The sequence below is a fragment of the Vanacampus margaritifer genome, chromosome 12 (genome assembly GCF_051991255.1).
Source record: "Vanacampus margaritifer isolate UIUO_Vmar chromosome 12, RoL_Vmar_1.0, whole genome shotgun sequence".
NCBI lineage: Eukaryota > Metazoa > Chordata > Actinopteri > Syngnathiformes > Syngnathidae > Vanacampus > Vanacampus margaritifer.
Window position 1 is genome coordinate 22,122,505 of NC_135443.1, and position 72,089 is coordinate 22,194,593.

Below are 72,089 nucleotides of genomic sequence, written 5' to 3' on the forward strand. Positions count from 1 at the left end.
AGGAAATGTTTTGCGGCAAAGACTGTAATGCTTTTATAACCACCCAAAGCGGACAATACTGGCTACCGGGAATGAGCGAGGAGGCTATTTTCTTTAGCAAAAGGGTAACATTGCGTAAAATGGGAGGCCAACTCGAATTGAACTTTTCTCTTCCCGATGGATACGGCCGCCTAATGTAACTCTATATAACACCTCTTGTTTTGGGTTATTGTTATGGGCATGGTTCTCTGGAACTGACCCCTATTTTCCTATTTTAGTTTGTGTAAATAAGACAATGAGTAAGTTAGAACAACCAAAAATGACTAAATACACGATGGAGACCGGGGTAGAGGCTGCAAGTGTACCGACTGATGGTGTAGTTGAGTGGTTTCGTGTTACGACAGCAGTGTCCGACAGCAGTAAGAATTGGCTACTGCTGGCGAACGAAGCAGCGCGTGCCTCTGGCAAAAATTGTGTGGTATGTGTAGGACCACGACCTTCATTGCAAGTCATCCCTGCTAAAATAGAGGATCACTGTGTAATGGAACTTATGAATAAAACTGTCCCCAATGCAAAATGCTCTCAATGGGATAAGGTGTTGAAGGAATTATTTGATTACTATATTAAGTGTAATCTTTGCGTGTTCCAATTAATTGCATTGAGATCTGATGAAGAAGTTTTCTTTGCAAAACATTTATTTAGAAGCTTCTAAAGACACAGTCAGGACACGCACGTCTCCATGCAAAGTGGAGCCCCAAGTGTGTAACAGTCTACAGAACATCAGCTCATTTATAAACAAAAGATAAAAGGTTCCTCTTCCCGCCTCTTGTTTGAACAAAGGACAGACATGTCGACTCCTAGTTGAACAAAGGTGTAATGTTGAACAAAGGACATCTACATACAGACATGTCGACTCCAGGTTGAACAAAGGTGTAATGTTGTTAGTAAACAGACATTTACATACAGTTCCCCTTCTTGACTGGGGGAACAGATGTAATCAAGATCTGACCCCAGACTTTTAGTCTCTAATGACAAAAGACTCTGATAACATCATGCACATTCTATCTTCAATAGCTTTGGGGGTACGAAGATCAATAAGAGTTCACAAAATCATTATCCTACTGTATTCTTTTAAACACTCATGATTATATCACATCTATATGCCTATAAGTAAATTCAAAAACAGCAAAACTATAAATTGAAAATGTTAAATGTCTTCAGTGTACCCACTCGTAAATTGGCAGACAACTAAATCAGTATTTTCAAATGTAGTTGCGCATGGTAATTTTTCATGTATTAAATTGACAGGTACTGGAGAACAATTGGGAGAACTAAATAACATCACCCGCTGCATTTCAGCAATAGATGTGGGACAAAACTTCCAACCTCAATCTAGAGCTGACATTTGGTGGTGGTGTGGTCATAATCAAATATTTGACAAGTTACCTTTGAATACAAGAGGATATTGTGCTCTCATTACCCTCCTTCTGCCAGTACAACTCTTCCCCACCTCTGTTGATAATCTTTTACAAATGATTGATACATGGGAACCACAATCTTCTCCTTTTCAGAGAATCAAACAGTCTTCTTGGCAAGAGCAAAATGTTCCCACCTACATTGATGCAATTGGGGTACTGAAGACATTTAATATTTTCAATTTATAATTTTACTGTTTTTTAATTTACTTATAAAGCATATAGATGTGATATAATCATGAGTATTTAAAAGAATACAGTGGGATGGTGATTTTGTGAACTCTTATTGATCTTCGTACCCCCAAAGCTATTGAAGATAGAATGTGCATGATGTTATCAGAGTCTTTTGTCATTAGAGACTAAAAGTCTGGGGTCAGATCCTGATTGCATCTGTTCCCCCAGTCAAGGGGAACTGTATGTAAATGTCTTTACTAACAACATTACACCTTTGTCCAACCTGGAGTCTACATGTCTGTATGTACAGTAAATGTCTGCTTACTAACAACATCAAATCATTTGTTCAACTAGGAGTCGACATGTCTGTCCTTTGTTTAACCAAGAGGCGGGAAGAGGAACCTTTTATCTTTTGGTTATAAATGAGTGGATGTTCTGTAGACTGTTACACACTTGGGGTCCTACGTTGCATGGAGATGTGGGTGTCCTGACTGTGTCCTTAGAAGCTTCTAAATAAATCCTTGCAAGGAACCTTCTTCATCAGATCTCGAATACAATTATTTTGGAACACGCAAAGATTACACTTAATATAGTAATCAAAATATTCCTTCAGTACCACGGGGTGTACCAGATGAGTACAAAATGGCTGATCAATTACTCTCAGGATTTGAATCTCTAATTTGTTGGTGGTGCACCATTAACAAAAACGTAGATAAAATTAATTATGTACATTATAATGTACAAAGACTAGGAAATGGTACTCAATCTGGTTTTGAGGCTGTACACGGCCAGTTAGCTGCTACATCTTTGATGACATTCCAAAATCGAATTGCACTAGACATGTTGCTGGCAGAAAAGGGCGGAGTTTGCTCAATGTTTGGAGATCAGTGTTGTACTTTTATTCCTAACAATACTGCACCGGATGGAAGTTTAATTATTGCAATTGAAGGACCCTGGACACTCAATAGAAAGATGAAAGAGCATTCTGGTATAGATACTTCAATATGGGATACTTGGATGGATGTTTTTGGCTGCTATAAAACTTTAATTTCCACAATTCTGATTTCTGTTGCTGTATTTGCTGCTTTGTTAACCACTTGCGGATGTTGTTGTATTCCATGTATTCGTTCTCTTTGCCAAAGAATTATTACTACAGCTATTGAAAAACGGGATGTACATAATAAGTCTTCGTATATGATGGTTGAGTCTGTTGCTTCTCCACTCCCGCCTCCTGCGACATCCGATGCAGATCCCGCTGGAATCTTTCTGTAAAAATGTTTAAATGCTTAATTTTTGGACTCTTTTGAGCCCAATTGAAGGAATGTTGACATTGTTAACATTTTTACTGTTTTATTTTACATTTTAACTGTTTTACATTTTGTTATAGATGTGTTGATGTAGGTGTAATTATGTTAACCTAATATAACCTGATGAGTAATGTTTTTGACCATTCTGTTATCTTTTCTTGTCTTTTCCCAGACATGAGAAAGTTAATATGTTTCTTTGTTTATCTAAGAAGTCTAGTTTCTGTTCGTCAGAAATCTGGTTTTTGAGAGTTCAAGGACAATCTAGTATACTGGGAGAATGTAATCTGATTTTGTACTTGGAGGGAGGGGGAGGCGTTTTTTAATAAAAGTCCCGTGTCTGAGAGAGACGACACACATTTGGAGAGAAACATGGCATGGTGAAATTCCTTTGTGTCATTAGAAGCTTCTGATTAAAAAACCTTGCAAGGACCCTCTTCACGAGATCTCAACTCTGATTTATTTGAACACGCAAAAGATTACAAAAATAAGGGTAATCTTACATCGCCGAACACGTGCCTATCTTCTTTGAGCCATGGACTTGTGTGCGCCCCAAAGCGCGCATCGCGCAAGGACTTGCAACCACAACTCGCAGCCCAAAACGCTCGTGTCTGTTCCTGCCAAGAGCCGACCCACCTACCTTCCGCTCTCTGAATCACGCAGCGTCCCGCCGACCTTGTTCCACTATGGCTGGCAGGCACCAAGCCGCTGCACGCCAGCGACTCACAGATTTCTGCTCCAGCCGTGCGCCCGATTCCAGTTCTGCTGAATCATTTGTGTTTTCTGAGTGGACTAGTAATTCTCTTATTAAATCAAATAACTACATAATTAACTATAGTAGCAACTTCAGATTAGGAATACTTGATCTTCATCTTTTATTTTGCTACTACAAGCAAGCAAAGTCAATGCGGTGCCCCCAGAGGTTGCTGGAAAAATTACAACTCCCCTCAGTACCGTCTAAATTTCTCATCTGCCATTACGGCAACCCAAATAATCGCTACAATATATATATATATATATATATATATATATATATATATATATATATATATATATGCCCATATATATATATATATATATATATATACACACACACACACACACACACGAGGGGAGATACTTTATTTCCCCAATAGCTTACAACTTTCTTTCTTGTACAATTATGTTTATCTTGTAAATTTAAACAATATAAGGTATTTTGGTGAAATGTATAAATTTTTCCTTGTAAGATTATGAATTTTTTTTTGTTTTAGTTATTAATTTTTATCTTGAAGAATAAAAAAAGTCAACATATTAATTGAAAATGCAAAAACTTTTTCTTGAATTTATACAATTTTATTGTTTTTTTAATTCAAAATGCACAACTTTCCCCCCCAAAAAAAGTAGGTCTAAAATGAGAGATTATGACTTTTTTTCCTCTAACACAAATTTTTCTTTAAATGCTGAAACCATTTTCTCCAAAATATGCAACTAAGTCCCACCCATCTTTTTTTCTACGTAAATGAGCCTTTACACTCATGACCTCTATGTGCTTTTCACTATCCAAACAGGCTCACAATCATAATGATCCATTTTCAGAATTAATTCCGGTTAATTCTTGTCACTTCGCAAGAAAAAACTATTTTTTTTAATGTTCTGTTGCCCTTCGATAAGTCGCCCTGCTGAAAGTGGTGTTGTCTATCAATATCACAGGAACATGTCTAACATGTCACACAAGCCTCTCCAGCATGCAAGGCCTGTTTATATGCGGCCAAACACACGTACACGCGCGCGCACACACACACACACGCACACATGCTAAAGGTTATTATGTCAGGATTTTAATCTACATGTGAAAGGTGCTTCCTCCCTTGAAACCCACAATTCTTGTGTCTCGTCAGCAATCCGGCTGTAGCACCGCCATGCAGAGGGCCTCAGTTTCTATTGATTGAATAGACACACACTTGGACACACACACACAAACACACGGATGACTGCTGCAGATGGAGGGATGGCGGGAGGGAGGGTAGAGGGTCAGGTGTAGCGTGATGGGTGAACATCAATCATTGCCTGTCAGCCTCGCCCACTGACATCTCCTCCTCTCACTTTTCTTCTGCTTCATTGCTCGCCCTTTGTTTTCAATGGCCGTGTGCATGTGTGTGTGCACGCTGTTTGCAGGTGTTAACGTTCTGAGCTGCCAATTAGCTCTCGTGTCTTCTTTTCCCCCTCGCAGGTCATGGCAAACTTGATGCGTTTTTTATGTGAGGAACGCGTGTTGACTTCTATTTGTGCACTTGCATGAGATTGCGCGTTACAGCTCTCGCTCATCCATCCATTAATGTACAGTAGTTGCTTCGAAACGGTGGAGTAAAATTAGATATGCAGTCAACCACTTGTCGATTCGCCATTTGTGAAATCACATGTTTTCTTTAACTAACATTTATTTTGGGTGTAATTCTACTGGGGACCACTAGATGGCAGCAAACAATTTTATACTATGATTGTTTTACGCTGTGTCAACAAAAAAAGTGAAACAGGAAGTATTTCAACCTAGCCTAGTTTATGCTGAAAATTATTGAACGTTAAATCCTCTTTAATCCTGCTTTTACGCCTACAACTTCTTTTCCTTTTGGCTTTTCAGGGGTCGCCACAGCAAATCAGTTGCCTCCATCTAACCCTGTCCTCTGCAACCTCTGCTCTCACACCAACTGCCTTCATATCCTCTTTAACTACATTTATTAACCTCCTCTTTGGCCTTGCTCTAGACCTCCTGCCTGGCATTTGGAAATTCAGCATCCTTCTGACAATATACTAACTATCTCTCGTCTGGACATGTCCAAACCATCTCAGTCTGGCCTCTCTAACTTTATCTCCAAAGCCTCTAACATGTGCTGTCCCTCTGATGTACTCATTCCTGTTTCTATCCATACTGCTCACTCCCAAAGAGAACCTCAGCATCTTCATCTCTGCCACCTGTCTTTTCCTCAGTGGCACTGTCTCCAGACCAAACAACATGGCTGGTCTCAACACAGTTTTATAAATCTTTCCTTTCATTTTAGCTGAAACTCTTCTATTACACAACACACCTGACACTTTTCTCCACCCATTCCAGCCTGCCTGCACATGCTACTTCACTTCTTTTCCATTCTCCCCATTGCTCTGGACTGTTGATCCTAAATACACAAACTCAGTCTAGCTTCAACTACCCATGGCTTAATTGTGTGGCTCATCAGGTTTATTCCTCTGTCGTTGCCACAACTCTGCATGTTTCCCTTGTTCTTAAAAATGGGCACCAGCACACTTCCCCTCCATTCCTCAGGCATCTTCTTACTATCTAAGATCCTGTTAAACAACCCAGTCAGAAATTTACGCCTACAACTGTAGGTTTATTTTATAAATGGATGGATTATGAGATGATAAGGTTAAGTTTTTTTTTTAGGAGAAACGTGACTTGTTGACTGTAAACACGTAAGAAATCTGTAAACTTGTACACCATTTTGACTTCCGGAAGACTCCAGTTCAGAAGCTGATGATTTATGGATGCAGAATTTGATTTCCATTTTTGGGAAGGAAAATGGATTTGACCCCGCGGAGCAGCAGTCTCTGGATGCAAGCACGTTCTCTTCATGAGCTGCCAAAATTCTCAACAGCTCGTCTGTTTGTTAGCGAGAAGCCCAAGCGAGTGTTATTTGTAGCGGGTGCCGGCGGTGGTTTCAATTAACGCTCACTAGGATGACGAATGGCGGTAAGACAATGCGGTGCAGACCTGCAGCTCGCCGCGTAAATGTGCCCAAGCTTGTGTTTCCTTTTGTGCGTGTGTATTTGTCTCTTTGTTTTGACGCCATCGCTCCTCCGTTCAGGATCTTATTTCATCTTCATTAAGTCGTGTTGAGCTGTTAAGAATGCTAAATAAATAACATCAAATAAAAAACTACATTAAAAAATCAATTGAAGGATCCTCTAAGATCTACTTGAATTTTGAGGCGAGGTGTAAGATCCCTGCTACAAACAAATCTGAGCAGCATGGCACAGAGATTTAGAGTTTGCAGGGAAGTACTGAGGGAAACCTCTTCAAATAATGTTTTGTTGGTTAATTGGTTGGTTAGTCTGGTTAATTGGAGTACCAATTGTATTCATCATATTCATCAGTTTGTTGGATGGTTGTTGGTCAATTGGAATGTAAATAATTTAACCAGATGCTTGGGCAGTCAAATAGTTTTTTTAGACCGTTGAATGGTTAGCCAGTTGATTGGAAGTTATGTAGTTACTGTGTCAGTTAATTAGTATTCAGTCAGTCAGTTAATTCAGTTACAGTAGAAGTTTAGTTAGTCTAGTCAGTTGACTAATTCATTCATTCATTAGTCACTTTGTCAGTCAGTCAATAAATTGGTCCGTTTATTAGTTACTTAGTCAGTTGGTTTGTTAGTCAGTTATTTCAAAAGTTATTTAATTACTTCATTCGTTAGGTAGCCAGTTAGTTGGTTAGTTTGTCTGTCAGTTTGTATTCAGTTGATGGGTTATATAATTCATTCATTAGTTAATCACTCTGTAATTCAGTCAGGTAGTTCACGAGTTCCATAGATTGTTAATTTTCTATTTAATTAGTCAGTCATTACTTCTCTGGTTACTTCTCGGTCAGTCAATCAGAAAAAAATTAAATTAGCTTATTAGTTACCTAGTCATTCGGAGAATCAATAAGTTAGTTCATTAGTAATTTAGAGAGTCAGTCAGATATAGTTAATTTCTTACTTAGTTGTCAGTCAGTTAATTGTGGGAATTCTGGTTATATGTGGTCAAAGAGTCTGTTAGTTTTAGTTAGTCAGTTACTTCAATGTTAGGCAGCCAGTTAGTCACCTAATTAGTTACTCAATTAGAAATCATTCAGTTTGTTACAAAGTTCATTAGTTTGTTACTCTGTTAGTTACTTTAAGAGTTCCCTAGACAGTCAGTTAGTTGGTTCAGTAGTTACTTAGTCACTCAATCAGTCAGTCAAGAAATTATAGTTCATTAGTTACTGAGTAGTTGTTCAGTGCATGGGTCAGTTAATTAGCTCATTTGTTACTTAGTGAATCAGTCAGAGAGTTAATAAGTTAGTTGATTAGTTAAACAGTTAGTCAACAAACCATCACAAATACAGAGTACTTTCATCAATCTGTGTAAGTGTAACGCTGTATCCATTCATGTAAGTGGCCAAATATACCTGCTTGTCCCAAAAAAAACTTTGAGATGCTAAAAGACACACAGTCACACTGTCTGCAGTGGAGTGAAATGAAAAGACAGCTTATTCTTCTTTGTCCAAGAGTGAAGTGTATTATAGAGTTGGAGATTCACAGATGGAGGCTATGAATGATTAATAGCAGGTGATGTATTTCACAGCCAAGCAGCCGCACGTCCAAGATAATGTCTGAATAATGAATTACCTTCAAGTTGCCACACACTTGAAAGGGATTCAAATACCATAATGACATTTATTGTCCGTCCGTCCGTCCGTCCGTCCGTCTTCTTCCGCTTATCCGGGGTCGGGTCGCGGGGGCAGCAGCTTTAGCAGGGAAGCCCAGACTTCCCTCTCCCCAGCCACTTCAGCCAGCTCATCCGACGGGACCCCAAGGCGTTCCCAGGACAGCCGAGAGACATAGTCTCTCCAGCGTGTCCTGGGTCGTCCCCGGGGCCTCCTGCCGGTAGGACATGCCCGGAACACCTCCCCAGGGAGGCGTCCAGGAGGCATCCGAACCAGATGCCCGAGCCACCTCAACTGGTTCCTCTCAACGTGGAGGAGCAGCGACTCGACGCTGAGTCCCTCTCGGATGACCGAGCTTCTCACCCTATCGCTAAGGGAGAGCCCGGCTACCCTGCGGAGGAAACTCATTTCGGCTGCTTGTATCCGGGATCTTGTTCTTTCGGTCACGACCCACAGCTCGTGACCATAGGTGAGGGCAGGAACGTAGATCGACCGGTAAATCGAGAGCTTTGCCTTTCGGCTCAGCTCCTTCTTCACCACAACGTACCACAACAGACCGATACAGCGTCCGCATCAGACGCTGCACCGATCCGCCTGTCGATCTCCCGCTCTAACCTACCCTCACTCGTGAACAAGACCCCAAGATACTTGAACTCCTCCACTTGGGGCAGGACCTCCTCCCCGACCCGGAGAGGACACTCCACCCTTTTCGGACTGAGGACCATGGTCTCGGATTTGGAGGTGCTGATCCTCATCCCAACCGCTTCACACTCGGCTGCGAACCGCTCCAGTGAGAGCTGGAGGTCACGGCTTGAAGAAGCCAACAGCACCACATCATCTGCAAAAAGCAGAGATGCAATGCTGAGATGCAATGCTGGTCCACTGTTCCACGGCCGGGACGAAAACCACACTGCTCCTCCTGGATCCGAGATTCGACCTCCCGACGGACCCTCCTCTCCAGCACCCCCGAATAGACCTTACCCGGGAGGCTGAGGAGTGTGATCCCTCTAAAGTTGGAACACACCCTCCGGTCCCTTCCTTCTTAAAAAGGGGAACCACCACCCCGGTCTGCCAATCCAGAGGCACCGTCCCCGTTGTCCACGCGATGCTGCAGAGACGTGTCAACCACGACAGTCCCACAACATCCAGAGCCTTTAGGAACTCCGGGCGGATCTCATCCACCCCCGAGGCCCTGCCACCGAGAAGCTTTCCAACCACCTCGGCGACTTCGACCCCAGAGATAGGGGAGCCCACCTCAGAGTCCCCGGACCCTGCTTCCTCAAAGGAAGGCGTGTTGGTGGAATTGAGGAGGTCTTCAAAGTACTCTCCCCACCGGTTCACGACGTCCCGAGTCGAGGTCAACAGCACCCCGTCTCCACTATACACAGTGTTAACGGTGCACTGTTTTCCTCTCCTGAGACGCCGGATGGTGGACCAGAATTTCCTCGAAGCCGTCCGGAAGTCGTTTTCCATGGCCTCACCGAACTCCTCCCATGTCCGAGTTTTTGCATCAGCGACCGCCAAAGCCGCATTCCGCTTGGCCAGCCGGTACCCGTCAGCAGCCTCCGGACTCCCACAGGCCAAAAAAGCCCGATAGGACTCCTTCTTCAGCTTGACGGCATCCCTTACCGCTGGTGTCCACCAGCGGGTTCGAGGATTGCCGCCACGACAGGCACCAACCACCTTACGGCCACAGCTCCGATCGGCCGCCTCAACAATTGAAGCGCGGAACATGGTCCACTCGGACTCAATGTCCCCCGCCTCCCCCGGGACAATGGAGAAGCTCTGCCGGAGATGGGCGTTGAAACTCTTTCTGACAGGGGGTTCTGCCAGACATTCCCAGCAGACCCTCACAGTACGTTTGGGCCTGCCTGGTCGGACCGGTATCTTACCCCGCCCTCGGAGCCAACACACCAGGTGGTGATCAGTTGACAGCTCCGCCCCTCTCTTAACCCGAGTGTCCAACACATACGGCCGCAAGTCCGATGGCACGACTACAAAGTCGATCATCGAACTACGGTCTAGGGTGTCCTGGTGCCAGGTGCACATATGGACACTCTTGTGCTTGAACATGGTGTTCGTTATGGACAGTCCGTGGCGAGCACAGAAGTCCAATAACAAAACACCACTCGGGTTTCGATCGGGGGGGCCATTCCTCCCAATCACGCCCCTCCAGGTCTCACTGTCATTACCCACGTGAGCGTTGAAGTCCCCCAGTAGAACGAGGGAGTCCCCAGGGGGTGCGCTCTCCAGCACATCCTCCAAGGACTCCAGAAAGGGTCGGTACTCTGAGCTGCTGTTCGGTGCATAAGCACAAACAACAGTCATGACCCGTCCCCCCACCCGAAGGCGGAGGGAGGCTACCCTCTCATTCACCGGGGTAAACCCCAACATACAGGCGGCTAGCTGGGGGGCAATGAGTATGCCCACACCTGCTCTGCGCCTCTCACCGTGGGCAACTCCAGAGTGGAAGAGGGTCCAGCCCCTCTCGAGAGGATTGGTACAAGAACCCAAGCCGTGTGTGGAGGTGAGTCCGACTATATCTAGTCGGAACTTCTCAGCCTCGCACACCAGCTCGAGCTCCTTCCCTGTCAGAGAGGTGACATTCCATGTCCCCAGAGCTAGCTTCAGTAGCCGGGGGTCAGACCGCCAAGGCCCCCGCCTTTGGCTGCCACCCAACTCACTGCGCACCCGACCCCTTTGGCCCCTTCCACCGGTGGTGAGCCCATGGGAAGGGGGACCCACATTGCCTTTTCGGGCTGTGCCCAGCCGGTCCCCATGGGTATAGGCCCGGCCACCAGACGCTCGCCTTCGAGCCCCACCTCCAGGCCTAGCTCCAGAGGGGGGCCCCGGTGACCTGCGTCCGGGCAAGGGAAACGAAGATCCAAGGTTTGTATTCATCATTGGGGTTGTTTGAGCCATGCTTTGTCTGGTCCCTCACCTAGGACCTGTTTGCCTTGGGTGGCCCTACCAGGGGCATGAAGCCCCGGACAACATAGCTCATTGGGACACGCAAACCCCTCCACCACGATAAGGTGATGACTCACGGAGGGGACATTTAATGTGATTTTTAAAAAATAAATAAATAAATACTGTTTAATATGGCTTATTATTGTTTGCTAAAGGGCCTGCTACATACATTTGATAATTATGAGCTCCATGTAATGTATCACATTTACTCCATTACCATTTAAAATATTAAAGACCCTGCTATGACCTTAACACCACAATATAAGACAGCATTACTTAAAAAAGAATTTAATGTAGAGAAAACAGTATACAATGTATATTATTTGCACTTAGTTAGTGAAAGATTCTTTACCTCAGTTTGTGTTCATAGACTAAAATGCGTGCTTTGTATTTTTAGTATTATTCATTCACCTACAGATGACCAGCAGGGAAATACAACATATTCATAAATCATAGGCAGAAGTTCATTTAGGATTCAGGTCTGCATTGAAGACAGGCAGTTGTTTACAGTTACAACAGTGACCTCTAGTGCAACGTTTATAAAAAGTCGCACTTTCCTCTTGCCTTCTTTCAATAAATAAATTATTTTAAATACGTTCAATCAACAAAAATAGGTTTTCTATTTTAAATATATCAACATAAAAATATAAAATGTCTGTAATAAAATATGATAAATCTAAACCATTTGTATTATTTAAACATATTAAATAAAAAAAACTTGAACTATACTATTTTTTTTAAACTATATTACATCTAAAATATGTTATATTTAAAATATAATACTTACGATAAAGTATGATATATTTTAAGTTATATTTCAAATACATTGTTTAAATATAGCTTAAACATTTTATACTAAAAATGTATTTTTAAAAAATCTAAATTTTATATCTATCTAAAATTGTTATATTTTAAACATATGTAATTAAATAATTAATCATTGAAATACATTCAATCTAATGGTATTTTAAATATGTGAAATCCAATCATTATTTTTTTTTAAATAATATTAAATGTAAGCTATATATTTTAATGTATATTTGATCTGGAATATATATATATATGTATATATCTATATATATCCATTTATATATGTAAAGAAATGGCTTAAATTCTCCAATTTATTGTGTTAATGAAATCCAAATGTTCTTATTGTTTTTTTCTTAAAAGAAAAGTAAACATTAAATAAGAAATAAGCAATAATAGTAATTAATAATAAAAAATAATAATACCAATTCATAACATTATTTAGCTACAGTAGAGGATTAAAACTTTTAGTCTCAAAGCAGTAAAATCAGAATTAATACAAAATTATGCAGGTGTACCTAATGTAGTGTCCAGAGAGCGTAACACATCTAACACAAACCGCAACAGAGTGCCAAAGTCCTCTTCCCGTCTCCCACGCGTGCACGCTTGTGATGCACCAGTGAGCCCTTAAGCCTGGATCGCCGCACTATAAAAGCTTGATTCGGCCATATGGACTCGTATGGGTCCAGGAGATATACGGCTAGGCCTCTCAACACGCTGCTGGACCAAACAAGGATTTCTGAAGACAGCCACTGCTTAATACCACCAACACAGATGCCAACCTAAGACCATGCAGACAAAGATTCACCACCAAATTTTATATACATATATATTGTGTGTACCGTGAACCCAATTTTGGTTCTACTGGATCTTAGCCCCCGTGATCCTTGTTCCTCCAGAACACATAAACTTAATTGTGGGGTACCCCAAGGGTCAATTTTAGGTCCAGTTCTTTTTAATATAATCATGTAGTGTGTTTACACGCACATTCCTCAACATGCTGCTGAACTTCACCTGAATCAGCGCCGTGTAAACATCCAGGTTGTCGGCCCCCGCTGGCCCTGAATGCACGGGGGGCCTCAACTTCAGTTGGCACGTCGCGCCCCGACCCCCCCCCCCCACCCCGCATCCCCCAACAAGACCACCCTACCATCTCCATAACAGTTGCCGCTTTGTTGGCAGGTGATTGATGACACACAGAAATTTCATTCACGGCCGCCCCCGTGTAATGGGGTTACCGTGACGATCAGGTAAAAACAGAGCAAGGAGTCAGGCGTATCTAGTTTCACGGCCTTGATGGCAGAGGGGTTGGTGGAGGAAGGGGGTTTAAAAAAAGTTAAACAAACAGCAATGGTTGTTATCAGCAAAAAAACAAAAAACAAAGATAAACGCTGGGAATCACCTGGTTGCTGTTTCACAGTCTGTGTTGAGGTTCCCCACGTGTGACCGAAAGGACACGGAAAACTTTGACGCTGCAAATCTTTGTTTACGGTTCAATATTTGCCATCACCGCACGAATGACACGCAGGAAGTGTTACAGACTCGCCTTTATTTGTTCGAATGTTTGTTTTGGACAGAAAATGTGATGTAGCGCTCCCTGCCTCAACTAGGCTTAAAAACCCTAACTTTAAAACCATAACCCTGGTTAAAACCCCTGATTTGAAACCATAACATAGTCTTGAAACCCTACCTGTGAACCTTTAACTCTTTCTTGAAACCATAACCATGGCTTGAAACCCTAGCTGGAACATTGAAACCCTAACCCTAGATTATAACCCCAATTTAAAACCCTAACCCTGGCTTGAAACTTTGAAACCAAAATCCATGTCTTGAAACCCTAATTTGAAATTCCAACCGTTTTTGAAACCATGTTCTAGGCATAAAAATGTGACCTTTCAACCCTTACATTGGCTTGAAGCCGTAACTCTAAACCCTATCACTAGTTTGAAACTCTAATTTGAACCCTAAACCCATGTTTGAACACATGGACATTTTTGGAGTCTAAAATGCGTAAGCAGAGAAAGCTTGGATTCAAACAACTTCAAAATTGTGAGGCAGACGTGCCAACCACTAGGGTACCGTGCTGCCCCTGAGGCAATAGGTTTTGTTTAATTTGTTTCATTTGAGTCCTTGACATTTTTTGCTGGGAATTCCTGAGTGAGAATCGAATGTTGCTGGGTTCTGATTGTGTGCGCGATCCTATCAGCAGGAAAAGAAGCGAAGAACATGCACGCAATCACCAGGGTCACAACTGCAGCCAAAGCCATCCATCACGGCAGGGGGAAAGCCGACACCGCTCACGATACACAACGGGCCTTTACATACTTTTTTTTCTTTTCTCCCCCGCCGTCCTGATGAGGTGCCGTCTGAAACATCAGGTGCTGTGACATGGACGCGATGTAGCATAAACAAACTCACCCTGGTTCCGATGTTCTGAACGACGCTCATTGGTTAGCTTCCGGTTAGCTTCCGATTTTTTTACTGTCAAAGTGCATACTATAACGGAAAGTGACTGTCAATTAGTGTCAATTAGTGCAGTGTTTCTCTAACCTTTGCATAAAAAGAAAACTACAGACCATATACCGCATCCAAATATCCAAAAACAATAGACTGACCTACTATTCCAACACACTTGAATCAAAATCCAACAACTTGGAAAGTGAAAGGAAACGCAACGGAAAAGTACAAGAAGAGTCCAGAATGAGGACAAGGAAGGCAGTTGACATTTTAAATGTTTATTGCCTTTTCTTTGGCTTCTCAGAGTGTCATTGATGAGAAGCCAAAAAGGGGAAAAAAAAGGCTAATGATGACAACTGAACTAAATTTAGCAACAAAAGTACTTGCACATAACTAACTCGAAATGTTGTCCTAACCCAGGCTTGAAATCCTATTTTCAAATCTTACTCTAAACACAGTCATGAAGCCCACATTTTAAATCCTAACTTTGAAATCCTACCCGACGATTGAAACCCATTTCTGAGACCCTAATTTCAAACCATGACCCTGTCTTAATCTTAACTTAATCCTTGAATGAAGCCCTAATCCTGGATTAAAACCCACATTTTTTAATCGGAACTTTATTCTGGTACCTCAATTTGAAACCCCTACCCGAGCTCAAAAACTTATATTTAAAACAACAAGATTGAAACCCTAAACCTGTCTTAAATGGGTGCCCAGGCACATGCCCTTTTGGCAATGATGGCCAAAGTGCCCCTTTGTCCTTTTTTTGGGATGTGTGTGAAAGTCATTTTGTTGCCTTTCAAAACTAAAATTCAACAATTTAATTTACATAAATTATTATTACAATATCCTCGAAGATGACGTCATATTATGAGACGCGCCCAAATTCGAAGTCAGGTCTCTCGCCGCTGGACCTGCAGTAAATTGGTCGCTAATTTTAATTTTAGTCTCACTCAGAGTAAATAAAAGTCAAGCTCATAGAATGCAGAAAACTAATTTAAAACAAATGCCGTTATTTGATAGATCTCTTGTATATTATCACGGAGCATACTGCGTGCTAGTTTAGCTTAAACAGAAATGTACTGTAGTGACAAAAGTTGTTATCAGCCTAGCAACTACAATGAAGTCTTTGACATTTGGGCGCAGTTGGCACTGAGGACGCAGGGGATAGGGACATGTCCAAATCAGTTTCATAAAGACTAGGACTCGTCCCATCCACTTTCGCCATGGCAAAAATCTTCGGTAAAACTAACGTTCCTCTTCCATCTGCTAGTGATGCGTTTAATGTACACAGAAAATTTGTAATGCTGAATCAGAATTTTTGTCAACTCGCTTTCTGAAGTCAGATCTCTAACTCGGCAATGCAGACGAATCTTACAAGGCAGACATGGAATTGATGCCATCTGTTAATCATGTAAACACTATCGTTACATGTTTTGTTGTACTATCACACAGCTGACAAGCGCTAGGAGCATGCAGCTCTGGCATTACTGTTGCTCGCAGCATGAGTCTTACCACAATAAAATTAGGCATCTGCTCAATTTGAAAAATAGAAGGAACACTTTCAGTAGATGTTTGTAACTCTTTTTTTTCTCTTCGGCTAGATAAGTCTTGTGGCATGTACTCAATGATAGCTGAATTGAAATATACTTTAAAATATATGTGGAAATTGCTACAAACAGCTCGTTTTGGGGGTTTGCTGTCAGATTGAGGTTAAGTAGCAGTGTTTTCAGAAATTACGGGGACAATAAAGTACCAAAAAATTTATCACAGCGTTTTCTCAAAAACAAGAAGTCTAGTTTGTTGACATGTGGGCAGTTAATTGTTGAGTACAGATGCAAATGCAATAACTAAAGATTGACAATCTACACGTACAGACAAATAATAAACACCATGTGCTCTTACCTAAATCAAGCTAAATGTAAAGCAAGACATATTTATGCTACATGCACTATAGGAAAATCCTAATAGCACTAATTTTGTTATTTAAAGTGTAAATTTCCTGTACATTTTACATATTAATTTTTATTTATATAAATGTGTTGTTCATAATTGATTCTGCATACATAAATGTTAAAACAGGTTTTGGCATTGCAGACAAATAACAATTTCATCATGTGTGATTTATTGTATAGCCATTATTTCAATTAAGAATTTTACAATAGATTTTTTCACATGCATGCACGCAAATATATGCACACATACAAACACACACCCTCTATCAAATTTTCATCTCCCCTCCCAGCCCCCCGCCCCACGTACAGCGGCTCAGTGGTGACATGGGTTCAAAGTTCAAGCACCAAGTGAGTGTACAGTGCAGGCCTGTTATCACGTGCCCCCCCCCCCCCCCCTTTTACTTTGAGCACCTGACACTCACTGCACGCCCCTGTCCTGGTTGATCTCTTATACTCTGCCACCTGCCATTTTTGTAATAACTACCATTTCTATAAGCAACCTCTTCAGGTCAAAAGCTGCATCAAAGCCTTCTGTATGCTCTTGCATAAAAAAAACTATAAAAAACATGTAAATACGTTTTTGGGGGATCATGGTAATATTTAAAATAGAACATGTTTATACGTTTTTGGGAGCAGTTGAGTTACAGTAACTAAAACTCTAACCCTGCCTTGAAACCCTAAACCTTGCTTTAACCCAGCTTTGAAATCATAACTCGAGTTTGAAAGGAAAAGAGAAGCTGACATTGAACCGATTCTCAATTGTTCTACCTAAGGGTTACACAAATAATATTTTTTTCATAAAAAGGATTATCATTGATGAAAAACTAAACAGGGAAATGTTGATGCTGTAAATAAAAGTAAAGGAAAAAAACAAGTTGAAGCCCAAAGGTCATCAGTAAGTAAATTTGAAAGTCACTTAATCCAAGTTTATCATCGACCGCCACGGCAACAGTAAAGAAGCGTGGCCCGGCGTACGTGCGGCGCCCCTGGCCGACCCTCCTTAATTAGGATGTCTGGATGTGTTATGGGGGCTATTGTTTCCTCTAAACATCTAGCACCAGGGCAATAACAATCGCATCAGGCTAAATCAGGTTAGCCTGGAATGGAATTAAACTGGCCGCGACCCCGCTGTCTGCTCGCCTCGCAGGCCCTCCATTAATAATGTCTAATCCAATCAAATGGATGGGCGGCAGGCCTGCCTGTGTGTGCATATACGCGCATACCGTAGACATTTGTCTTTACTTTGAGTTTCTTGCATCTAAACGTGCTGGTGCGCCTATCTGCGGCTTTGTGTCTTTGTGTGCGTGTGTGTGTGTATGTGTGTGTGTGCGCGTGTGTGCGTGTGTGTGTGTGTCTTTCTGATTTTGTGCAATACAAAGCATATTTTTTTTTTTTTTTTTAGTAATTACAATTTGTGGATGAGGTAAAAATGAAAAAAATAAAAGTTAAAATGTATGTGAAATAGTTAGTCTTAATTATATACGTTACTCTTAAAATTCTCTATTTATACTTTATTACAATTAATTAATGTTATGATTTGGGTGTGGGTCCCAGAAAACGTGGACAGCAGAACAATTTACAATATTTATTTACAAAAGACACACACACAAAAATCCAAATAGAAATAGCTTACTTGGCAAGGAGGAAAACGGCAACAAAAAGCGCTTGCACCAAAATGGCAAGGAGAATATCTTAACATGCTTACACAAAAAGGCAAGAGGCAGAATACAAAAATCACTATGTTAGAAAACTTATAAGGGCAAGGCAAAATTGTAGTACAAGGCGAGACGAGAATCGAGGTCGAGAAACAGTCGAGACTAGGCTTGGGCATTGGTGGCTGGCAAGTGAATTGTCCGACAACCGGTAGCTAGTTGGACTGTCTCTTAAATACACCTTTACATGAATGAACACGGCTGCGTGAGTCAAGTTGGCGCCCCTCGTAGTTAACTGGCTGCAACACAACAACAAACATCTGAGTGCAGCCTGACAGCTCAGATCATGACAATTAAATTATTAAATGAAAATATTAACATAAATACAAGATTGTTCAAATGTATGTACAGTTTTAAATTATTCTTATTATTATTTTTTTACAATAAACCCAACCATGAATCTAAAACAATAAATAAAATGAAATCCATCCATCCATTTACTACCACTTCCGGGGTCGGGTCGCTGGGACAGCAGCTTTAGGAGGGAAGCCCAGACTTCCCTCTCCCCAGCCACTTCAACCAGCCCCTCCAGCGGGATCCCAAGGCGTTCCCAGGCCAGCCGAGAGACATAGTCTCTCCAGCGTGTCCTGGGTCATCCCCAGGGCCTCCCGCCGGTGGGACATGCCCGGAACACCTCTCCAGGGAGGCGTCCAGGAAGCATCCGAACCAGATGCCACAGCCACCTCAAGTGGCTCCTCTTAACGTGGAGGAGCAGCGGCTCTACTCCAAGTCCCTCCCGGATGACCGAGCTTCTCACCCTATCTTTTTTTTTTTTCTTCTTTACAGGAGAGCTCAGTATTGTTCATTCGATTTGACATCATCATTGCTCTCCTTTTTTTTTTTTTTTAAAAACCAACAAATCAATTAAAAAAAATTTAAGAAATGTTTTTTTTTTTTTTTTAAATACATATACAGTATATATATACATATACACACATATATATATATATATATATATATATATATATATATATATATATATACTTTTTTTTTGTATGTGGGTGAGCATGTGTATGTGCGTGTGTGTGTGTGTGTGTGTGTGTGTGTGCGTGCGTGCGTGCGTGCGAGCGTGTGTGTATTCATCAGTTCACCTAAAGCCCATTAAAAAAAATCCCATACTAATAATATAATATAATAATAAATTGCCAAATGCAGAAACATCAATGTAAGTTATCACGATGTAGTGGCTCTCGCTAACAGACAGAATTAAGTAACCGGAATTAGGTTAAAAAATTCTATATACGTAGACCATGTTTCTATAAATTTTGATATTTGGTTTTTATTTGAGGCAGATATTTTTTCCATTAAAATGTGATTTATGAGGAGGTTAGACCATTGGTCGATATTCAGAGTTTGTTTATTTTTCCAGTTAACAAGAATTGTTTTTTTAGCGATAGTAAGGGCTAGTAGATTGAAATTGTTTATGTGGTAAGTCAGTTGTTGTTCGGTCACCTAGCAAACACAAGTTTGGAGATAAAGGTATCCTATAGTCCAAGATAGCGGAAAGTTTTTCTAAGACTTTAGTCCAGAAATACATAACCGGAGTACATAACCATAAAGCATGAACATAAGTGTCTGTCGTGTTTTGTAAGCATTGGAGACAAATGTCGGAGTCTGAGAGTCCCATTTTCTTCATCATATATTGAGTAATGTATGTTCTGTGAATAATTTTATATTGGATAAGTTGTAAATTTGTGTGTTTTGTCATTTTAAATGCGTTTTCACAAACTTGAATCCAAAAGTCAGGTTCCGGTGCTATAGACAAGTCTGTCTCCCATTTCGAGATGGGTAAAGACATTTTATCAGTATATGAAAGTAACTTATATATTTTTGAAAGTTTTTTTGTTGTTGTCGGAGAAAGCTTGTTAATATCTTTAGCTAAAACAGGCGGTTGGAGCGTACCCCGAAGTGTTGGAATTTTTTTCTTTATCATATTTTTAACTTGTAGATAATGTAAAAAATTTCCGTTTTTTATATTGTATTTTTGGAGCAAGGATGTATATGATATAAACATATTATCTGAGAAGAGATGGTGGAGATGTGTAATTCCTTTCTGCTCCCACACAGCTAAATGAAACGGTTGGTTATTAAGTTGAAAGTCGGGGTTATGCCATAGGGAAGAAAGTCCACAGGGCTCCACTTGGGCTTTTGTCAATTCTAGTGCCTTCCACCAGGCAGTCACGGTGGCGGAAATCATTGGGTTTTTAAAACAATTATGGCGCTTAATCGATGTTGTAATAAAGAGTAAATCTCGAAGTCTGAGGTTATTACAATCCTTCTGTTCTAGTTCCAACCAACAGTTAGTGTCTCTGTTGGGTTGTGCCCATAGAACGATATATTGTAGCTGGTTAGCTATATAGTAGTACATAAAATTTGGTGCCTCTAGACCACCTTTGGATTTGCTTTTCTGAAGAGTAGATAGACTAATCTTTGTTTTTTTTTTATTCCAGTAAAATTTTGTTATGGCTGAGTCCAACAACTGGAACCATTTAGCCGTAGGTTTAAATGGAATCATTGAGAAAAAATAGTTTATTTTAGGTAAAACTTTCATTTTAATGGTGGCTATTCGTCCTATTAGAGAAATAGGAAGATTATTCCAGCGCTCCAAGTCACTATAAATGTTATCCAGAAGTGGAGAAAAGTTTGAATGAATTAAATCAGTTAATTTAGGTGAGATTTTTATGCCTAAGTATTTTAAATTACCTATAGGAAATGAGTAGCGTGGGTCCTGGCTTGCAGGGTTCCATGAATTTTCTGTAATAGGTAGAAGTGTTGATTTTGTCCAGTTAATAGAATAATCTGATAACTGTGAGAATTTAGTTATTAAATTAAATACTTCCCCTAGCGAAGTAGCCGGCTTTTCTAAATAAAGTAAAATATCATCGGCATATAGATTAATTTCATGTTCTGTTACCCCAGAGTGAATTCCTTGAATCCTTCTTTCCTGGCGTATGGCTAATGCAAGTGGCTCAATAAATATTGCAAATAATAAAGGGGATAGTGGGCATCCCTGTATTGTGCCTCTCTGTAAAGTAAAGCTCTGAGATATAATCCCATTAGTAGTAACTGTAGCTTTTGGAGACTCATATAATACTGATACCCAGTGGATAAATGATTTCCCAAAGCCAACTTTATTTAAAACAGCAAAGAGGAAGGACCAGTTAACTTTGTCGAAAGCTTTTTCTGCATCCAATGATATAATAACTGCCTTTTTATCATGCCGCTGTGACATGCTAATAAGGTTAAAGCGTCTCCTAATATTATTAGTAGAGTGCCGATCTTTAATAAAGCCTGTTTGGTCGCTATGAATAATTGTCGAGATTACTGTTTCTAGTCTAGATGTGAAAGCCTTAGTGATAATTTTAATATCAGTATTAATTAGTGAAATCGGACGGTAACTTGATGGAAGGGTGGGGTCTTTTTCTGGCTTTAATAAAAGTTTAATTGCTGCTGTATTCATGTGTGGGCGTATGTAACCCTTAGTTTTAATTTCTGTTACTACTCTTAAGAATAGTGGAGCAAGCATTAACCAGAAGTGCTTAAAAAATATAGCCGGATAACCATCCGGGCCAGGTGCTTTGCCATTAGGCATACCATCTAGAGCACTGTACAACTCGTTTATAGTAAGTGGGGCAGCTAACATGTCTTTATATTCAGTAGTTAACTGAGGTATATTTAAGCTACTGAGGAATGCCTCAATATGCTCAGGGTTGGGCTTGTTAGTTTCTAAGTATAGGTTACGATAATAGTTATAAAAAATTTGATTAATTTCTTCTGGTGATTGTGTGCATTCACCAGTTGTCCCTTTAATCGCCGTTATAAGAGACTTTTCCCGATTGCGTTGAAGTTGGTTTGCAAGAAATTTACCTGATTTGTTATTATATTAAAAGTTGGTATATCTCAATTGTTGTATTATAAATTCTGTCTTTTTAGTTAGCATATCGTCTAACTGTATTTTTGTATTTTGTAAGTCAGTCCATATTTGGTTATTTGGGTTTATTGCGTACTCATCCGTCAGTTGTTTAATTTTATCTTCCAAGTCTTTTCCTGATTTTTGATCCTGTTTCTTTTTATAAGATGAATATGATATAATTTTACCTCTAATTACTGCTTTCCCAGTTTCCCAGAGAAGAGATGGCGATAGGTCTGGAGAGTCATTTATTTCCAAAAAGTCTGCCCATTCTTTTCTTATAATTTTGTCAAACTCTACGTCGTTTAGCAGTGAGATGTTAAACCGCCATGTCACCCTATCTAAGGGAGAGCCCGGACACCCTGTGGAGGAAACACATTTCGGCCGCTTGTATCCGGGATCTTGTTCTTTCGCTCATGACCCACGGCTCGTGACCACAGGTAAGGGTAGATCGACCGGTAAACTGAGAGCTTTGCCTCTTGGCTCAGCTCCTTCTTCACCACAACGGACCAAGTTCACATCACTGCGAACGCTGCACCAATCCGCCTGTTGATATCCTGCTCCATCCAAGACCCCAAGATACTTGAACTCCTCCACTTGGGGCAGGATCTCATCCCCGACCTGGATAGGCCACGCCACCTTTTTCCGACTGAGGACCATGGTCTCGGATTTGGAGGTGCTGATCTTCATCCCAACTGCTTCACACTCGGCTGCGAACCGCTCCAGGGAGAGTTGGAGATCACAGCTTGATGAAGCCAACAGCACCACAGCATCTGCAAAAAGCAGAGATGCAATGCTGAGGCCACCAAACCGGACCCCCTCAACGCTTCGACTTTGCCGAGAAATTCTCTCCATAAAAGTTATGAACAGAATCAGTGACAAAGGACAGCCTTGGCGGAGCCCAAACCTCACTGAGAACGAGTCCAACTTACTGACGGAAATGCCGACCAAACTCTGACATCGGTCGTACAGCGACCAAACAGCCCGTATCAGGGGGCTCGGTACCCCGTACTCAGAAAACACCCCCCACAGACTCCCAAGGGACACGGTCGAACACCTTTTTCAAATTCCCAAAACACATGTGGACTGGTTGGGCGAACTCCCACCAGGACCCTGCAGAGGGTGAAGAGCTGGTCGACTGTTCCACGGCCGGCACGAATAACACACTGCTCCTCCTCAATCCAAGATTTAATTTCCCGACGGACCCTCCTCTCCAGCACCCCTGATAAGACCTTACCAGAGAGGCTGAGGAGTGTGATCCCTCTACAGTTGGAGCACACCCTCCAGTCCCCCTTCTTAATTCACTGCCATTGACAGCTATAGACGTCAAAAATTCATTTGAATTATTTCTATTAGTTTGACATTTTTTCCCACTTTTGTTAACAAGAGTATGAAAATCTATAAAAAATGTTTTATTGTATTAGAACAGATAAAAAAATTGTGATTAATCGTGAGTTAACTAGTGAAGTCATGCGATTAATTACGTTTAAAAATTGTAATCGCCAGGCGCCCCTAATTTTTAATAATCTTTTCTTTAAAAAAGAAAAAAAATATTAAAAATGAAAAACAAAAATGTTTTTTTTTTTAATATTAAAAATTAGGGGCATCAGGCGATTAAATCTGTAAATTTGTAATCCTAATTAATCACATGACTTCACTAGTTAACTCACGATTAATCACAAATTTTATATCTGTTCTAAATGAACCCAAAAAAATTCTAGGTTTTCATACTCTTGTTAACAAAAATGGGAAAAAAATGTTAAGCTAATAGAAATAGTTAAAAGGAATTTTTTGAAAGCCTATAGCTGTCAATGGCAGTGAATGAGTTAAAAAAGGGGCACCACCACCCAGGTCTGCCAATCCAGAGGCACTGCACCTATGTTCACGTGATGTGAGGCATGTCAACCACGACAGTCCCACAACATAAACAATAAAATAAAATAAAAAATAACCACAATGAATAAATACATGTAAAATATGTCATAAAAAATCCTCTAATTTTCTATTTTACTATTTATAATTAATCAAACTAACAAATCATTTTTAATTAATAAATAAGAAGCTGTAAAATAGTTTATTTTGCTAATATTTTTAAGATTGTACTGTTTAATTCATAAATTAAGTGAGGTAATTGGCTAAGAAATAAATAATGAATAAATGTGCAGTAAATTTACATTACTACTAACATCCAGTATTCTTACAAATGTATCTATATATATATTTTTTTTTTTCACACCAAATTCATTAACCCATTATTTAATAAGATGAATAAAACAAAATGAATAAAATAAAATAAAAGGTTACAGCTACATGAATGCAACAAATATTTCAGGCCACTTGATAATGTATGTATATGCTGGGTGGGCCAGGTGAAAGAATAGTGCTGTTGGGGAAAAAACAGAATCATAAAATTTCAAAAAAGTACGTTTTGGAAAGTTTCCTTTAGATTTTCAAGTTTGCTCTTTGCCACCACAAAAAACACAAAATAACAAAGAGAAGAGAGGGTTGAAGACGTCACATATGAGGACGATTTGAATATCATGTTTTTGACTTTAGAATCTTCTTTAAAAGAAGTTCTTTTAGACTTCGAGAGTGTGCCTGTGCATATGTGTGCATGTGTGTCCAAAATAAATTAAAGACAGAAGACAGATGAGAAGGTTTCATCCCTTCATCTTATCTGTCACTCCCTTGTAACAAATAACAAATAACCCCCGTGTGACTGATAAAGAGGCCTTGTTAGAGTGGGAGGAGAAGGATGGATCGATGAAGGAGGGAGGCTGAGGAAAGATGAGATTAAATGAGGGAAGGATGGAGCAGATAGCATGAATTGGAGGAGGGGCCGCGAAGGGTAAATGCAACATTGTAAAGTTAGAAACTCAACACTGGCTGTGTAGAAATGTACTACACATCAGCTATGATACAGTCAAAAGTATGGAGAAAGTATGCTTTTCAATAACAATGTGTCCCTAAAACTCGTTGTTGCTGTCTCTCATTTGCGTTACTTCTGGACTGGGTAGCTGTATAATACAGTCATGTAGCCATATAAAAAGAGGAGTTTCACAACTACTGTAAGTTGCAGTAATAATATATATATATATATATTTTTGGTATTCATTAAAAAAAAATAAAAATTCTGTCCCTTTCTCACCATTCTGACCCATGATCTTGCAGGCCTGGCTCTCATTTGATCTTGCAGACGCTGAGAAGCATTCTTCTCTCCGTCATTAGAGCAGGAAACAGGTTACTGTATTATTATTAGCTCCGAATCAACTTTCCAAGAGCTTTTGGATACTTTTCCGCCTTCTCCCAGCATGTCTGTGCTTGCTCTAATGTGTTTGCTCTAATTCCCCTGTCTTTCCAATCATAAGTCTCTTTTATTGCTCTGTCCCTTCACTTTTTCTTTCTTACACTCCGTTGAGCACTCGGCCTTCTTTACCAAAAGTTTGCATCACGGTCTCGGATTTTGTTTGACTTGTACATTAGCCTCGCCGTTTCTGTGAAGTCAAATCTGAACAAAACGTTTCACTTTTACTTTATAGCTACACGCGTCTAACTCCAAGGTCAGACGTTGGTCGATGAGAGCAAAAGTCGTGATGGCAATCGGTCAAAATGGAGGAAGATTCTGGGGTGGATTGTGCCCTTCACAATATGGATCTGGTTTTCTAAAAAATCTAATCACACACACACACACGTTACAAGTCTCATGTTTACCGTCCTGTCAGTTCTGGTGTGTAAATCAAAGCCGCTCCCCGTCGTTTCTATTTTTACAAGCTCTTATCTTTATATAGCCGCTCTTGTTCTTTTATCACGATGTCAAGCCAGGGAGTCGCATTTCCAGGAGAAATTATGACACACTACAACTAAGAACAACTAAGAAATTTGATATTCCTTTATACAAGGACATTGGAACCTCGATTTTCACGTCTATGCCCTAGGTTTCATACAATATGGTTTTGGACAAATTTTGTTCCAGTTTCATAGCGTATCTATAATAAGCGTATAATACCCATCTGTCATCACCCATCAGCCTACTTGATATCAGTCGGGGTTCATTTGGGCAAAATCCTATATAGTATGAACCCTCAAAAATTCAACCAAAATGGCTGACTTCCTTCATTTCATGTATGGATCCTTGAGAAATTTTTATGTCATGACATGTCAGCCCAGTGCTCATCTCAGAGGTTGATTTTTTTTCTTTCTTGCTTTCAGAACAGGGTTGTAGGAGTTTTTGATATTACATTATAGTTATTAGATTTTGACTTTTTTATTTTTTTGTTTGTTTGTTTTTTGTTCGTATGAATTTATTTTTGAGTGGGTTTGTTAGTTTTTGTTCATTTGTATTTTTTAGAAAATGCTTTAATGAGTTTTAGTATCAGATTTCATTTTTTATATATATCGAGTATTTGTGGAGTGCAGTATTTTTTAAAAAAAAAGTCGCAATAAATATTTTGTAATATAGTAAACTACAATCCTCAATTCAACCTTCTTCTCTACAGCTGAACAGTAATAAAAATTTAAAATCAATTAATTTCAAATAAACCTTGAAAGCTCATGTATGAAATTTAATCTAAATTAATTTAATTTAATTAATGGACAAAGATGAAAATGTAACTACTAAAGCTAGTTTTATAAAAGTACAATGTAGTTTCAGTTAGTTTTCTTTTCTTTTTTTAAGCACTCTCATTTTTAGTTTATTTTGTTAACAAAAATGTTTTTCCAATCTTGGTTATTTCATTTGTTTTTGAGAACTATAATAACTTTGCTACAAAAAACATTTTTTTGTGTGAGGTTACATTACATTTTACCAGAATACACACACATGAAAACAATGGTGAGTTTTCGGAGATGTTCAGAAACCAAACACAGTTATTTGTATGTTGGAAGAATATTGATAAAGCCAACGATTCCAAGAGATGACCTGAGGAAGACATTCCGCTCAGGCTAAAGACAAGAGGCATGTTCTCCACATGATGACATCAACAATCAGATAAACTGGACAAGAAGCTTACCTTGCTCTTCCTTCTTTTGCACTTGGCCAGCAAAACACACACACACTATACACACACACTATACTCACACTGCCACCCCACCCTTGTCTGACTGAATTTACGACCAATAATATCCTGATTCAATCACCTGATTGATATTGGACTTGCGTTCACTAATAAATCTCAGATTTTCTTTCTCTCTTAATGAGTCCTCCATCGGATCTCCAATCGACCTCTGACACACAAACACACGCACACCTTGTACACGCACACAGCTTTAATGGTATTAGAAAATCTGTAATAGTCTGTAATTTTGTCCGCGTATATCCGCAGGGCAACCAGTAATAGATTTGGCTGTGCTTACATATACTGTATATCCGGACAACGGACGAGGGGGAGAAAGTAGATGAAGATGAAGAAGACAGTGAAAAAACAATAAAAAATAAAAAAGTGTGTGTGTGGTGGGGGGGGGGGGGTTCAAGCATGGGTTAGGGTTTCAAATGATAGTTTCATTTCCAGATTCAGGTTTCAAGCCTAATTAGGGTTTTGTCACGCCGCAGTAAACGGGCCTGTGTTGCTCTTATTTTGGTCCATCCACTTCTGTTTTTATTTTGAAAGAACTAACATCCACTCTCACTCCAGGTCACTTGCCCTTCCTCCTGCCATGCTCAGTTCCCGTTCCTGATTGCTTCCACCTGTCTCCAATTACCCACCTAATAAATAGATGGCATCAGCCACCTCCCAGTGCTGAAGGGTCACACGCCATGCATGGAAGCGTTCGCACAGCTCTTGATCCACTTGCTCCTGTGCCTTGCTCCTGTGCCTTGCTCCTGTGCCTTGCTCCTGTGCCTTGCTCCTGTGCCTTGCTCCTGTGCCTTGCTCCTGTGCCTTGCTCCTGTGCCTTGCTCCTGTGCCTTGCTCCTGTGCCTTTTTCCATCTTGAGTGGAGCGCCTTTAGTTGTCCCTTTCTTTTGAGTGCCCAGTTTTTTCTCCAGTTTTGAGCAATTTGTGTTCAGCGTTTTTTCCCTCTGCTAGAGGTTATTTTGAGTTTGTAAATAAACTGCTGCCGTTGAGGCCAACCTACTCCCTGCGCCTGGGTCCTCTCTTCCTTGTTGTGTCAGCACACTTCAGCCAGAAGTAAACAACGCTGCGGAATCAGGCCTGTCATGCCAGGAGGAGTTCCAGCACGTCATGGCCACCCAAATGGGCGAGATTTCTGGGCAAGTACAGGAACTGGTGAGTCATCTGCGTGGCTCCACTGTACACGACGCACAACCGAAACTACCGGCTGGGCCCTCTGCTCCGACTTCCTTGCTTCCCGGACAGGGCCTGAGACTGGCTTCCGCGGAACGCTGGACAATGTCAGGCCTTCCTGACTGACTGCGAGATCCACTTTGAACATTCCCCACCGGTCTTCTCCACAGAACATTCCCGCGTGGCTTTCATGGTTTCTCATCTGACCGGACGAGCCAGGGCATGGGCTACTGCGGAATGGGCAAGGAACTCTCTGACCTGCCAGACCACCTCTGACTTTCGTACAGCCCTTCGCCGGGTCTTTGATCCCATCAATGCGGATCGAGAGAAGAGCTGAGCAATCTTCGGCAAGGCAGGGAGTCCGTCAGTGACTATGCCATCCGATTTCGCTCCCTGGCAGCCGAGAGTGGCTGGAATGTGATGGCTCTTTATGATCATTTTTTGAAGGGTCTTACCACGCTGATCCAATAACTGTTGCTCCCCATTGACCTGCCGGCTGACCTGGACTCGCTGATCTCACTCTCCATCCGCACAGACCATCGGTGGCGGGAGCTCGCTCAGGCTAGCGGGACCCAAAGGAGAACCGGACCGGGGCCCCTCCTGCAACCACCAGCCACGGGAGCTCCACGGCTTCCTCCTTCCCCAACACAGGAAGAGACGACGAACCCATGCAACTAGGCTGAGCCCAACTGACACCGGAGGAACGGCAACGCCGCCGCCGGGAAGGCCGGTGCTACTACTGCGGTGAATCCGGTCATCTGGTGATCACCTGCCCCGCCAAACAAGCCTCTCCGGTGAGGGCATGTTTCCCATGAACAAGCCAAAGCTTGAAAACTCACGCCTGTCACGATCACTCACCATGCCGTCACCACAGATCTGCCAGCCCTCATTGACTTTGGAGGTGAATCCGCTCGTTCCTGTTGGCAGCAACTGGGTTCCTGACTATAAAAACACAACCATTAGTTACAAATTGCCAAATACAGAAACATCAATGTAAGTTATCACGATGTGGTGGTCTCGCTAACAGGCAGTAACCAGAATTAGGTTAAAAAATTCTATATACGTAGACCATGTTTCTATAAATTTTGATATTTGGTTTTTATTTGAGGCAGATATTTTTTCCATTAAAATGGGATTTATGAGGAGGTTAGACCATTGGTCGATATTCAGAGTTTGTTTATTTTTCCAGTTAACAAGAATTGTTTTTTTTGCGATAGTAAGGACTAGAAGTGTAGATTGAAATTGTTTATGTGGTAAGTCAGTTGTTGTTAGGTCACCGAGCAAACACAAGTTTGGAGATAAAGGTATCCTACAGTCCAAAATAGCGGAAAGTTTTTCTAAGACTTTAGTCCAGAAATATGTAACAGGAGTACATAACCATAAAGCATGAACATAAGTGTCTGTAGTGTTTTGTAAACATTGGAGACAAATGTTGGAGTCTGAGAGACCCATTTTCTTCATCATATATTGAGTAATGTATGTTCTATGAATAATTTTACATTGAATAAGTTATAAATTTGTGTGTTTTGTCATTTTAAATGCGTTTTCACAAACTTGAATCCAAAAGTCAGATTCTGGTGCTATAGACAAGTCTGTCTCCCATTTCGAGAAGGGTAAAGACATTTTATCAGTATATGAAAGTAACTTATATATTTTTGAATTTTTTTTTTTGTTGTCGGAGAAAGCTTGGTAATATCTTTAGCTAAAACAGGCGGTTGGAGCGTACCCCGAAGTGTTGGAATTTTTTTCTTTATCGTATTTTTAACTTGTAGATAATGTAAAAAAATTCAGTTTTTTATTTTGTATTTTTGGAGCAAGGATGTATATGATATAAACATATTATCTGAGAAGAGATGGTGGAGATGTGTAATTCCTTCCAGCTCCCACACACCTAAATAAAACGATTGGTTGTTAAGTTGAAAGTCGGGGTTATGCCATAGGGGAGAAAGCCCACAGGGCTCCACTTGGGCTTTTGTAATTTCTAGTGCCTTCCACCAGGCAGTCAGGGTGGCGGAAATCATTGGGTTTTTAAAACAATTATGTCGCTTAATCGATGTTGTAATAAAGAGTAAATCTAGAAGTCTGAGGTTATTACAATCTTTCTGTTCTAGTTCCAGCCAACAGTTAGTGTCTCTGTTGGGTTGTGCCCATAGAACCATATATTGTAGCTGGTTAGCTATATAGTAGTACATAAAATTTGGTGCCTCTAGACCACCTTTGGATTTACTTTTCTGAAGAGTAGTTAGACTAATCTTTTTTTTTTTTGTTTATTCCACTAAAAATTTGTAACGGCTGAGTCCAACAACTGGAACCAGTTAGCCGTAGGTTTAAATGGAATCATTGAGGAAAAATAGTTTATTTTGGGTAAAACTTTCATTTTAATGGTGGCTATTCGTCCTGTTAGAGAAATAGGAAGATTATTCCAGCGCTCCAAGTCCCTATAAATGTTATCCAGAAGTGTAGAAAAGTTTAAATGAATTAAATCAGTTAATTTAGGTGAGATTTTTATGCCTAAGTATTTTAAATTACCTATAGGAAATGAGTAGTGTGGGTCCTGGCTTGCAGGGTTCCATGAATTTTCTGTAATAGGTAGAAGTGTTGATTTTGTCCAGTTAATAGAATAATCTGACAACTGTGAGAATTTAGTTATTAAGTTAAATACTTCCCCTAACGAAGTAGCCGGCTTTTCTAAATAAAGTAAAATATCATCGGCATATAGATTAATTTTATGTTACCCCAGAGTGAATTCCTTGAATCCTTCTTTCCTGGCGTATGGCTAATGCAAGTGGCTCAATAAATATTGAAAATAATAAAGGGGACAGTGGGCATCCCTGTCTTGTGCCTCTCTGTAAAGTAAAGCTCTGAGATATAATCCCATTAGTAGTAACTAGCTTTAGGAGAATCATATAATACTGATACCCAGTGGATAAATGATTTCCCAAAGCCAAATTTATTTAAAACAGCAAAGAGGAAGGACCAGTTAACTTTGTCGAAAGCTTTTTCTGCATCCAATGATATAATAACTGCCTTTTTATCATGCCGCTGTGACATGCTAATAAGGTTAAAGAGTCTCCTAATATTATCAGTAGAGTGACGATCTTTAATAAAGCCTGTTTGGTCGCTATGAATGATTTTCGAAATTACTGTTTCTAGTCTAGATGTGAAAGCCTTAGTGATAATTTTAATATCAGTGTTAATTAGTGAAATCGGACGGTAACTTGATGGAAGGGTGGGGTCTTTTTCTGGCTTTAATAAAAGTTTAATTGCTGCTGTATTCATGTGTGGACGTATGTAACCATTAGTTTTAATTTCTGCTACTACTCTTAAGAATAGCGGAGCAAGCATTAACCAGTAGTGCTTAAAAAATATAGCCGGATAACCATCTGGGCCAGGTGCCTTGCCATTAGGCATACTATCTAGAGCACTGTACAACTCGTTTATAGTAAGTGGCGCTTCTAACATATCTTTATATTCAGTAGTTAACTGAGGCATATTTAAGCTACTGAGGAATGTCTCAATATGCTCAGGGTTAGGTTTGTTAGTTTCTGAGTACAGGTTGCGATAATAGTTATAAAAAATTTGATTAATTTCTTCTGGTGATTGTGTGCATTCACCAGTTGTCCCTTTCAATAGCCGTTATAAGAGTCTAAGGTATGTTTAATTGAATTAATGAAATCCGTGGAGCTTGCGTGTATAAAACAACGCCGGACGCTCACTAACTCCGTGAAAAACACATCTATATTTTCTTTGAATGGAAGGAAAGTTAGACGACAATGTAAGGTCGTGGACCAAATGTTGGTTAACGCTAGAATGCTTGCTTTGGGCAGCTCTGTGAAAGTTGCTCGAAAAGCTGTGTTGAGCGAGTCCGCTAGCCACGGCTCGGCTAACGGCAACGTGTTTGATGACCGCATGGCTGACGCTAGCCACGGCTCGGCTAACGGCAACGTGTTTGATGACCGCATGGCTAATGCTAGGCTAATGACTCCTCCAGCGTATGCGGAAGCCAGTGCGAGTGATGAATTTGGTCCTAAGAACCCGTTTACTGAATCACCGCATAGTACGGCTATTCAGATGCTACAGGATTTGCAAGCTCCTATATTGACAGTAAATGGTGGTAATCTCGATGTGAAATGGGAGTCGGGGAATCGTGACGAGGCGCTAACTGGCGACTCCGTTGAGAAGGCGGCTAGTGCATTATCTGCGGGCGTAAATGCTTCTGTTAAGCGGTTGGAATTGCATTTGGATAAATTGTTAGACATGAGAAATGACCCGGAAGACAGATTAAAAGGCAAAAGATTTCAGATTGGAATTGGCTCGGCATGCGGAGATTCCACAGTCTTTTCGTTCGAGATGGCGTACTAATCTGATGCGTTTCGAAAAGGCCGCTAGAGATGAATTGATTAAACAAGATTGTGCTTTGAGGGCCGAACGTGAGGAATTGATCCGACAGCGAGAACATGAGATGACCGGAGAAGCATCTGTTAGCTGTCAAATTGAAGATATACATAGAAAATTAGCAAAGCTAACATGTGCGGTGGAGAATGTTTCTGGGTCATGTGACCTCAGCGTGCCAGACGGACTTTTAGACAGTGCTTCTAATGAAATATTGACTCGCTCTAAGACAAGTTTGCAGGCACCCATGTTGACGAAAGTTGATCCGGCCACTGGAACTTCTGCTACGATATATAAGCCATTTCTGCCTACAGATCTGAGCGTGTTGCTACAAAGACTGCCGCCATTGCAGGCGGGGGGGGGGGGGGCAGAATTGGCTGAGGTCTTTGCAGAGAGAGGTGATAGGTCAGATTTTGACAGCGGGGGATGTGCGTGCATTGTTAACTCAGGCGTGTCCCTTGTCTCAACTTGAGACCTTAATGTCTAATTCTGGGATGCCTTCTCTACTAGATGGTGAAGCGCTAGCACGTGAGAATTATTTATCACTTTTTGAAGTATTAGGTGAATTATTTCAGATTCCAGAAATTGTGATTTCGGATTTATTGTTCACTCAGAAAATTGATGAGGACGCTGCTACATTCATTGATCGGGCACTTGTCGAATTCTCCTTAAAGACTGGACACTTGCCAACCGATTCTGTATTGTATTCACAAATTTTTCGGTCTGCAATTCTAAAAGGAGCTCCAAAACCAATTGTGCAAGCTATGGAAACCAATCCGGACTTGCCAGGCGCCGAACATGTAAGGTGGTTAAGTCATCTTAAACATCATTTGAGAAGGTATGCAAAAGATATCGAATCAAAAAATTTAAAACTTAAGAATACTGAATCACAATTGACAATGCTACAATTACAAACTTTGAGAAAAAAAGAGGAGGACTTTGTGAGTTCGGCTTCTGTGGACATGTCATCCCCTAATACTGTTGGATCAGATTTGATTATGTTTCAGAGTGGGGCATCATATGATCGGAATCGTTGCTATATTTGTGGAAGAACAGGCCACTGGGCAGACACTTGCCAGGAGGAATCAGTTGTCAGAAGCAGAGGTCGGCGTATGCAAAGAGGACGGCAGAATGAAAGGCAGAGAGGCCGTGGCTTCTTTCACCAGAGGGGGCGTGGCGCTATAGGTGGCTGGTCAGCGCCACGACAACAATATCCCTCTATTCCCAACCAGGAGTTCCTGCCGCCAACTGGGGGACAATATCCACAATGACTGAGTCCTGAGTCTGCTCTCGCAGTGTGGTCTGGTGTTGCATTTTCTGTGAATCTGACCAAGGAACAAGCTCAATGGTATGTAATGACAGAACCACCTGACAAGTCTGTGCCGGCATGCCATCCTCATTTATCACTGAGGGTGTCATCTGAAGACATTTAACATTTTCAATTTATATTTTTACTGTTTATGAATTTACTTATAGTATATAGATGCCATATAACTGTGATAATGTTTGTGTGAAATATATTGGACATATTAACTGTATTGTAATGAATAACACTTTTCACTCCCTTCCAGCTGGTGAGATAGGAATGTACATGGGAGTCAAGTTCTCATGGAAGATAACACTGTGGGACTGAGGGAGTCTAGGTCGCATGGCATTACCTGTCTAATCATATATTTCCGGCTTTGGACGGGGAAATGGCGTTAACATGTCAGTAAATCACTTGTCTGTCTATTATAATTACTAACCCTTTGTCCAGCCTCAGAGGAGGAGTATGCTTTTTTCATCTATAAAACGACTGTGTGTTTTCATATTGACACACTCGAGGCTTAACATCACCTTTGAATGTAAGCATGTCTTGTGTCTTTTAGGAGCTCCTAAAAGACACATATGCAATTATTTCGAACACGCAAAGATTACATTTAATATAGTAATCAAATAATACCTTCAAATGGTGACCTCCGACGCCGACAAATTGGGACGTTTTTGCAACAGCTGTGATGATCTTGGACAACTGAATTTCTAAATGCGCAAATATTAACAAGGTGAGTGGACAAATTATCCACGTAGAGAAATTCTGTTTGTTTGGGATTGCTCAGAGCTGCATTACGTCCGTACCAAATTGTATTTGAGATCTGTGAACAAGTTAGGGGGTTTTTGAAGTCGTATTTGTTATGGAGGGACGTGAAAGTCCTCGATTTTGAAAATTACTACGACATTGAACCATGCATGGGTTGGCCCGTTGAATACGGAAGTGACGTCAAGTGGGAGCGCTCCGCCGTTCAGAAATGGCATATGAGATTTGTTCCGCGGTGGAATAGGCTGTCTTGTTTTTATTTTTATTTTGGTATGAATAAGCCCTCCGTATAATTTTACGGAGTGAGCGGAGAGGATAAGCCGCCCGTCTTGTATCATTCACACGGTGTGTGTGCTGTGGGTAATTATTAAAAACCGTGGGACATAATTCCTCGGGGTGTGTGTGTTGTGTCGAATTAAGCCGCTCGTGTGATATCATTCACATTGGAAGTGAGAGCTATGAAGAAGCCGCTCGTGTGATATCATTCACATTGGAAGTGAGAGCTATGAAGAAGCCGCCCGCGAAGATCCGGATAAGTATTTTTTAAGTCGCGCAAAAAGATATTTAATTTCTGTTTCGTTTTTTCTTCTTCTTTTTCTAAAAAAAAAAAATAATATATATATATATATATATATATATATATATATATATATATATATATATATAATAATTTTTTGGGGGGATTAATGAGAATAGTTTTGATCTGTTATATTGTACTATCATAAGTGAGACGTCACTGACTTTATAAATATTATAAATGACTAAATTACTACATATAATGGACGACATATTTGACCGAGACTCAGAATGGTTTGATTTGCATATACTTCCGGTCGAGAAACAGAATTGGTCGCTAGGCGAACAGTGAGTTCATGATGCTGGACGCATTTCCACCACGGCGTCAACGTAAGTATGAAACTCTTTTAAATGTTTGAATGCGCACTAATTGTGATAGTGGTTGGTTCTCACTGTTGAAAAATGTGGTGTGTTCGTGGAATTTGATTGTGTAACAGCGCTAGACGCTGATTACCTCCGTGAAAAACACATCTATAGTTTCTTCGAATGGAAGAAAAGTTAGACGGTGTGGGGTCGTGGACCAAATGTTGGTTTGTGCTAGAATGTTAGCGTTGGGTAGCTCTGTGAAAGTTGCGCGGATGGCGGTGTTAAGTGATTTTGAGAACAAGGAGGCTGATGCTAAGCTAGCGGCTCTTCCAGCGTACGAGTTGCCATGCACAGGAGATGAGTTTTTGGTAAGACGCTACCACGCGAATCTGTTTTTAAGGCTGAGGATGAGTTAGCTGTGGGCAGCCACATCTGTTTAGAAATTGTAACATAAATTGGATGAAGTGTTGGCTGTGAAAGATGACCCGCGAGGAAAATTTGAACCAAGCGAGAGCTCTTGGTTTAGAAATGAATTGGTGAGTGTACGCGTTTGTTTGTTAAGCTCCATGGTGTGTTGTGGCCACGCGGTTTTTCGTTGTTTGTCTTACAATGTGCGCGACGTGTCTGTGTCGCAGCCGTAACGTTGCGATGGATTGTGCGCGAATAAGTCGACATTTGAGCTATACGTACGTGGTGATGTTATTATTCGACGAAGTAACAGTGTATTTTACAGTGAGTCCGTGCACTTCGGAGATGTTTGTGTTCGTCTGTGGTTATTTTATTTTTTGGAGGAGAAATGAGCAACGTTGCGGTGAGAATTTTGGCCTTTTGAATTGGTTTAACAAGTTTGTGTTGTGTGTGAGTGTTTGTTGGGCCCAGTTGGTGAAATGTTTGGAGCATGTGTGACTTGTGTGATTTGGAGGGTATGTTTTTTGTTATAAAATGACTTGGGTCAATTGTGTGATTATAATGGGGATTTTTCTAGTTGGTATGTGTGTGCGTATGTGCCCCAAAAGTTTTTAAAAGTTGAGAGAATTGTTGAGTAATTGAATGAGACCTAGATAAGGAAAGTGGGGGCTATCTGGGTGGATTGGAAGTTAACTGAATCTGTAATTGTGAATAAGAAATGTGTGGGTGGATATTTCATTTGTTTTTCTTTAAATCTTTAACTGTATGTTTGGTGTTGTTTTTGAGTAGAAAAGACTGGTGTGATAATGGCGTTTGTTTTTTGTATAGGAATGTAGGAAAAAATAGGTTTTGAATGTGATCTTCCCTCCACCTTTTTCTGCTCCTTCCCTGTGTCTTGGAAGAGAGGAGGGGGATTTGTGTGGAAAATAGGAGTCAGAGGGCAATGTGTCCTGTAATGGGAGTTTTTCTCTTTTCTAGGTAAGAGAAGAATGCGGAAAGATAAAGAGGTCTAGATGATAACTACAGGCCACTATCCATATTATTTTTAAAATCAGATCTGTGTGTTTTATAGTTGAATAAGTAATAAAACCAAATTTTAATTGAAAAATACTTTTTATTTTCGATTTTTTCCCCCTACATCTCTCATGACTCATTCGTAGGTGTGAAAATGATTTAACCTTTGTTCTGTCTCTGAGTCCCTTTCCAGAATTTGAAGTCGGCCATTTTGTGTGTCAGTCCTGACACTTGAGAACTTCCCATGAGGGCGCCGACTGGGAGTTGTCACATTTTAAGCATAATTTGAGGTAACATATAATGAAGAAGGAGTCTATGGTAGACATATGCGTAAATATAGTAATACTACTTGCTATAATGTAGAACACATTTAGATGAAACTACAAAATACATATTTTTTGAGAAAATTATTATTTTTTTAATTATAACAAGCATATAAATCTCTTGCTATGATCTCATCTCCCTCTGTCTGTTTCGAGTGTATAAGTGTTTCAGGCAGGTTCAATCTTTGACGAGAGGTGTTGTTCTTGGGTGTCTCCAACGTGCTGGAATAACCTGGCTGTTGGGCACAGAGTGGACGGCGAACTGAACAATGGTCACTTTCGGGGGGGGGAAGTGATCACACGAACTGCGAAAAGGATGGTATACTGCAAATCCGCTCGCCATGAGACTGTTCAATGACTCTTATGAATTATCTGAGCAAAATGTCCATCAACTCTTTGAGCAGACATCTCAAACTCTCATCACAGCCGTCCTGATGAAACTGTCAGGGGTCTCTAGTGACAGCTAAGGCCTGCTTTGAACTTTGCCCTGCATAAACTGCTATCAACAAGGACAGGAAGGAATATGAACTCCAGTTGTGGACTCAAAGTTCGAGTCATCTGAGATTGGCCCTTTGAGTCATATTTTGGTCTGTTTGAGTACAGTTTGCACTCTGTACTATGTCGGAAAAGGAGATGTGATCTATAGCAACGCAGTTTCGGAAATTGAGAACGGCTTATGTGAATTAGGGTAGTATAAAATTTATTCTAATCTTTAATACTATATTTTCCGTTGTTTGATGCTTGTTGAATTTGGTCTTCTAATTTTTTGCCCATTTTCCTTTTAAATTTTAGCTTCTGGATTGGACTCAGATGTGGAACACTTACGGCGAATTTGCTGGTTAAATTTTTAATTTTTGATTAAGGTCGCAGCACTGTGATTTTTTAATTGGGTCATGATCTGCAAAGTTGCCTACTGTGTTGTACAAGCCCCACTACTCTGTAAAAGAGGTGAGGATAATTAGCATTTTAAGATTACTTTTTGGTTTATTTGAAGTAGGTATTCTGATCTTTTATCTTATTTTATGGTTTGTTTCTTTTTTGTTTTATTTTTTCCTCACTCTGTGTTGCCTGGACAGGATTCAAATTTGCGCCTCAAGGGCTTTTGTTTTTATGAATTGTTGTTGCAAGCTAAGCAGGGTCTGCTCCTGTAGTTTTGGTGTTGGCCAAATTGCCCCAATTTGTTTTTTCTTATCAACAGGACACAAGGTGTCTGTTTTGTTTTTGTTTTTTCCTCTTTGAATTAAATCAATATAGGACTATAAGTTAGTCTGAATGAGGTGATACTTCTATAGTATGTGAGTGAATTAATTCACAGATGGAGAATTGAGGTGTTCGGATTTTGACCATGGGAGGAAAAGTAAGTGCTGGCGAAGACAACTCATGGTGAAAATAAGGTAAGTATATTCAATTTCAGAAACAATTGAAAAGTATCATTTCTAGAGCCCATGGAATTTGCCATTTAGGTGTGGAAGGAACATTGGGACACCTGGTGGACATTATTTTATGAGACAAGTTGTAAAAATGAATTGCAGGACTGCAGTGTTTATTAAAGGTATAAATATATATAAATCTCTTCTCAGACTGTTTATGGCCCGGCCGGACATGAGCAGTTTTGGGTTAAGATGATGTTGTTTTTAAATGATTTACACTGCTATAATAAAAACCAGCGTAAAAAATACAGACATTTGATGTATGATAAAAAGCACATTTATGCTAAATCTACAACAGTAAATATCATGGTAAAATATTTGATTAATCATTATCTACTATTATAAGGGCTTCTTAGGAATATTGGATTAGACGAACCCATTTGAAAAAACAAAAACTTCATAAGATATAAAAAGGCTGGACTCCTTTTGAGGGTCATAAAAACAGGCCATTTCCCGCCCCCAATTTTCCGCTGGGGGAGTCACTCGTTGAGAGGCCCCCAGTAATTAAAGAGATAGTGTCTACCTTCTCTAAGCTAACAGATAACCAACCAGAAGTTCCTTCAAAAATAAATGATTGTGAATATGTGTGGTTGAAAGTAACTAAACGGAAATGGTCTTGTCCTCGTTGGTAAGGTCCATTTAAGGTCAAGGAGCGTACATCCTGTGCGGTGCGCTTGTATCGAAAAGGGGATACTTGGTATCATCTCTCATCTACAAGGCCGGCTGTTTCTGGTTCAACGCTGCCACCAAGGGCAACCATCTGATGATCTACGCCCACACCAGTTGGAGCCATCTGACGGATCCAAAACACGCCGTTTCCAGTGTCGACCTGACAAGCTGTCCAAGGGGGGAGCTGCATGCGGAGGAGGTCCTGAGAGGAGATTCATTGTAGTGCCTTTTCCATGGGCAAAGCTGACCAAGTGTCAATCTGCTGTTTGAAAGGGGGAAATCACTCAATGGTGATTTGAGTCACATGCCCCTTTTCATCAATCCACAAGGATAGTCACGCTGGGAATGCAGTCCCGTGACCTTTCCTGCGATCTCTGGCAGTGAGCCAGGGTTCGGAAAAAGGCTGACGGCCTCTTAAAAAAAAAAATATATAAATCAACCAACGACTGACAAACATCCTTCTCCTTCGACAAAAGAACTTCTTCTCAAGATGGCTTCGATGAAGAACTCTGCTACTAATTGCTGCATTTTGACGATTTTTCTCTTGTTAATTGTTGTGCCATTTTGGTTTTTCATGAAACACCTTGACGTGAGTTTGAATACAACACACCGTGATAAAAGAAATGTTATTTCCACCCAAATCCCGTGGATAATGACCTGGGCGTATAATAACTCAATTGTCCTGACCGTTGCTCCTAACACAAACACATCTGTCAAACTCCCCATTAAATCTTTGAAGGGATTTAGTAGTGGGGGGCCGACGAAGGGGGGCCTTTGGCTCAAGTACTGGTGGTATTTGACAGGTAGTGTTTTACGACTGGACTGGAGCACCTTCATTACCACCCAAAGTGGCCGATACTGGCCGTCAGCTTCCAGTGGGGAGGCAGTTTACTTTAGCAAGAGAGTAACATTGAGTAGAATGGGAAATCAATTTGAATTAACTCTTCCTGAAGGTAATATTCGGCCACCTAATGTAACCATAAATAACACCTTTTGTTATGGCCTAATGCTGTGGGCATGGTTCTCTAGAACTGATCCCTATTTTCCAATTTTAATTTGCATTGATAAAACTATGAGTAAGACAGAACAACCTAAAATGACTAAATCAGAATCGTATAGCCCTTGATATGTTACTTGCAGAAAGGGGTGGTGTTTGTTCTATGTTCGGAGAACAATGTTGTACTTTTATTCCTAATAACACTGCAACGGATGGAAGTTTAACCAATGCCATTGAGGGACTCCGAACACTTAATAAAAAAAAATGAAAGAGCAGTCCGGTATCGATACGTCAATTTGGGATAACTGGATGGATGCTTTTGGAAGATATAAAAATTTGGTTTCATCAATTTTAATTTCAGTATCTGTATTTGCAGCTTTTTTGACAACTTGCGGTTGTTGCTGTATTCCTTGTTTGAGATCGTTGTGCACGCGGCTTATTGCCACAGCCATTGAAAAGCAAGATGTACAAAACAAGTCGTCTTATATGATGGTAGAATCTGTAACTTCTAAAGCTATGACCGCTGTTGCAACATCCGATGAAGATCCAGCGGGAATTTTCCTCTAAGACTGTTTTGAGGGAATAAATGTCTGTATTTTGAACATATATTTGTTCAACTAAGGGACTTAAGACATTTAACATTTTCAATTTGTGGTTTTACTGTTTTTGAATTTACTTAGACATATAGATGTGATATAATCATGAGTGTTTAATAGAATACAGTGGAATAATGATTTTGTGAACTTTATTTTATCCTCTCACCCTCAAAGCTATTGAAGATAGGAATGTGCATGATGTTATCAGAGCCTTTTGTCATTAGAGACTAAAAGTCTGGGGTCAGATCCTAATTGCATTTGTTCCCCCAGTCAAGAAGGGGAACTGTATGTAAATGTCTATTTACTAATAACATTACACCTTTGTTTAACCTGGAGTCGACATGTCTGTATGTAAATGTCTGCTTACTAATAACATCACACATTTGTTCACTTGGAGTCGACATGTCTGTCCTTTAATCAACTTAGGAGGGGAAGAGGAACCTTTTATCTTTTGGTTATAAATGAGTGGATGTTCTGTAGACTGTTACAGACTTGGGGCCCCACGTTGCATTCAGATGTGGTGTCCTGACTTTGTCTTTAGAAGCTTCTAAATAAATCCTTGCAAGGAACCTTCTTCATCAAATCTCGAATACATTTTGGAACACGCAAAGATTATACTTAATAAAGTACTCAAAATTTTTCCTTCAGTTTCTAGCCAGGGTTAGGGTTTCATATTAGGGTTTTGAGCCTAAGTGAGTTAGGCTTCCAACATAGGATATGGTTGAAATGAGTTTGACGCAAGGGTTTAAGTCTGATTTGGGGTTTAGTCAAGAGTTTAGTCTAAGTAGGGTATCAAACAAGGGCTCACAGTGGTGTTTCAAGCATTGAATAGGATCAAAACAGAGGTTTCAAAGTAGGGTTTTGAGCCTTTGTTGGGGTTTCAAAGTAGGGATCCACTATTTTTTATTTTTGAAACTACAACACTGTTGAAATGCAAATTACAGTTTCTCTTCTGTCTTCCATCCATCCATTTTCTTAACCTCTTGTCGCGGGGGGCGCTGGAGCCTATCCCAGCTGGCTTTGGGCAGTCAATCGCAGGGCACACAGAGAAAAACATCCATCCACACTCACAATCACACCTATGGACAATTTAGAGTGTTCAATTAACCTGCCCTGCATGTCTTTGGAATGTGGGAGGACACCGGAGCACCCGGAGAAAACCCACGCAAGCACGGGGAGAACATGCAAACTCCACCCAGGAAGGCCGAAGCCCGGAATCAATATCACGTCCTCTGGACTGGGAGTCGGACGTGCTAACCAGTCAGCCACCGTGCTGCCCTCTTCTGTCTTCCTTCAAAGCAATTGACCTCATGTCGCATCAAATTTTGACTGACACTTCACACAAAACTCCGGTGGCTGAGGAGGTTTTAAAATCATCATTGAAGCCATTCAGCCTGTTTTGTCAATCACTCTGCTGTGGTCAAAAGGGATGGAAGGATTTGTTTACTAATGACGCCCTCGGAGATCGGTTCACTCTTGAAGGCTTTATTTGATTACTTTATTAAGTGTAATCTTTTGCGTGTTCAAATAAATCAGAATTGAGACCTCATGAAGAAGTTTCCTTTGCAAGGATTTATTAAGAGCTCATAAGACACAGGAAAAAAGCTTACATTCGAAAGGTGATGTTAAGCTCCCAGTGTGTAGAATGTGGAAACACCCAGTATCTTTACACTAGTAGAAAAGGTTCTCTCCGCCTCTTAAATTTAACAAAGAGATAGTGTTTAAAATAAGCATGCACAAGATACTGACATGATCATCTCAGCTCCCCACCAGCTTCGGAGAAATGATGGTAGACAGGCTTTGACCTTGGACCTTCAGTTTTTACGACCAAATGACTAATGACATGAGACTTTGATAACTTTTAAAACATACACATTCTTATCTCAAGAGATGGTGGGGAGCAAGAAGTTCAAATGTAGTTCACAAAATCATTATCACAGTGTTATTCATTTAACTACACATAGTTATATCACATCTATATACCTATAACTAAATTCAAAAACAGTAAAAATATAAATTGAAAATGTTAAATGTCAACAGTCTGCATACCAAAAAATCCCCTCGACCTTTTCAATGCTTTTCACCCATTTCAGTAGAGCAGCCCATAACATAACTCTTAATAAACGTATGGCTCATTAAAAGGCCAATCGGGCCCGTTTAAGCATCAAAATGTTAAATTCACGACCACTGAGATAGGCCACATGAAAAGGACTGCTGTGCAAATGGAAAAAAAATAATAGTTCTGCACAACCGTTACATCATCTTTTGAATGGCACATAACACACCAGACTACTAACAATGCTAATACTACTACCACCACGACTACTCTACAACCACTATCACCACTAGTACTACGACTCCCACCACTATCAAGATGACCACTCTCACAACAACAGTTATTACTACTACTAGGAAAACTATTACTACTTCTAATACTAAAACTATAGTACTACTAGAATTAAAACTACCACTATAACTAAATGTATTAACAGTACCAGCCCTAATTATATTACTACTCCTACTGCTACTAACACTATCACCACTGCTAACTTGATCACTTATACTACTAGCACCACCGCTAATAATAGCCTGCTACTATCACTACTAATTACCAATATTACTACAAACTACTTCTACTACAACAACCATCGCTACTGCTACCACTACAAAGTTACAACCTCTATTACTACTACTCAGTGTTTTAAACGGAAAAAGAGTGCCTGTCCACTCATGCTCAGTAATTAGCCTGCTACTGACAACTTAGGTTGTTTTTTTTCACTGAAAACACTTATCGGTGGGGCTTTTATGCCAGGTTCCCTGCATGGGATAATGAGAGCCCAGCAAAAAAAACGAACTTTGTTAGCATCAACCATTCAGAGTACTATAACAGTATCGTGAATGGTGACTTGCAGAAGTTAGGTTTACATTTCACAGTAATTGTTTTTGTCTTGTGTGCTTTGCTTTCATTTCATTGTTGATGTTTCTGATGATGCAGACCAATCTTTGAAGAGCACTCGGAAAAATACATTATGAGAGAAAACTTATATTCACATTCTTACTGATTAAATATGCATTTAGAGGTTCTCTCACACTTATTGGTACAACCGTACGCCACACACGGTGGTATTTTAATGGTTTATAATAGTTTGGATATGGCCCTAATTCAGGATACTATTGAAGTTGGTGCCAAACCTCTAACCTACATTTTTAATCTGTCACTTTCAACTGGAAAATTTCCAACTGAAATAAAAACAGCAAAGGTGATTCCTTTATATAAATCTGGAAAAAAATATACAGTGTCAAATTACAGACCAGTGTCCCTGCTTCCACATTTTCAAAAATTCTGGAGAAATTATTTGTGATTAGTTTTCCAGAATAAGCGGATAGTGGATCCCACAAACGCAGCGACACAAAGGGTGTGGATTGACAAATGGAATTGTACACAACGGAATTCTACAACACAAAGCGCTAAACAAGCCAGCAGAAAAACAGTTAACAAAAGTCGCTTGCAAAGTATACAAGGAAAACAAAGTAACAAAAATACACCCGAGGGCTGTAGAATCCCACAACGCGAAGGGAAAAAAACAATACAAAAACAAGCTATGCAAAGCGGACAAACTAAAAGCGACATAGGAAATACAACACGAGGATACCAATCACTCAAACGTAAAGCTGAGGAAACACAAAACTATGGAGCAAAAAAGGCTCAACGCATGGTTAACAAGCACTCAGGCAATAAGCCGAGGAAACAACAACATAAAACTATGTGTCAAAAGACTCATGTCAGAAACTGGAAACAAGAAACGAAGATTGCGATAGGCATTTGGAACACGAAGTTAGAATAAAGCTCTTTGGCGAGGACATAGCAAGGTCAATACTCCGACGAGGAGTGTCGGCAGTTCCAGTCCTTATAAAGCGTTGATTTGTGAATGTGAAACAGGTGCGGCACAGGAGGACACGGCCCTCTACTCAATCAGAGACTGAAAAAAACGCAATGAGAGCATAACCATAACAAAAGAGTTTTGTTGAAAAATCTAGCATCATAAGTGATTATCTGTATGGATTTAGAGCAAACCAGTCAACAGGATTAGCTCTCATAAAATTCATGGATAAAGTAACTAAAAAAAGCTTTTGATACGATAGATCATGGTTTATTATTGCAAAAGTAAATGTGGTGTCAGAGGAGTAGCTCATTCCTGGTTATGTTCTTATTTGGGTGATATGTGGCAATATGTATCTTGTGGTCAAAATTATTCTGCGTCTTTAAGGGTAATGTGTGGAGTCCTACAAGGGTCAATCCTCGGGCCAAAATTATTAGGGCCTGAGCAGATACCGCTGCGAGGTCCCTCTTGTTTTTCGTTCGTATTATTATTATTATTAGGGCCCGAGCAGCTAACGCTTACGAAAACTCACCAAACTTTGCACACTACTCAGGCTCAGCGGAAAATTTGATATTATGAAGTTGCCATAACAACATAACAACATATAGCGCCCCCTAGCGTGGAAAAATATGCACAAATCCCGGCACGTTTGACCGAGGGCACGTGAAGTGCCCGGAGACACACAAAAAAGTCAGTGGAAGCCATATCCTAAAATGCACAGGAACTGAGCTAGTCCAATTTTGGCCCGTTTTTGCACATTCACTGTGGTCATTCTTTTTGCTCACTTGCCAACAGTTTTCATCTGATTTACTTCTAACTTGGCATGGATCATCTCAAGACCTGGGACAACAACTGGGGGGGTCATTACTTTTTGAAATACTATATGATGAGGGCGAAGCCTCAAATTTTGCCTTTAATATTTCCTTCATCAAAAAAGAGGAAATGCTTAATAACTCCGCTGTCCAAGCTCCAAAAAATCCAAAACGTCTTATGCATCTTAATAGCCACGGCCTGAAAACATCTATTTGATAATATTTGGTTATACATGTAGCGCCACCTAGTAGTGACAGGAAATGTCGTATTTTACATTTTTATCTATTGTGCCGAGCCCGTTTGAGGGATCTAGTTAAAATTTTGGCAGGAAACCCTTAAGATGTTGATCATGCCCAACACTGAATATTGTAACTTTTTACCAAAGGGTGTGGCCGTTACGGTGCTGCAAAATCTGATTTTGCCCTAACCCTAACCGTCTGATACGAAGTCTGATGATTCACGCATTTATTTGTACTGATAGCGCCACCTAGTGGTGACAAGAAATGTCATATTTTACATTTTTATCTATTGTGCCGAGCGCGTTTGAGGGATCTAGTTGAAATTTTGTCAGGAAAGCCTTAAGATGTTGATCATACCCAACATTGAATATTGTAATTTTTTGGCAAAGGGCGTGGCTGTTACAGTGCCACGAAGTCTGCTCTTTAACCGTGACAATAAAAGCTGCGTTAACTTGACCCAAATGATCCTATCTTCTCAAAATTTCACACATTTAATAAGAGTCAAGGTCTGAATACATCTACAAACTTATATTTATTTGTACTGATAGCGCCACCTACTGGCATTTATTCATTTTTTACTTTTTTTTCTTCTACTTTTTTCTCCAACCACATTAACTGGATCTACGTCATATTTTCTCAGAAGAGTGTTTAGGCCTTCATGATGTCATAACACGAAGTTTGTGAGTTTTCGCAAATTGCTGTGGGTGTGGCAAGGTACTACTGTTTGCCAAGAAAACAACGCTGATTTTGTGGGCCTAAACATGCACAGAAACTCATTAAACTTGGCACACACATCTTGTCTGGCAAAATGAGCAATATTTTACCGTGTATTGGGCGATTTTTACAAAAATTACTCACTAGCGCCCCCTATATTTTTTTAACGAAGCAGCTCCGGTTGTACGTTTAAGCCAGATTTACGAAAAAAATTTGGAACAAGGGAGCCGTTTGTTGCCGATTTTTGCACATTTGCAGGGGGTATTCTGTTGCCCTTTTCTCCTACACGTTTGATCCAATTGACTTGAAAATTTGGCCTGGACCATGTCAAGACCTAGGTCAACAAAAGGGGGGAAAAATCTTGAATTTTCAAAATACTATATGACGGTGACGGGGCATCATATTTTTTGTTTCATATTGCCTTTTCTATGAAAGACGAAATACGTAATAATGTAACTCCTCGGTACATGCTCCAAAAATTCCCAAACTTCACATGTAGGTTTATAGTCATGACCTGAAGGTATCCCTATGACAATAGTCGGTTATAAATATAGCGCCACCTAGCCCTTGGGGTCAACAACAAAAAAATCATTCCACACATGGTATTTTCATATTTGTAAAAAAATGTTGATACTTTTGTAAGTATGAAAACTAAGTCATTTATGAATATTTTTTTTACTTTCGACCACTCAAATTTTTAAGTGGCATCAGACCAATCCATACATATATACTTTTTATTTATTTATTCATTTAGTATGTACTGTATGTAAAATAAAAGCAATATTGTGCTATGAGTAAAACTAACAAAGATGTGTATATATGTACTTTAAAACGGACGCTGATTTTGAGGGTTTTAACATTGAGCAAAACTCATTGAGCTTTGCACACTCATCACACCTGGCAAAAAAAATAATAATAATTATCCATAATATGTAAAGGTTTATTATGCCATTTTCAAATAAATTCTGCTTCGAATGTGCCACTACCCAAACGTGCCAGTACCCCAACGTGCAAGTACCCCAAAGTGGCCCGAGCTGCGAGGGCCCTTTATAGCTGTTCGCAGCTCTAGTTTATTTTGTATTTGAATGATGGATGTTTTATATCAAAATTTGTTAATTGCATTGTTTTTGCTCACGACACAACTTTTTTCTGTTCTGGGAGCCACTTAAATGATTTGATTATCAACGTTGAATGTGAAATCAAATTGGTTGAAAAAATTGTTTTACCTGAATAAGTTATCTTTAAATATAAGTAAAACAACGATTGGTAATCGTAAAATGGATTCAAAAGTTAAATTGAGAATAGGGGAAGTGGAAATTGAAAGAGTTTTTGATATGAAACATTTGGGTGTTATTTTAGATCACAAATTGAAATGGAAAATGCATATAGATTATGTTAAATCAAAGGTAGCAAAATCAATTGCCATAATATATAAGTTGAAGGATCTTTTGAATCATCATGCTTTGTATATTTTATATTATTCTTTGGTTTTGCCTTACATAACATATTGTTTGGAAATATGGAGGAATGCATATCCCACACATACAAGGTCAATATTTATTCTACAAAAGAGAGCTATAAAGATAATAACAAAGTCAAATAGTAGAGAACCATCAAATGGGTTATTTATTAAGTTAAGAGCTTTGAAATTTGAGGACTTGGTTAATTATAAAATTGCACTTATAATGTATAAATTGTATATTAAACAGCTCCCTAGTCATATAAAGAATATGTTTAAAATAAAAGAATATAGACACGACCTCCGAAGGAAGGTACATTTTGAAAGAATAAAATCTAGGACAATCTATAGAATGTCTTACTATAAGTAGTGTGAAGGTATGGAATCGCCTTGGTGGTGAATTAAAAGGGTGTCAGAGACAATTTTTAATTTAAAAACGTTTGTTTAAAAGTAAAGTTATTGAAAAATATGAGAATATAAGTTGATGTTTGGATCTTGTTTTTGTTCATTTTATTATCATTTATGTGTGATATTTGAGTTAATCGTTTTGTGTGGTCTGACGTTTTGTGTGGTCTGATTTTGTTAAAAGGGTAGGCGAAAATAAACGTGATTCAGCCTATGCCTTTTCGGTCTGTATGTTTCTTTTTATGGCTGACTTATGTGTTGTATTTTTCTTTTCTTGTATAACTGATAGAAATAAATTGTATTCAGTCATTCATTTTTGGAAGGAAGAAACTAAGGTGAAAAGTATGCAGCGGAAAAGTCATGTGTTCAACTTACTGTAAGTGTGGCAATGCAAGATGGCCACCGCCGGCTTCACTTCTCACTACATAAGGCAGCCCAGGTTATTTTTATGGCTGTGCTGTATCATCCTGCGAATCCTCCTCAGAGTCTAACCGTGGTATTTTTTGAAGCTTTGAGCCAGGACAGTATGGTAGTGTTTTCATTTAATTTTCTTAACTCAAGAGCTATGGTTGTACACACGCGTTCTGTCTGCTAGCATCAGGCTAGGGGGCGACTTGAATGATGTATGCGCGCATCTCGCAAACCACAGATCTATAGGAGTCCTGGAGTAAGCGCACGTGCGCATGTTGATGTGATCGCTGATAGTACGTTCTTTACACGTTGAGAAGTAACTGAACACTGAGGAGATTTTTAGAAGTGTCGGAGCTTTGTACCGGTGCCTTCCGGCCAAAACACTGCTACTACTACTACTACCAATTTTAAAACGACAGTTACGTATGTAACTACGGTTCTATAAGTCTCGAACGACCGCCAGGTGGCGGTGCTAAAACAGCACAGAAATCCCCCACGCGCATGCGTCACTCGAGAAAGAATTAATAAAAGGACATATCCATGGTTCCGGCTGACGTGATCCTCATGTATAAAAAAGGATAGCAACCGGAACCCAGTCTCACAGAACCTTCTTGTGCAAATCAACTCTAGGGCTCCGAGTGACAAGCAATGCTGGTGGTCGTTCAGGAATCATACAACCGTAGTTACATACGTAACTGTCATTCTACTTCAAACCTCCCGACCGCCAGGTGGCGGTGCTGAAACAGCAAGGAACGCCGAATACCAGCGATGTCACAAAGACCCTGGAAAATGTACTTCACAGAGGGGCCTGAACGGCGAACCACATCCAGTGGATGAGGAGAGGTGACATCCAAACTATAGAATCTGGAGAATGTGCAAGGCGACGACCAGGAAACAGCCGCACAGACTTCCTCCAAGGATACGTCTTCCAGAACTGCCCACGACGTAGACACACTCCTGGTGGAGTGACTGCACACTGCAGGAGGAGGGGGATGACCAGAGACCCGGTACGACTGCCGAATCACATCACCGATCCATTGAGAGAGGCGTTGCTTGGACACAGCAGCTCCCTTAATTGGGCCATCTCAAGAAACAAAGCTGGGTGGATGTATGGAAACATGCCATAGCATCCAAGTAAGAGCGGAGCGCCCTCACAGGACAAGAAAAACCTGGAGTATCTTCCACATCCATCGACGGCAGAGTAAAATGAGTGAGATGAATAGGGTGGTTGGCTTGAAAGCCAGACAAAACTTTGGGGGAAAAAAGCACCATTTAGCCACAATGTGACCCTGTTGGGGTGACCCCTGCCTTGTTGGGGTGACCCCTGCTCCATTGGGGTGCCTACGAAGGCACTCGGTGCTAACGGATAGGGCGTGGAACTCCCCCACCTGCTTAGCGGATGCTATTGCAAGTAGAAACGTCTTACAAGACAACCAGCGAAGTTCCCCTTCGTTCAACGGCTCGAAAAGGGACCCGCACAGCGCGTAGAGCACCAATCGAAGGTCCCAGGGAGGGACTCGAGGCGGGTTCCAAGAACGAAGGCGAAGGGCAACCCCGAGGAAGGAGTCCACTAGGCTATGGCAACCCACAGACTTGCCATCCACTGCAATATGGCTGGCCGAAATGGCCGCCACGTAACCTGGATCGTAGAAGGGGAACGCACCTTATCGAAAACTGTCATAGTGCTGTGCTCTCAGTGTGGTGTTTTGTAACCCCCTTCCAGTTCCTGTTTGAGTGAGGGGGCGTTCCTTCCTAAAAGCAAAGTTTACGTAAGTTGTGTTACGTCGCTTTATGTTTCTCAGCTTTGTGCTGTTCCGTTTTATAGGCCTTGTTTGTTTAGTCGCATTAGAGCAGTTTGTAGCCTTCGGGTGTTTTTTGGTTGTTTTATTTTTCCCTTGCATGTTGCAAGCGCCTTTTGTTAACAGTTTTTTCCTGGCCTGGTCCAGCACTTTTTGTTGAATTGTTTCGGATTCCAAATTAAACATTGTTACTTCCTTTTGTTGTCTGCGTATTTTGGGATCCACCCCTCCAGTTTACCTGGACACAACAAAAAGGGGGAGTAGGAATAGGCCACGTTACGGGATCCGTCCCGCACCTTGCACACCACTCCGCAAACAACTTCCACCTGTTAGCATACAGCGATCGAGTGAGCGGAGCCCTGGCAATAAGGATCGTATGCTTAACAGAAGATGAGCACTCAGTCAGCAATGGGTTTTGAAGTAAGATGAATTCTTACTTTTCCCTTGTTCATGATGTTGATTATCAAAACAGACAATGAGATCGGTGAATTCAGGCTTTTCCTTAAGGATTTATTTCCACAAGCTTGTGGACAGAGAGGATGCAGCCAAGCGGCTCCATCTCGTTTCTCATCTGTAACGCCCCTCCCTCTGCTCGTCACTAATATTCTTTTTGTCCTTCAGAGTCCCTCCCAGACAGTCACATGGTACCTCAATACAAATCACCAAATGCTCCCTCTTTGTTTTCTTCCAAGCAGTCACATGATGGTAAACAGAAAATCAGATAAGAGTTGAGTTGTTTTTCAGAGAGACAGACCTAGTGGAGCCGGTAGTAAAAAACAAAGGGATCTAATTCACACATTTGCTTTGCCCCCACCAAATGGTTTCAGGAATGTGAAAAGAGAAAGCCACCCCCTGACAACATTTGAATTCTCACACAGAACTATACTAAGTAAATCAAAGCAATTATGCCCAATTCTAAATAGTTATAACTAAATCAAAACAGTTATTTAAGGATTCAAGGAATTCACTCTGGGGTAACAGAACATAAAATTAATCTATATGCCGATGATATTTTACTTTATCTAGAAAACCCGGCGATTTCGTTAGGGGAAGTATTTAACTTAATAACTAAATTCTCACAGTTGTCAGATTATTCTATTAACTGGACAAAATCAACACTTCTACCTATTACAGAAAATTCATGGAACCCTGCAAGCCAGGACCCACATTACTCATTTCCTATAGGTAATTTAAAATACTTAGGCATAAAAATCTCACCTAAATTAACTGATTTAATTCATTTAAATTTTTCTCCACTTCTGGATAACATTCATAGTGACTTGGAACGCTGGAATAATCTTCCTATTTCTTTAATAGGACGAATAGCCACCGTTAAAATGAAAGTTTTACCTAAAATAAACTATTTTTTCTCAATGATTCCATTTAAACCTACGGCTAAATGGTTCCAGTTGTTGGACTCAGCCGTTACAAAATTTTACTGGAAAAAAAAAAAAAGCAAAGATTAGTCTATCTACTCTTCAGAAAAGTAAATCCAAAGGTAGCCTAGAGGCACCAAATTTTATGTACTACTATATAGCTAACCAGCTACAATATATCGTTCTATGGGCACAACCCAACAGAGATACTAACTGTTGACTGGAACTAGAACAGAAGGATTGTAATAACCTCAGACTTCTAGATTTACTCTTTATTACAACATCGATTAAGCGACATAATTGTTTTAAAAACCCAATGATCTCCGCCACCCTGACTGCTTGGTGGAAGGCATTAGAAATTACAAAAGCCCAAGTGGAGCCCTGTGGGCTTTCTCCCCTATGGCATAACCCTGACTTTCGAATTAACAACCAAACGTTTTATTTAGGTGTGTGGGAGCAGAAAGGAATCACACATCTTCACCATCTCTTCTCAGATAATATGTTTATATCATATACATCTTTGCTCCAAAAATACAAAATAACAAACGGAAATTTTTTACATTATCTGCAAGTTAAAAATATGATAAAGAAACAAATTCCAACACTTCAGGGTACGCTCCAACCGCCTGGCTTAGCTAAAGATATTACCAAGCTTTCTCCGACAACAACAAAAAAACTTTCAAAAATATATAAGTTACTTTCATATACGGATAAAATGTCTTTACCCATCTTAAAATGGGAGACAGACTTGTCTATAGCTCCGGAATCTGACTTTTGGATTCAAGTTTGTGAAAATGCATTTAAAATGACAAAACACACAAATTTACAACTTATCCAATACAAAATAATCCATAGAACATACATTACTCAATATATGATGAAGAAAATGGGCCTCTCCGACTCCGACATTTGTCTCCAGTGTTTACAAAACACTACAGACACTTATTTTCATGCTTTATGGTTATGCACTCCGGTTATGTATTTCTGGACTAAAGTCTTAGAAAAACTTTCCGCTATCTTGGACTGTAGAATACCTTTATCTCCAAACTTGTGTTTGCTAGGTGACCTAATAACAACTGACCTACCACATAAACAATTTCAATCTACACTTGTAGTCCTTACTATCACAAAAAAAACAATTCTTGTTAACTGGAAAAATAAACAAACTCTGAATATCGACCAATGGTCTAACCTCCTCATAAATCACATTTTAATGGAAAAAATATCGGCCTCAAATAAAAAACAAATATCAAAATTCATAGAAATATGGTCTACGTATATAGAATATTTTAACCTAATTCTGGTTATTTAATTCTGCCTGTTAGCGAGAGCCACCACATCGTGATAACTTACATTGATGTCTCTGCATTTGGCAGTTTGTTACTAATGGTTGTGTTTTTATAGTCAGGAACCCAGTTGCTGCCAACAGGATCGAACAGATTCACCTCCAATGGGCACTAAAGGCTAATATTCGGATTCACTGCATGCCAGGGGACTAACGCTACAGGTGCTGTCCCCGCTGGCTGGGCGTGGGCGGGTCTGCCCCTCTGTTGGCTGCTGGGTGGCGGCTGCGTCTTGGTCGTTCCCTGGGTCTCGTGGTGGGTGCTGTGTTGCGGGGCTCTCCCTGGTGTCCGGGGCGGCGCCGCCCCGGCGCGGTCCGTCGCTCTGGGTCCGGCGACGCGGGTCGGGGCCTGTGGGCCGCCGGGGTGCCCCGTGGTTCCCTCTCCCCTCCCCCTTCCTCCCCCTTGCTTCCTCTCCCTCTTCACCTCTCCCCGCCCGTCCTCCGCCTCCCTGTCCCTTCTCCCTCGTCGCCCTTCCTCCTCCTCTCCCCCTCTCTCTGCGGCCCTGCTGCTGCCTCCTGCCCTTCCTGTCGTCTCCTTCCCCCGTCCCCTCCCCCTCCCCTGTCCGCCCTCCTCCCCCTCCCCTAGGCCGGGGGTTCCGTCCGTGGCCCGGGTCTCGGCGCTCCGGGGGCCGGGGGAGTGGGCGGGATTGGTGTTGTGCCCGCCCCGCTCCGGTGGGCCTCCGGGCACTTCGGGCGGGCCCCGGTATCCGGGGGGCAAGCCCCGCCGGGGTCCCGGTGGGGTGGGTGGGGGTTTTGGTGGGCGGGTGCGCCTCCCCCCCCCGCCCGGTTGGGGGGGGCCCAGCTGGTCGCTCCTCTTAACTCACTGCACTAGTTTTGCACAATACATTTTAGGGCACATAACACACTTTGTGGGGGAGTGGGGTGGGGTGGAGACACCGGCTCCCCTCCAAATTTTAATGCACCACACAACTGGGGGGGGGGGGCATCGGTTGGGGCGGCCGCGGTATGAAGCAGTGCTGCGGTCGCCTGTCCGTGTGCGGTTGGGGCTGGGTTGGGGTGGGTGACGGGGGTGGGGGGGCGGGGGGTCGCGGGGGGAGCGGGGGTTGTGGGCCGGTGGGGTGCCTGGTGGGCCTGCAGTGCCCCGTCCTGCTGCGTTGGGTTGGGGGCGCGGGCCGCGTTGGGGTGGGGGGCGCTCCTGCTCCGGGGTTTGCTCTCCGGCCGGTGGCCCCTGCGGGGCCCGGGGGTCGTCCTTTGGCGCGGCCGCGGCCTGGGGGGCCCTGAGGTGTTGCGCTTGCTCTGTCCTGGCGGGGGTCGACGGCTCCCCTCTTTGGTGGAGATTTTCATGCATGCTAGATCCACCACACCAGCATCTATCGAGACTCAGACACAATTTGTTTCTCCCTCAGGTCATTGATTCGGTGGAGGCTGGTGTCTGTGGATCTCACTCTGCTTCGTCTGTCCTTTCTACCTTTCCTCAGTTTCTCCTTTGGGCCCTTGAGGTTTCCCTGATTTGTTGGAGTTTGGATGTCTTTGGGGTTGGTGAAGGTTAGTGGCCCGGTGGGTGGTGTCTGGTCGGTGCTGGGCTTCGCTTTTCTTTCTTTTCTTTGGTCCCCCTTTGGGTCTCCTGGCGGCCCCACGACTCTGGCTGGATTTTGAAGTGTTCGGTTTAGGTGAACGGTATGGGAATTCTTATTTATTTTATTTTTTTTTCGCACGCACGCACGCACGCACACACACACGCACGCACACACGCACAAACACACGTACAAAAAAAAAAAAAAAAAAAGGGAGAACAATGATGATGACATTTCAAATGATCAATACTGAGATCTCCCAGGAAAAAAAAATAAATAAATCAAAACAGTTATAATTAAATTGAAACAGAAGATGCACTTCAGTTTCGACCCTCAGCAGGCCAGACACACAGATGAAGTCGACGGGGATTGGGATACCAAATCTGTCCCCGCTGTTGGGACAGCAGATCCAAAAGACTGGGCAGAAGCCACAGTTCGGAGGAGCAGAGACTGCGGAGGAGAGGGAACCAAGTCTGGGCTGGCCAAAAAGGGGCCACCAGCAACAACGAGTGACCCTCCAAAGGACCCTCTGAAGGGTCAGATGAATGAGGGGGAGAGGTGAAAAGGCATATTAAAGCATCCTGGCCTATCGGGCTGTTCCTTTCCCTCAGGGAAAACCAGAGGGGACAGTGAGTGGACTCCTCTGAGGCATACAGATCTATCGTTGCCTTGCCGAAGCGACTCCAAATGGCGTTCACCACCCCTGGGTGGAGACGCCAATCCCCCTGGGGCGGACAATGAAGGAATCCACTGAATGGTTGACAATGCCCAGGAAACATGGCCCGCAGGCCTAAATGCAGGGGGCAGCCCATCTGAGAAGCCGCCATGAGGCCCTTAGCAACTGGACGGACCTCGTCCCGCCCTATTGATTGATGTGATACACAGTGGAGATGTTGTCTGATCGTACCAGGACATGGCACCCTGCCACAAAGGGCAGAAACTGAATGAGGGCCAGATGCACCGCCCGCAGCTCCAGGACATTGATGTGCAGCGACCTGTCCCCTGCAGACCACCGGCCTTCAGCAGTCCTGTGCTGCCAAACCGCTACTGAAGACATTTAACATTTTCAATTTGTGGTTTTACTGTTTTTTGAATTTACTTATAGGCATATCAATGCGATTTAATCATGAGTGTTTAAAAGAATACAGTGGGATGGTGATTTTGTGAACTCTTATTGATCTTTGTACCCCCAAAGCTATTGAAGATAGAATGTGCATGATGTTATCAGAGTCTTTTGTCACTAGAGACTAAAAGTCTGGGGTCAGATCCTGATTGCATTTGTTCCCCCAGCCAAGAAGGGGAACTATATGTAAATGTCTGTTTACTAATAACATTACACCTTTGTTTAACCTGGAGTCGACATGTCTGTATGTAAACGTCTGCTTACTAACAACATTACACCTTTGTTCAACTAGGAGTCGACATGTCTGTCCTTTGTTCAATCAAGAGGCGGGAAGAGGAACCTTTTATCTTTTGAGTATAAATGAGTCGATGTTCTGTAGATTGTTACAGACTTGGGGCCCCGCGTTGCTTTCAGATGTGGTGTCCTGACTTTGTCTTTAGAAGCTTCTAAATAAATCCTTGCAAGGAACCTTCTTCATCAGATCTCGAATACAATTATTTTGGAACACGCAAAGATTACACTTAATATAGTAATCAAAATATTCCTTCAAAATGGTGACGCCCCGACGTGGACATATTGAGACGTTTTTTGCAACAGCTGTGATTGGTCCTGCACACCGGATTTCTAAAGCGCAAAAATATTAACAAGGTGAGTGGACATTTTATCCACGTAGAGAAATTCTGGTTGTTTAGGATCAATACAGTTGCATTTCGTCTGTGCAAAGTTGTATTTGGGATCTGTGAACAAGTTAGGGGGGTTAAAGTCGTATTTGTTACGGAGGGACGCAAAGTCCTTGATTTTGAAAATTACTACGACATTGAACTATGCATAGGAAAGTGATGCCCCGTGTTTACGGAAGTGACGTCAAGTCGGAGCGCTCCGCCGTTTGAAACGGCATAAGACATTGAGTACCACGGAGGAATAGGCTGTTTTTGTTGTTGAGGTGTGTTATAAGCCGCTAGTGGTGATCGCACTAAGTGAGTGCTGATGTGTGTTGTGAAATAACCAGCTCGCGTTGATCACGCGTAGTGATTGCTGAGTTAAACGCCCGTATATCGCTACGGTGTGTGGAGTGATATAAAGCCTGCCGTATATTTCTACGGTTCGAGTGCTGTGTGATATAAGCCGCCCGTGAAGATCCTGGATATATTTATTAAGTCGCGCAGAAGGTATTTAATATCTGTTTTATTTTCGTCTTGTTTTTATTTTTCTAAAAAATATATATATATATATATATATATATATATAATAATTTTTTTGGGGGGGATTAATGAGAATAGTTTTGATCTGTTATATTGTAGTATCATAACTGAGACGTCACTGACTTTATAAATATTAAAAACGACTAATTACTACATATTATGGACGAAAGATTTCGACCATAAATAAGGATGGATGCATACACTTCCGGTCGATAGAGAAGTGGTCGCTAAGCGAACAGTGAAGGCTGTAAACGTTCATGATGCTGGACGCATTTCCACCACGGCGTCAACGTAAGTTTGAAACTCTTTTAAATGTTTGAATACGCACTAATTGTGATAGTGGTTGGTTCTCACCGTTGAAAAATGTGGTGTGTTCGTGGAATTTGATTGTGTAAACAGCCCCAGACGCTGATTACCTCCGTGAAAAACACATCTATATTTTCTTTGAATGGAAGAAAAGTTAGACGACAATGTAAGGTCGTGGACCAAATGTTGGTTTGTGCTAGAATGTTAGCGTTGGGTAGCTCTGTGAAAGTTGCGCGGATGGCGGTGTTAAGTGATTTTGAGAAAAAGGAGGCTGATGCTAAGCTAGCGGCTCTGCCAGCGTACGAGTTGCCATGCGCAGGAGATGAGTTTTTGGTAAGACGCTACCGCGCGAATCTGTTTTTAAGGCTGAGGATGAGTTAGCTGTGGGCAGCCGCATCTGTTTAGAAATTGGAACATAAATTGGATGAAGTGTTGACTGTGAAAGATGACCCGCGGGGAAAATTTGAACCAAGCGAGAGCTCTTGGCTTAGAAATGAATTGTTGAGTGTACGCGTTTGTTTGTTAAGCTCCATGGTGTGTTGTGGCCACGCGTTTTTTTCGTTGTTTGTCTTACAATGTGCGCGACGTGTCTGTGTCGCGGCCGTAACGTTGCGATGGATTGTGCGCGAATAAGTCGACATTTGAGCTATACGTACGTGGTGATGTTATTATTCGACGAAGTAACGGTGTATTTTACAAGTGAGTCTGCGCACTTCGGAGAGGTTTGTGTTCGTCTGTGGTTATTTCATTTTTTGGAGGAGAAATGAGCAACGTTGCGGTGAGAATTATGGTCTCTTGAATTGGTTCAACAAGTGAGACGCCACTGAATTAAGTTGAGGAGTTTGAATAACAAACAAGGACGCATGCGCGAGATGCTGTGGCTATCGCGAGACCTACAGCGAGACCGGGAAACCCCAACATGGCGGCGCCCTGCTGCTAAGATAGAATTAGCTCTATTATACTAAACTAATCCAAATTTAACCATCATATATCTTGCCTTTCTTTTTTTTCCCCTCTCTTTTTCATCCGACAGATTTGGAATACCACCCATATATAATACCTACCTCGAATGCTTCATCGACGCATATTTTTACAGCTGCGCGATGGAGAATCCTTCCGTCGAGAAACTGTCGAGAAAACCTTCGAAAAAGAGGAAAAATGATTCAGCGACGGACACGGAGAACCTAGCCACTACGGAGGTTTCGGTCAGTATGCTGGAGTCCATAAATAAAAAATTAGAGGTCCTCTCCCTAATCAGCGAGGACGTCAAAGAATTGAAAGTAAGTATGGAATTCTTTAGCCAACAAGTAAGTGAGCTCCAACGAGACAATGCCGAGTTACACTCTACACTCGTGACCGTTTCAGCCGAGTTAGAAACCGTTAAAAAGGAAAATAAAACGCTAAAAGAAACTGTTCTGGATATTCAATCCCGTAGCATGCGGGAGAATTTAATATTCTCAGGAATATCCGAGAATACCTCTGACAATCCAGAGGTTGAGATAAAAAAAATTATGACGACGTCGTTAAAAATTCCTCAGGAGTCGGTAAATAACATCTCTTTTCACCGGGTACATCGGCTTGGAGCCCCTAGGGGCAACAGACCCCGTCCTATTATCGCCAAGTTTGAGCATTTTAAACAGAAAGAATTTGTTAAAAGTAAAGGACGGGAGCTTAAAGGGACCTCATTTGGAATGAACGACCAATTCCCGAGAGAAATTAATGAGCGGCGAAAGGTACTGTTTCCTATAATGAAACAAAATAGGCAGGAGGGCAAACGGACTGCGATGGTCGTCGATAAACTATACATCGATGGCCAACTATTCCGGAACCCCAACTCCACTCCCTGGCTGTTCTAAATGGCATTGGTGGAACTAAACTTTGTTTGATCATTAGATGTATACATATACTGTATATGTGGTTATAAAACCTTAAATATGAATACTCATTATGTTTAGGCGATATTATAAATGTATTATTAAATACATAACTATATCTAAAGTATATTTAAACAAAAATCTCGCTTAGGTTACCAGTTATTGGTGTATTTTTATGTTTAATCCCCCGTTAACTTCCTTTACTTTTACCTCCCTACCTGTTTTTTCACTGTTATATTTACTTACTCGTTACCTCATATTTTACACAAATTACATAAACCACCTAACCACTTTGATTCTATCCTATAACATACTAATACTGACAAATGGCCTATGCAGATATATACACAGGACTGAGTCTATATTGTTTGTATGCATAAATTAGTTCTGGTTTCCTGGAATATTTGTGGCGCTCGCTCAGAAGCAAAAAGAATAAAAACTTTAGACCATCTCTTAAAATTAAAAGCAGATATTTGCCTCCTACAAGAAACCCACCTACAAAAATCTGAAGAAAAATTACTTATTGATAAGAATTTTAGCCAAGCGTACTCTGCCCCTTATAACAGTAGACAAAGAGGAGTCTGTATACTCATACATAAGAATTTACTCTTTACTTTAAATAATACAATAATAGACCCAGAGGGCCGATACATTATTATTCAGGTGACTATATTTAATAAAATATATACACTTGGTAATTTATATGCCCCTAATAATGATGATCCGGCCTTTTTCCATGAATTTTTCTCTCAGCTGTTTGATTTAGCAGCGAACTCTACTATTATTATTGGAGGAGACTTTAACACAGTCTTAAATCCATTAGTTGACCGTTCTAATAATACAACATGTAGACGATTACAATCTACTAAAGTAATAGGGGAATATATGGATGACTTTGGCCTCGTCGACAGCTGGAGACTTAAAAACCCAAATAAGAAGGAATTTACCTTCTTTTCCGCTGTGCACCGGTCTTTTTCAAGAATTGATTATTTTCTTACAAATAACTCTATTGCTGATAAAACTGTTACAAAAATACATCCTATTATTATTAGCGACCATGCACCAGTCTCCCTTTCCCTACAAGTTGATTATACCTTTAAACCACCACCAACATGGCGTTTTAACATCTCACTGCTAAACGACGCAGAGTTTGACAAAATTATAAGAAAAGAATGGGCAGACTTTTTGAAAATAAATGACTCTCCAGACCTATCGCCATCTCTTCTCTGGGAAACTGGGAAAGCAGTAATTAGAGGTAAAATTATATCATATTCATCTTATAAAAAGAAACAGGATCAAAAATCAGAAAAAGACTTGGAAGATAAAATTAAACAACTGACGGATGAGTACGCAATAAACCCAAATAACCAAATATGGACTGACTTACAAAATACAAAAATACAGTTAGACGATATGCTAACTAAAAAGACAGAATTTATAATACAACAATTGAGATATAACAACTTTGAATATAATAACAAATCAGGTAAATTTCTTGCAAACCAACTTCAACGCAATCGGGAAAAGTCTCTTATAACGGCGATTAAAGGGACAACTGGTGAATGCACACAATCACCAGAAGAAATTAATCACATTTTTTATAACTATTATCGTAACCTATACTTAGAAACTAACAAGCCTAACCCTGAGCATATTGAGGCATTCCTCAGTAGCTTAAATATGCCTCAGTTAACTACTGAATATAAAGACATGTTAGATGCGCCACTTACTATAAACGAGTTGTACAGTGCTCTAGATAGTATGCCTAATGGCAAAGCACCTGGCCCGGATGGTTATCCGGCTATATTTTTTAAGCACTTCTGGTAAATGCTTGCTCCACTATTCTTAAGAGTAGTAACAGAAATTAAAACTAAGGGTTACATACGCCCACACATGAATACAGCAGCAATTAAACTTTTATTAAAGCCAGAAAAAGACCCCACCCTTCCATCAAGTTACCGTCCGATTTCACTAATTAATACTGATATTAAAATTATCACTAAGGCTTTCACATCTAGACTAGAAACAGTAATCTCGACAATTATTCATAGCGACCAAACAGGCTTTATTAAAGATCGGCACTCTACTAATAATATTAGGAGACTCTTTAACCTTATTAGCATGTCACAGCGGCATGATAAAAAGGCAGTTATTATATCATTGGATGCAGAAAAAGCTTTCGACAAAGTTAACTGGTCCTTCCTCTTTGCTGTTTTAAATAAATTTGGCTTTGGGAAATCATTTATCCACTGGGTATCAGTATTATATGATTCTCCAAAAGCTACAGTTACTACTAATGGGATTATATCTCAGAGCTTTACTTTACAGAGAGGCACAAGACAGGGATGCCCACTATCCCCTTTATTATTTGCAATATTTATTGAGCCACTTGCATTAGCCATACGCCAGGAAAGAAGGATTCAAGGAATTCACTCTGGGGTAACAGAACATAAAATTAATCTATATGCCGATGACATCTTACTTTATTTAGAAAAGCCGGCTACTTCGCTAGGGGAAGTATTTAATTTAATAACTAAATTCTCACAGTTATCAGATTATTCTATTAACTGGACAAAATCAACACTTCTACCTATTACAGAAAATTCATGGAACCCTGCAAGCCAGGACCCACACTACTCATTTCCTATAGGTAATTTAAAATACTTAGGCATAAAAATCTAATCATGAACCTAAATTAACTGATTTAATTCATTTAAACTTTTCTCCACTTCTGGATAACATTTATAGTGACTTGGAGCGCTGGAATAATCTTCCTATTTCTCTAATAGGACGAATAGCAACCATTAAAATGAAAGTTTTACCTAAAATAAACTATTTTTTCTCAATGATTCCATTTAAACCTACGGCTAAATGGTTCCAGTTGTTGGACTCAGCCGTAACAAAATTTTACTGGAATAAAAAAAAAGCAAAGATTAGTCTATCTACTCTTCAGAAAAGCAAATCCAAAGGTGGTCTAGAGGCACCAAATTTTATGTACTACTATATAGCTAACCAGCTACAATATATCGTTCTATGGGCACAACCCAACAGAGACACTAACTGTTGGTTGGAACTAGAACAGAAGGATTGTAATAACCTCAGACTTTGAGATTTACTCTTTATTACAACATCGATTAAGCGCCATAATTGTTTTAAAAACCCAATGATTTCCGCCACCGTGACTGCCTGGTGGAAGGCACTAGAATTGACAAAAGCCCAAGTGGAGCCCTGTGGACTTTCTCCCCTATGGCATAACCCCGACTTTCAACTTAACAACCAACCGTTTCATTTAGCTGTGTGGGAGCAGAAAGGAATTACACATCTCCACCATCTCTTCTCAGATAATATGTTTATATCATATACATCCTTGCTCCAAAAATACAATATAAAAAACGGAAATTTTTTACATTATCTACAAGTTAAAAATATGATAAAGAAAAAAATTCCAACACTTCGGGGTACGCTCCAACCGCCTGTTTTAGCTAAAGATATTAACAAGCTTTCTCCGACAACAACAAAAAAACTTTCAAAAATATATAAGTTACTTTCATATACTGATAAAATGTCTTTACCCATCTCGAAATGGGAGACAGACTTGTCTATAGCACCGGAACCTGACTTTTGGATTCAAGTTTGTGAAAACGCATTTAAAATGACAGAACACACAAATTTACAACTTATCCAATATAAAGTTATTCACAGAACATACATTACTCAATATATGATGAAGAAAATGGGACTCTCAGACTCCGACATTTGTCTCCAATGCTTACAAAACACTACAGACACTTATGTTCATGCTTTATGGTTATGTACTCCGGTTATGTATTTCTGGACTAAAGTCTTAGAAAAACTTTCCGCTATTTTGGACTGTAGGATACCTTTATCTCCAAACTTGTGTTTGCTAGGTGACCTAACAACAACTGATTTACCACATAAACAATTTCAATCTACACTTGCAGCCCTTACTATCGCTAAAAAAACAATTCTTGTTAACTGGAAAAATAAACAAACTCTGAATATCGACCAATGGTCTAACCTCCTCATAAATCACATTTTAATGGAAAAAATATCTGCCTCAAATAAAAACCAAATATCAAAATTTATAGAAACATGGTCTACGTATATAGAATTTTTTAACCTAATTCCGGTTACTTAATTCTGTCTGTTAGAGAGAGCCACTACATCATGATAACTTACATTGATGTTTCTGCATTTGGCAATTTATTATTATATTATATTATTAGTATGGAATTTTTTTTAATGGGCTTTAGGTGAACTGATGAATCCACACACGCTCGCACGCACGCACGCACACACACACACACACACACGCACATACACATACTCACCCACATACAAAAAAAAAAGTATATATATGTATATATATATATATATATATATGTGTGTATATGTATATATATATGTATATGTTTAAAAAAAAAAAAAAACATTTATTAAATTTTTTTTAATTGATTTGTTATTTAAAAAAAAAAAAGGAGAGCAATGATGATGTCAAATCGAATGAACAATACTAAGCTCTTCTGTAAAAAAAAAAAAAAAAAAAGTTGAGGAGTTTGTGTTGTGTGGGAGTGTTTGTTGAGCCCAGTTGGTGAAATGTTTGGAGCATGTGTGGATTGTGTGATTTTTCCCTTGTTTGTGTGCCTGCAGGGAGTTTGTGACTGTTTGTGTGACTGACAATGGGAAAGGTGTGTTGTGTGATGTTCTAGCGGGATTTTTGAAATCAAAATGGCCGTTTGGGCTGTGTTTCTCCTCACTGCCTTTGTGGAGATGAGAAAAGTGCAGAAGTTAAGTGAATGGAAGTGTAAGTTTGTTTGAGACAGTGATTTTTTAAGTGTAGGAAAGAAAGAAAAAAAGACTAGTGGAAAGTAATTTTTTCCCTCCAAAATCCTTTGTCCTCAAAAAAGGGTGAAAAAGAATGGTAAGCAGGAAATCTGCATATTTTGAAAGTAGGGGAGAATTCTTCCTTTGTCTGTGACAATTTTTAAAGCCCTTCCCCCCACGCTTGATTAGGGACTAAAGGTCTGTGAGGATGGGAGCCGTGAGCTGCTGTTTTAAGAAGGTGGTGATTTGTACTGTTGTCTGTTAAAATTAAATTAAACTAAATAAAAAGGACAGGGGAGTGTGTATGATAAGTTTTTCTTCCGCCCCCCCCCCCTTCTCTCTCTCTCTCCTTTTTGTCTCCTGTGGGGAGGGGTGTGTGATAAATTTATTCCTCTCTCCCATTGTCTCCATTTGGGAGACTTGTAGTCTGTTGTGTGTGAATAGCAGGGGTCTTCTAATGCTAATCTCTTAAAATCAAATTGTTCCTGTTAAGCAGAAAGATATAGAGGTCTAGATGATAACTACAGGCCACTATCATATTATTTTTAAAATCAGATCTGTGTGTTTTATAGTTGAATGAGTAATAAAACCGAATTTTAATTGAAATAGACTTTTCATTTTTGATTTTTATATTTCCTCTGCATCTCTGATAACTTATTCGTAGGTGTGAAAATGATTTAACCTTTGTCCTTATCTGAGTCCCATTCTAGAAGTCTGGAGAGGGCTTCTCACCAAGTGGCCAGGGTGACTGTGAGCTGTCACATTTTAAGCATAATTAGAATGTAATGAAGAAGATGTCTATGGTAGACATATGCGTAAATATAGTACTACTACTTGCTATAGTGTAGTGATCAAATTTAAATAAAACTACAAAATACATATTTTTTTGAGAAAATTATTATTTTTTAATTACAACAAGCAGATAGGATCTCTTGCTATGATCTCATCTCCCTCTGTCTGTTCCGAGTGTATAAATGTTTCAGGCAGGTTCAATCTTTGACGAGAGGTGTTGTTCTTGGGTGTCTCAAACGTGCTGGAATAACCTGGCTGTTGGGAATATGGACCTCCTGCTCTGCTTGGTGCACAGAGTGAACGGCGAACTGAACAATGGTCACTTTCGGGGGGGAAGTGATCACACGGACTGCGAAAAGGATGGTACACTGTAAATCCGCTCGGCCTGTGACTGTTCAATGACTCTTATGAATTATCTGAGCAAAATGTCCATCAACTCTTTGAGCAGACATCTCCAACTCTCATCACAGCTGTCTTCATGAAACTGTCAGGGCTCTCCAGTGACAGCTAAGGCCTGCTTTGAACTTTGCCCTGCATAAACTGCTATCTACAAGGACAGGAAGGAATATGAACTCTAGTTGTTAACTCAAAGGTCTCGAGTCATCTGAGATTGGCCCCTTGAGTCATATTTTGGTCTGTTTGAGTACAGTTTGCACTCTGTACTGTGTCGGAAAAGGAGATGTGATCTATAGCAACGCAGTTTCGGAAATTGAGAACAGCTTATGTGAATTAGGGTAGTATAAAATTTATTTTAATCTTTAATACTATATTTTCTGTTGTTTGATGCTTGTTGAATTTGGTCTTCTAATTTTTTGCCCATTTTCCTTTTAAATTTTAGCTTCTAGATTGGACTCATAGATTTGGAACACCTACGGCGAAATAAATTTTTAATTTTGATTAAGCTCAACAGCACTGATCTTTGGATCCCACGGGGAATGCACAAAGGCAAAGTTCCCTGCTGTGTTTTACAAGCCCCCACTACACTGTAAAAGAGGTGAGGTTAATTAGCATTTTAAGAATACTTTTTGGTTGGTTTAAAGTAGGGATTTTGTCTTGTTTTTCTGATTATAACTCGTTTCTTTTACTAGTTGAGTTGGCAGATATTTGGAAGATTCGTGACCTGCAATAGATTAATGGGGTTATTTTAAATCTTTTTCTCTTCTCTTCCTGACCCTAAAAGTCCTCCGCTGCAGTATCTTAATTTACATCTGCTTGAGTTGTTTTTCTCACTTTAAGTTGCCTGAACAGGATTCAAATTTACATTACAAACTCTTGCCTCAAAGGCTTTTGTTTTTATGGCTCCTGGCTAGCTCAGCTGGAGATCTTCTTGTAGTTCTGGTGTTGGCCAAATTGTCCCAATTTGGTTGTTTTTCTAATCTACAGGACACAAGGTGTCTGTTTTTCTTCCTCTTTGAAGCGGCATCTGTTCGCTGCTACAGTTTTCAAATACATGTCTGAAAAAGATCAGAGTTGATTTTATCAGATGGGGGAATGACTGGTCTGTCTGTGTATTGTTGAAAAGGAAGTCTGATGTGAGAATGAAGTTTGGTGTGAGGAATTTACAGGCGGAGAATGGAGAGGATGGGAGTTGGAGGATAGTAAGTTCTACAAAGATGACAAAAGACGACCCTTATAGCAGAAATACGATTGGTTTGCTGATCATAATGGTGGGGGCCACATCCACCACATGTGAGCCACGAGGTCCCAGGCTCATCAATCACATCAATTGACCCCGACCGAGGGGGTTGACTAAGCTGCTGATCCAGATGCGCGCCTGTCTGTTCGAGGAGGATGATGTCCAGTGTTTTTCCATGGCACTATTATCAAAGAAGATTCGTTCAAGTGCTTTTCCCTGAACATCATTTCATGATTGGATCACTTTTTCCCAAATAGTGATCCCAGAGTGTGTAAATTTTTGAATCTCTGGCTGTTGAGGAGTGCCAGGTTCAGAAAGAGGCTGACAAACGCCTCTTTTTAAAAAAAATTGAGCAACTGTCGAACGCACTTTTCATTCAACAAGACCTTCATCACGAGATGGCTTCGAGGGACGGACACATCTGCTATTGCGTCGTGACACTTAATCACATCACATAGTGTTATGCCTCACATTTATTATGCCCCTTCCACCGAATTTTTTAATGAATCAAACTGAATTTTGACTGCTAAGCCCCTCTATCTATCTATCTTTCTCTCTCTCTCTCTCTCTCACCTGCTATTCTTATTTCTAAATTCCACACATAAACATTGCTTCATTTTGCGACAATCAAGATTCGCGCTGGACTTTCTCTCTAGACTATTGTGGGATTAAATGTCCAGTTTTTGAACTTATAGAAGTTCAATGGTAGGACTGAAGACATTTAACATTTTCAATTTGTGGTTTTACTGTTTTTTGAATTTACTTATAGGCATATCAATGTGATATAATCATGAGTGTTTAAAAGAATACAGTGGGATGGTGATTTTGTGAACTCTTATTGATCTTCGTACCCCCAAAGCTATTGAAGATAGAATGTGCATGATGTTATCAGAGTCTTTTGTCATTAGAGACTAAAAGTCTGGGGTCAGATCCTGATTGCATTTGTTCCCCCAGTCAAGAAGGGGAACTATATGTAAATGTCTGTTTACTAATAACATTACACCTTTGTTCAACTAGGAGTCGACATGTCTGTCCTTTGTTCAATCAAGAGGCGGGAAGAGGAACCTTTTATCTTTTGAGTATAAATGAGTCGATGTTCTGTAGATTGTTACAGACTTGGGGCCCCGCGTTGCATTCAGATGTGGTGTCCTGACTTTGTCTTTAGAAGCTTCTAAATAAATCCTTGCAAGGAACCGTCTTCATCAGATCTCGAATACAATTATTTTGGACACGCAAAGATTACACTTAATATAGTAATCAAAATATTCCTTCACTACCCATCCGCTCAGACTGGCATTGGTGGTGACAAATTTGTGTTTAATTTACAGCTGTTGTGGATGGACATACTGAAGTTTCTGATGCGGGCACAAGTGTGAGCTCATCATCATGCTACCAAGCAGCAGCCCTCACCTGTATCTGTTAGACATTTTACAATAACAAGTAGTACTTGTATTGCCAACTGTTATTAATTTTGCATTTCAATGTCAACAGGAAAGCGCACAAGGGATAGATTCAATCAGTGAAATTGTCATCGCAAGCCAGGAACTCTCCAGACAAGAAATGATGTACGGCCAGGCACATGTCCTCTAGGTTGTGGACATGCACTGAAAATTCAGCCCGGCTTCTTGCATCGCTTTTTTCTTTCTTTCTTTCTTTTTTTTAGGTGCACAAATAAACAATCTAATGTAGCCGCAAGGGTGCACAAGCCAGTGTCTTCTTGTGCCGGTCCCAAGCCCGGATAAATACAGAGGGTTGTGTCAGGAAGGGCATCCGACGTAAAAACTTTGGCCAAATCAAACATGCAAATCAAATATATGACTTCCATACCAGATTGGTCGAGGCACGGGTTAACAACGACCGCCATCGGTGCTGTTGACCTACAGGGTGCCGGTGGAAAATGAACTACTGTTGGTTGAAGAAGGAGAGGAGGAAGGTGTGTTCATAGGAGGGAAAGAGAAGAGGAACACCAAGAGTCTAGGACTGAGAGTTGGAACTTTGAATGTTGGAACTATGACAGGAAAAGGTCATAAGAGAGCTGGTTGACATGATGCAGAGGAGGAAGGTGGACATATTGTGTGTTCAGGAGACCAGGTGGAAAGGGAGCAAAGCTAGAAGTTTAGGAGCAGGGTTCAAGTTATTTTATCATGGTGTAGATAGGAAGAGAAATGGAGTAGGAGTTACTGTGAAGGAGGAGTTTGTTAGGAACGTCCTAAAGGTAAAAACAGTGTCAGATAGAGTGATGAGCCTCAAGCTAGGAATCGAAAGCGAGGTGTGATGATTAATGTTGTTAGTGGGTATGCGCCACAGATAAGATGTGAGCTGGAGGAGTAGGAAAACTTTTGGTTGGACCTTGATGAAATGATGCAGAGCATCCCTAGAAGTGAGAGAGTTGTCACTGGTGCAGACTTCAATGGACACGCTGCAGGAAACAGAGGTGATGGGCAAGTTTGGTATCCAGTAGAGGACCGCAGAAGGACAGATGGTGGTTGACTTTGCAAAAAGAATGGAAATGGCTGTCGTGAATACTTTCTTCCAGAACAGGCAGGAACATAGGGTGACCTACAAGCGTGGAGATAGGAGTACACAGGTAGACTACATCTTGTGTAGACCGTGTAATCTGAAAGAGATCAGCGACTGCAAAGTAGTGGTAGGTGAGAGTGTAGCCAGACAGCATAGGATGGTAGTGTGTGTGATGACTCTGGTGGTGAGGAAGACAAATACGGCAAAGGCAGAGCAGAGGACGAAATGGTGGAAGCTGAAAAAGGAAGAGTGTTGTATGACTTTCAGGAAGGAGTTGAGACAGGCTCTGGTTGGTCACGAGGTGGTTCCAAAGGAATGGAGGAGAAGTGTGCTGGTGCCCATTTTTAAGAACAAAGGGAGACGTGCAGAGTTGTGGCAACTACAGAGGAATAAAGCTAATGAGCCACACAATGAAGCTACGGGAAAGAGTAGTTGAAGCTAGACTGAGGGCAGAGGTGAACATTGAGTACCACAGATGTAGTATTTGCTTTGAGGATGTTGACAGAAGACCAGAAGGAGCTGCATTGTGTCTTTGTAGATCTGGAGAAAGCTTACGACAGGGTGCCCAGAGAGGAAATGTGGTTTTGTATGAGGAGACAAGGAATCTCCATGGACTATGATGTTTGCAGATGACATTGTCATCTGTAGTGAGAGCAGGGAACAGGTGGAGGAGAAGCTAGAGGTGTGGTGGTTTGTCCTGGAAAGGAGGGGAATGAAGGTTAGTCATAGCAAGATGGAGTATCTGTATGTGAATGGGAGGGACCCAAGTGGAAGAGTGAGGTTACAGGGAGAAGAGACCAAGAAGGTGGGGGAGTTTTAAGCATTTAGGGTCAACAGTCCAGAGCAATGGAGAGTGTGAAAAAGAAGTGATGAAGAGTGTGCAGGCAGGCTGGAACGGGTGGAAAAAAAGTGTCAGGTGTGATGTGTGATAGAAGAGTTTCAACTAAAATGAAAGGAAGGGTTTATAAAACTGTGGTGAGACCAGCGGTGTTGTTTGGTCTGGAGACAGTGCCTCTGAGGAAAAGACAGGAGGCAGGGCTGGAGGTGGCAGAGATGAAGATGCTGAGGTTCTCTTTGGGAGTGACCAGAAAAAAAAGGGAGTGGGGGGAAGACCAGTATGGTTAGAATCAGGAAGGAGTACATCAGAGAGACAGGACGTTAGAGGCTTTGGAGATAAAGTCAGAGAGGCCAGACTGAGATGGTTTGGACATGTCCAGAGGAGAGATAGTGAGTATATTGGCAGAAGGATGCTGAGTTTCAAAATGCCAGGCAGGAGGTCTAGGGCAAGACCAAAGAGGAGGTTAATAAATGTAGTTAAAGAGGACATGAAGGCAGTTGGTGTGAGAGCAGAGGATGTAGAGGACAGGGTTAGATGGGGGCAACTGATTTGCTGTGGCGACCCCTGAAGGGAAAAGCCAAAAGGAAAAGAAGAAGAAAAAGAAAAAACTGTTGCAATCTACAATTTGTTCTCCACCCAAGACAAATTATACTGTACACTTAACTTTTGCCAGGTGGCAAATACATGCTCAACTGTACGTGATTCTGCAACCTAGCTTCTTTTGTTGCAACTACCTGTTGGACAGAAGGGGTAGTGCAGCTTGTTTCTTCACAACATCATGCTGGGCAAGTTTGGTCATTCAAATGAGACTGATGAGTCATCAGTCAAATTTGAATGAACTACCTTGCCCACTGTTGCCTTGTGTGAACGTAAACGAGTGGGCCAAACATAACCTCTTAAGACCAGGAACTGTCTGTACCAGGAATTCTAAGTTCTTGGGCTTTTTGATATTGTTAAATGATGATATAATTTGTCATCATTTGTGTGTTCCAAAAAATGGAGATAAACTTCTTTGTGAGAAAGACTCCTTGCAAGGATGATTTATTACAGAGAATCTCCGGTCACACACACTGAACATCACGTAAAGAGTGGAATTCCAGCGTGCGCGTGCCCCCTCCCTTGTGAAAGACAGCTCTTTTTAGAATCAAATTTGAAAGTAATAAACGCCTTTTCTCCTCCCATCATGAATAAGTAAAACAGATTGGTTCTCACACAATATGTTACATAACAGAATTTTAGTACACAGTTCGCACCTGTGTTCCCTTTGTAGACAAAATATACTCTTCCGTGTACCAGCTCGTACTTTTCCCAAAACAGAATCTCAGTCAACAGATTGAACTTGACATACAGCGTGTGTGTGTGTTCTCTCTCAAAGCAGAATATGTTCTCACGCAGGACAATGAGAAGAAATTTTAGACAAAAACAAGGTATCAGATAGGTTAAGGTCAAGTTATACTGAGTTTAACATTATTACACCTGCTCTACACATCTATAACTAAATTCAACATGGTTAAAATATGAAATAAAGAATTAAAAATGTTAATAATGTATAACAATATGAAAGCGCCTCTTGAGACCAAGTTGTGACACATGATGTAGAAGTGTAGACGTGTCTCGGAGTGGCTGAGCCCTGGACGGTAAGCACATCAGCCAGTCGTCCAAGTACCACTCGACTGCAGGGGTGCAAGGGCCGCCTTCACTACGCGTGTTAACACTCTGGGAGTGGCGAACCCTGTAGAGACCTGACGGTGCGCCTGGATGTGAAAAGAC